The sequence below is a fragment of the Bubalus bubalis genome, chromosome 5 (genome assembly GCF_019923935.1).
Source record: "Bubalus bubalis isolate 160015118507 breed Murrah chromosome 5, NDDB_SH_1, whole genome shotgun sequence".
Lineage (NCBI taxonomy): Eukaryota > Metazoa > Chordata > Mammalia > Artiodactyla > Bovidae > Bubalus > Bubalus bubalis.
Window position 1 is genome coordinate 72,424,106 of NC_059161.1, and position 72,089 is coordinate 72,496,194.

The window sequence follows — 72,089 nt, forward strand, 5'->3', positions numbered from 1 at the left end:
CTGTAAATTGTATTCCTCCCCTCTGTAGTCCCAGACCCCCACCCCGTCTCCTTTAGCTCAGGATGGCACACAAGCCTCAGTCACCTGACTGTCTTGAGTCCTCTCAAGTTTATGTAAGGTTCCATATACACAAAATCACATTTGTTTTTCTCCTGTTAATGTCTTATGTCAATTCAATTATTAGACCATCCAAAAAAGCCTACAAGTGTAGAGGAAAAAACAATTTCCTCCTTAACAGTACTAACAAAAATTTTATTAGCTCTGGACACTGTAGTAGAATTTTATAAGTGGTTATCACTAACAGATGTTTGGTAAATGTTACAGAGTAATTGATATCCTATTTCTGGAACTTGCAATGATTTCATAATTATTTCAAAATATAAATTAAAAAAAATTATCAAATGTAAAAATCAATGTTTCTTTTTTGGGGGTTGCCCTTTTACATAGTACATAACCTAGCTAAAATGATGTAATCTGAAATGTAACAAATATATCAGCTTAGATGATTATAAAAGCCAAGCATTATACAGAAAATAATATATGTACTGTAAAATTTCTTAAGTATTCTTTTATCCATTGATGAACAAAATATTTACCCAAAAGTTAAGTCTGAAATAGAATCATTTATTCAGTCTTTCTTCAATGAACATTAGTTGAAAGTTTATCAATTACTTAAAGTTTATTTGATAACCATTGCCTGGACTGCTTTTGGGGTGATGAAATAGGTATATAAGGAAACTATAGCAGAGAAACTAGCAAAATGGAGAACTGGGAAGAATAGCCCTAAAATTTCACCATAAGTAGTTATCACAAAGGCCACATGGACACCTGAACTGATATACGTCAACAAAAATCATAAAAATCAGATTCTGCTTACTCATAGGGAATAGGTTGTAACTTTATGCTCTCACTGTAATTGACATTGCATTTTTATGTTTGACTTTTTCATATTAGCTTAATACAAAGGAACAACATAATTAATATTTTATAACAAACTAAGCCTTCTTATTCCTTTGTGACCCTGTGGACTGTAGTCCACTAAGCCCCTCTGTCCATGGGATTCTCTAGGCAAGAATATTAGAGTGGGTTGCCATATCCTCCTGCAGGGGATCTATCAGACCCAGGGATCAAACCTAGGTCTCCCCCACTGCAGGAAGATTCTTTACCATCCGAGCAACTAGGGAATCCCATTCATTTAATAAGAATACTCAAATGGTCCCAGCTACTATTAAAATCTTACTGGAAGCTTTATCACTATTTGAAAATGTTATTCTTTTCCTTTTGCTGTCTGATCAACTATTTACATTTCTAGATTATTTGTTTTTATAAATCTCTCTCCCATCACTTTTGAGATGAAGCTGTTCTCAGAAAAAAAATTAAACACATTATCTGTTTAAAAATACAATCACAATAATTAATATATTAGAGAAGTTTGTTTTTGTCTTTTATTCATAGTAGGTTAACAGCAGAGGGCTTCTTCTTTGTAATGGATTGGATTCTCAAGAATAGCATTTTCCTGAATAACATTAAACACGCAAAATAAGTACTACTGAAAATATATGCAATATTTAGGGGAAATAAAACATTTTTGCAAGTATAATCACAGAGAGTGCTTTTTTCCTTTTATGTTTTAGTTTTCCTCTACTTGTTTTGCCTTGAGTTGAAAAAAAATGCTTTTGATCATATTCCTTTTGTAGTGTTTTGGAAGCCTTTGGAGAGAGAGGAATGTTTCACTTGTGAAATCATTTATAGGGAAGCTAGTATGTGAATCATAATAGCACTTCACCTGTTTCCATCTTATTTTTTCTGGCCAGCATTCCTGAATTCAGCACTATGTAATTATAGTAACTGCCAAAATGAACATTAACTCAATAGAAATAAGAAAACATGCCCAGTCTTGCTTCTGAAAAGTAATTACATAGCAGTATCAAGAAACTAAGAATCATCATGTGAAAAATACTAAACAGAAATACCGGAAAATTCTATGGCAGAACATAAAGGCTATTTTGAATATCTTGCTAAAACAGGTCACCAGAAACTATTCCATATAGCATTTTTGAAATATCAAAGTATCTTTGGACTGCTTTTTTCCATTATGCGCTGGCTTTCTTAGAAGGCCAATTTTGGTCTGACTTAGAAAAACAGAAGAAACATTTTTTTTTTAAGTATTTCTGAGTTTGGAAGCTCTGCCTCACACCCATTATCTCTGTAACTAACCCTAGAATTATAGTTACTACCTCCTCAAAATTGGTTTTCTCCAGTTGTGCAGTTTTGCAGTTCCTAGTGCATAACTAGGTACTTCTACCACTTATATAAAAAGCAAACAAAAAACATTCTAGGGTTCCCAGAGACAGTTTCATTATTCATGTGAAAGGTCTAGCTCTTATTTTAGCACAATCTTATGATCTGCTACCTCAGAGGATCAGACAGTCCCCTGCTCTAAGACCCTGATGCTGGGAAAGATTGAGGGCAGGAGACAGGGACAACAGAGGCTTAGATGGTTGGATAGCATCACCAACTCAATGGACATGAGCTTGAGCAAACTCCGGGAGATGGTGAAGGACAGGGAAGTCTGGCATGCTGCAGTCCATGGGGTCACAAAGAGTTGGACATGACTAATTGACTAAACAACAACGGCTGTGTTTCCTCCTCTCCCTCAAGAGACACAGCCCTCAAGAGAACTCTCCACTCATGGAGCAACTCTAGTCTGATAGATCAGATTTATTATTACTTACTATTAAAGTAAGTTTATGTATTTATAAGGATAGCTTACTTCAAAAGTTAAAGAAAATATTATTAATGCAAATATTTCCATGATTTCATAAATCACTACAAACAACACATAGAAATCATACCTAGTTGGGAATTAGACTGTGGTTCTCATCAGTCATGTTCCCAACTCAGGGTCCTGACTGTCTAGAGTAGATGTGGATCAAGCACTGTAAGTGCAATTGGCTTTTATTAGCATCATATTTTAAATAAGGCACTAATTCCATATGGACACATACAGAATTACTTCAGAAGTATATAAAATTGATAGATGCTGACTCTCTTCCACAGATCTAAAATGCCTCCTCCTAAAAGGACTGGGAGGTGGCTCAGTGTGTGAAGAATCCTCCTGAAATGCAGGAGACAGAGGTTCGATTCCAGGGTCAGGAGGATCCCCTGGAGGAGGGCATGGCAACCCACTCCGGTATGCTTGCCTGATAATCCCATGAACAGAGGAGCCTGGAAGGCTATAGTCCATGGGCTTGGAAAAGAGCTGGATATAACTTAGCGACTAAACAACAGCTGATGATACTTTCAGAAAGGGATAAAAGAAAACAAAAACAAGCAAAAACCCTCTATAACTTTCTTTTTGTGTTAACTGTTGACCCATTCTAACTATATAACTTAGAGTGGACAGAATTCCAACATTTTCTATATTCCTTTTGAGAAATTCTTGATAACACTCACCAGTAATATCATCAAAGTGTTGTATGTTCTTTGAGAAAAAAATTTTGTCTGCCTTACCAATTACTTATAAGAATTGCTGTATGGAATTTTTTTTCTCTAAAAGAAGCATTTATGTTATTTACAATTTTTAATTTATTGACATAAAGTTATATATAATATGCTTTCACAATTTTATTTATTTACTCTATGATTTGACTTTACTGTTTTTCATTTCTAAGGTTATGTGTACCTTATCAAATTTCCCAGTATTTGTTTCTTTGTTTGTTTGTTTCCCAAAAGACTAACATTGGGTTTTACTGAACTATACTAAAGTTTTTTATTCTATTTAAAGTTATTGTTATTTGCCTGTGAGGCTTTTCTTTGCCTTGAGTTTATTTTATAAAATAATAGGTTTTCATAGAATAAATCTTGTTTTAGCATTAGCCAAATACTAAATTTACACATTTTCTTTATTTATTTATAAAGAAAGTATATTTATATATAATTTATATATTAATAAATTTATTAATTAATATAAATTATATTATTTTATATTAATATATTAATTATATATTATATTAATATATAATTATAATATTTATATATTTAATATAAATATATTTATATTTATATAATTAATTAATAATCAATATAAATATATTTAAGTATAATATATATTGATTGTTATATATTAATATTAATATAAATCAATATATATTAATTTATAATTATATTATAAATAAAATATAAATTAATAAGTAAATTTATATATGTATTTATATATTTTCCTGTTATGCTACTCATATCACTAGTATTTCTATTCTTAAAAATAATAATTTTAATTTTCTTCTTGTTCAATAATTATTCAGAATAGTGTATTTTATTTTAAATAATGGTAAAATATAATTTTGGCTAGCATTTTGCATTTTTAAAATGTATTAAGTAAAATTAGGCTTTTTGTTTTAAAATTACTTGACATTTCTTTTAAGACCTTGTACATGGAAACTATCCACTACTGCTTATAAAAGAGTTTTTAAAAGAGTGTAAATATTGGACTTGTGAGTGTATGGTTCCATATACATTCATTAGGTCAAGATTTTCAGTTGTATCAATCAAATTTCTTTATTCTATTCTTTTTTTACTGTTTACTCTGTCTTTTCTCTAAAAAGTTCAATGTCTTCAATTTTATAGTAATTTTTATTGTTATATTACATATATAGCTACATGTATGAAGGTTCATGAATATTATGAATTCTTAGATTTTATCTCAAAATAACTGTCTCAGTTTACTTGACCTACCATAATAAAATACCATGAACTGGGCAGATTAAAGGGCTTCACAGGTAGTACTAATGGTAAAGAACCTGCCTGCCAATACAGGAGACATAAGAGACTCAGGTTTGTTTCCTGGGTCAGGAAGATCCCATAGAGGAGGGCATGGCAACCTACTGCAGAATTCTTGCCTGGACAATCCCATGGACAAAGGAGACTGGCAGGCTATGGGGCTATGGTCCATGAGGTGGCAGAGAGTCAGACATGACTGAAGCAACTTAGTATGCATACAAGCACAGGCAGATTAAACAAAAAAAAAATTATCTTTCACCCTTCTAGAGACTGGCAAGTCCAAGATCCAAGTGCCATCAAAGTAGGGTTCATTCTGAGGCCTCCTCTCTTGGCTTGGAGGCAATTGCCATATCATATGTGGTAACATAACTCCTTTGTGTGTGAGGACAAAGACCATACTCTCTGGGGTTTCTTCTTATAAGGGAACTAACTCTAAGGCCTACAAGGGCCCCACCTTCATGAACTCATCAACCCTAATTACCTCCTAGTAGTCTCATCTCCAAATACCACCATACAGGGGATAGAGGTTTCTACATCTGAATTTGAGAACACAAGGATTTAGTTCATAACAATACTCTGAACTGTTCTTCTCTGTTATATTAAAGTTTTTTCTTAAATTTTCTCATCTCTGACAATATTAATATAGCTGCTTGCTTTCTGCTAGCCTTAGCCTGGAATCTTTTGCAATCCTTCATTTTCAATTTTTCTCTGTAACTATTAATATAATTTAGTGAATTATTTGCAAAAATGCATATGGTTGAATTCATTTCAATAAACCTCTTTGCCTTTCACAACAGAAATTTAACATATTCAGGTTTACTATATTTACTGATTCTTAGACTAATACCTACTATCTTATGTTCTATCAGTCATATTTGTTTCTCATGTTTTCTAAATTATCTGTATTTATTTTATTAGTTCTATATCTAAGATATAAGATATTAATATGCATTCAGTTTATTTTTTCTAGTGCTTATTTTTGATTCACTGAGTCCCCTACTGACTTCTTTTTTTATGGGAATATAAGTGCTTTACAATGTTGTGTTAGTTTCTTCTGTACAATGAAATGAATCAACCATATGCATACCTTTATCCATTTCCTCCTGAGCCTCCCTCCCACTCCAACCCCAATCCACACCTCTAGGTCACCACAGAGCACCAAGCTGAGCTCCTTGTGCTTTATAACATGTTCCCACTAGCTATCTATTTTACACACTAGTGTGTGTGTGTGTGAATTCCAATCTCCCATTTCATCCCACTTTCCCCTCCTAACCCTTCTGTGTCCAGATTTCCATTCTTTTCATATGTCTCTATTCCTATCTCAGAAATAGGTAATCAAGATGAAAAGACAACCCTAAGAATGGCAGAAAATATTTGATAACAAAGCAACAAAGGATAAACCTCCAAAATATACAGATAGCTCATGGAGCTCAAGATCAAAAAAGCAAACAACCCAATCAAAAAATGGTGCGGGGGAAGACCTAAATAGACATCTTTCCCTACTAACTTCTTATAAATATTTCTTGTACTTCCTTTCCCTTAACCTCTTAAGAGATGGGTGATTTCCAGATATTTTTCAAGCCTAGTCTTTCATTCCCCAGGGTTCTGTTCTCTGAGTTTCCATATCATTTCATTTCTCATTGGCTGTACAGTCAAGGCAAAAGTTTAGTTTTATCATTCTGGGATGGTCACAGTACATGAGGAGCAAAAATGGGAACCACAGATGTTACAACTGGTATCAACAAATGTTAAACAATTTTTTACTCAAGAGTTTAAGCCAATTTGGGAAAAAAACAAAAAACAAAAGACTGTTGTGATCGATCATGTGTCCTGGGTACAGATAGAGAAGAACTTGTCAAATACTTTCAATTTAGCATTTAAGTTTTGCTAAATGTTTTCCCTTTAACTGCAGTCTTCCACGACCTCTTATTTTTAAGCAACATATATAGCAAGTACAAATTTTTTAGCAGCTTTCTTTGCTGACTTTCATCCACCTTCTGGAAAAGTACTTAGGATAGTCAGAGATTCAAAAAAATGATTTACTAAATAAATTAAAAGTTTTAAAAATACTAAAAACTAGTGAAACTTAAGTAATTTTTACATATTAAGGAAGAAAGCAGATGTTAACTGTGATATCCCAGTATGAACTGCATGATTTCTTTGAGGGATATTTAATGTGATTAATGCAAACAGAAATATAATTAGTGGGACTCTATTTATTTCTCTGTATTTATCATATAGATTAAGAAAAACAAAATTATCTGAATGAAATTGATTATGTATGCTCCCTATGCTTTTTATATGTTACACAAGACTTTCCCCTGACACAGAGGAAAGTTAAAAATGCTGAAAAACTAGCATCCTTTTCGATAATGATAACATAGTTTTCTACCATGTCCTTAAGTGTCTTGATAAACTATAATTTCCATAATATTGTGAGAGTTAAATGCCTGTTTAAACATGCTATATTTGTCCCCTGATCTTATTTATAGGATTTTAAATAGAACACACAATCCTACATTGGTTCTGACTTAGTACTGAAGGCAAAAGGAGAAGAGGGAAGCAGAGGATGAAATGGTTGGATAGGATCACCAACTCAAAGAACCTGAGTTTGAGCAAGCTCCAGGAGACAGCGAAGGACAGAGGAGCCTGGCATGCTGTAGTCCATGAAGTCACAAAGAGTTGGACACAACTTAGCCACTGAACAACAACAGCAAGCCTTGATTTACAACAAAGCTAAATATGATGTTGAAGGATATTAATAGATTGTTTTAAAGGGCCCTATCGTATTTTGTTTCAAACTGTTCTCCCTGTTCTAAGATTTTTAGCTTAATGTTAAGGATCCTATTCTCTCTTGAACCAGTGTAATCAGGATTTTGCCCACATTACCACTGGAGAACTTTTTATGATGTCCTCCATTGGTTTTCATGTAAATTCAATGAAATCAGTTCTCATCTTACTGTCAACAGAATTTGATACAGGAAATCAGCCCTACTATTTTTCACTTGATCTAAAACACTCAGAATTCCTTGAATGAACCCCTACTTCACTGTTTGCTTCTTCTGGTGTCTTTACTTCTTCCTCTTTTGCCCATCTTCCTAATACGAGAAGGGTCTAAAGTTAAGTACGTATTTTCCTTCTCTTCTCAAATTACACACACTCCCAGTATAACGATGAGGAACTCCTTATCTCTAGCATCAACTTGCCCCTCAAACCAGTCCAATATATCCCATTCAACTACATACTTAATATCTGATGCTATGAATCTAAAAGATATCTCAAATGTCCTGTGTAAATGCTAAACTGATACTACTCAAACTTAGCCAAAGTGGCAGCCATTATCATTAATGGCAATATTGTTAATTCATAAATTCAGGTCAAGAAATCTAGAGTCCTTCTAGACAAGTCTTTTTCTCATAGCATCCATTCAATTGATTAGAAACTCCTGAGAGATCTGTCTTCTGAATATACCCACCATTTAATCACTTTATCCTACCAAGCCATCTGCTATCGGGACTTCCCAGGTAACTTAGTGGTAAAGAACCTGCCTGCCAATGCAGGAGATGCAAAAGATGTGGGTTCAATCCCTAGGTCAGGAAGATCCTCTGGAGTAGGAAATGGCAGCCTACCCCAGTATTCTTGCCTGGAAAACTCTATGGGCAGAGGAACCTGGGAGCCTACAGTCCTTGGGGTTGTAAAGAGTATCTTATCTCTATAAGAACAGGCCAAATCACCATGATATCTCATCTAAATTACCGTAATAGTCTCCTAAATCATGGATGTGTGTCTGCTCATGCTCTCTCTTATTCTTAAATTCTATAATTAGACTGATTCTTTCAAAGTTTACATTAAGCTATACAACTCCTCTCCCCAAAATCCTGTAATGTGTCTGTATTTAATAAAAGGGAAGGTAAAAAAAGAGTCAAACATGACTTAGTGACCAAACAACAACAAAAAGAGAAAACATCTGTATGATGCTCTATAAAGCCTTATACAATCTGATCACCTTGTTACTTCCCTAACTCCATCTACTCCTTCTCAGCCATTGTTAACTCACAACTTGTTAGACTAGCATCTTGACCAACTTGAAACATGCTAGGGCTTTAGCATTAGTTACAAAGCTGAATTCAGTCTCTGTACTCTGATACTCAGAGATGGAGTTTGACCTTGGGCTCCTTTTTGCATTCTGAGTGCAGGGTGCCTAGGATTTTGAGGGCTTACTCCTTATTGGCGACTTTAAAGCTTAAGAATGGAAATTAGGTTGAGGGACAGGAAAAGGTGTCAGATATGTATATCACCCAGGACTTTAATTTTTTTATTTTATTTTATTGGAGCACAGAATAGTTGACTTGTTGTCAATGACTTGTATGACAATGTTGTGTTAGTTTCAGATGGTACAGCAAAAGTGACTCAGTTACTCAAAATTCTCCAAGCCAAGCTTCAAAAATGTAGGAACTGTGAACTTCCAGATGTTCAAGCTGGATATAGAAAAGGCAGAAGAACCAGAGATCAAATTGCCAACCACCACTGGATCATCAAAAAAGCAAAAGAATTCCAAAGAAACATCTACTTCTTCTTTATTGACTACACCAAAGCCTTTGACTCTGAGGATCACACAAAACTGTGGAAAATTCTTAAAGAGATGGGAATACCAGACCACCTGACCTGCCTCTTGAGAAACTTATATGCAGGTCAGGAAGCAACAGTTAGAACTGGACATGGAACAACAGACTGCTTCCAAATTGGGAAAGGAGTACATCAAGGCTGTATAGTGTCACCCTGCTTATTTAACTTATATGCAGAGTACATCTTGTAAAAGGCCAGGCTGGATGAAACACAAACTGGAATCAAGATTGCTGGGAGAAATATCAATAACCTCAGATATGCAGATGACACCACCCTTATGAAAGACAGCAAAGGGGGGCTGAAGAGCCTCTTGATGAAAGTAAAAGAGGAGAGTGAAAAAGTTAGCTTAAAACTCAACATTCAGAAAACTAAGATCATAGCATCCAATCCCATCACTTCATGGCAAATAGATAGGGAAACAATGGAAACAATGACAGACTTTTTGTTGGTGGGCTCCAAAATCACTGCAGATGGTGACTGCAACTATGAAATTCAAAGACACTTGCTCCTTGGAAGAAAAGCTGTAAAAAACATAGACAGCATATTAAAAAGCAGAGACATTACTTTGCAACAGCAGTCCATCTAGTCAAAGATATGGTTTTTCCAGTAGTCATGTATGGATGTGAGTGTTGAACTATAAAGAAAGCTGAGTGCTGAAGAACTGATGCTTTTGAACTGTGGTGTTGGAGACTCATGAGAGTTCCTTGGACTGCAAGGAGATCCAAACAGTCCATCCTAAAGGAAATCAGTCCTGAATATTCACTGGGAGGACTAATGCTGAAGCTGAAACTCCAATACTTTGGCCACTTGATGCAAAGAACTAACTCATTTGAAGACTCTGATGCTGGGAAAGACTGAAGGCGGGAGGAGAAGGGGACGGCACAGGATGAGATAGTTAGGTGGTATCACCGACTCAATGGACATGAGTTTGAATAAGCTCTGGGAGCTGATGATGGACAAGGAAGCCTGGTGTGCTTCAGTCCATGGGGTCACAGAGTCAGACATGACTGAGTGACTAAAGGACAAAACTCTTTTTTAGACTCTTTCCCCATATAGGTCATTACAGAGCACTGACTAGAGTTCCCTGTGGTATACAGTAGGTTCTCATAAGTTATGCAGTTTATATATAGTAGTGTGTATATGTCAATCCCAATATCCCAATGGATTATTTCCCTCCTCTGCTTGCTGCTCCCTTGGCAACCATAAGTTGGTTTTCTGCATCTGTAACTCTATTTCTGTTTTGTATATAAGTTCATTTGTACCATATCTTTTAGATTCCACATATAAGTGATATCATATGGCATTTGACTTCCTTTGTCTGATTTACTTAACTCATCATGGCAATCTCTAGGTTCAGGGCTTTTTTTTTAAAGGGAGTTTCTTGAGTGGGACAGCCTGGTTCCTTACCTAGGTGTTCTGTCAGTAGCTGTGTCATGCAGCTGGCTATATGTTTATTCAAGGTAAATGCCATTAAAATGGATGCCTTAGCAATCAAAAGCCTAATTATAAGTTATACTGCTATTAAAAATGCTAAGCATTTATACCACATTGCCAATAATACAATTCAACTTTAGAAGAAAAATTAGCACTTTGGAAAGCTTGTATCAGCATCCCAGCTTCACTGAAAAAATTGATGAAACTAATAGTGACTTTGTATATTGTAAAATGAAATATGTCAATATCAGACACAATCACCACCTTTTATTTTTTTATTGAGAAGTTATTTTTTTTTTAATTTTATTTTATTTTCAAACTTTACAATATTGTATTGGTTTTGCCAAATATCGAAATGAATCCACCACAGGTATACATGTGTTCCCCATCCTGAACCCTCCTCCCTCCTCCCTCCCCATACCATCCCTCTGGGTCATCCCAGTGCACCAGCCCCAAGCATCCAGTATCATGCATCGAACCTGGACTGGCAACTCATTCCATATATGATATTATACGTATCTCAATGACAGCAGTACATGAAGGTGCAAAATCAGGCATACATGAGAGACCCGTTCAAAGTGGGTTTTTAATATAAGAGAAAACAAAGAATCCACTAGCATCATCACAGATTCCTCTTTGCAAGCAACTACTACAAAATTAATAGTTATTTAGTGTTGGTGTCATATCAGAGAAAATATCCATCACCATCTGAAAAGACATTGTCTTCCAACTAAACTGAATGAAGCGAGCTTATTAATTTCCTTCAAGGAAAACAATATACCTCAATAGATTGAATGAAGAATCTGATACATAAATCCAGTCATTATCTAATTAGTGAATAGACAAAGAGCAGATTTTCAAAAATGTAAAACAATGCCACTTTTCTCACTGCTTTTATATTTCAGATTTGGAAATTATAGGTATTTTTATAAAAATATGCTAACCTGTAAAAGGTTAATTATTGGCCCTTTCAAACAAATATATTTATTCTATCTTTTTGGAATAAAAATATACATCTATAAGTCTACATTAATATCTAATATGGTAAATATCAATAGCAACACATTAGCTTCTTGTGATCTACAACCATTTTTAAGAGTGCACAGAAATACCCTATGCACAGATATATGTAAATAAATTTTATTTTCAGAGATAGTATTGTCATTTCCTAATGTGCATTGACTTTTGTAGCTACTCTTTCTTCAGTTTCTGAATGAAAATAATATTCCCAAGGGACATTTTTATCTTGACCTCAAGAAAAGTATGCTTAATACCTCCATGTGTGGTAGAAGTATATGTGCCCTTTATTAGAAAATCCACATAAACAATATTTTCTAAATCATCATGCATGCCTGAGGATAATGGAAGTACAGTAAGACATAATTTTTCAAAGTTCAGAGTTATAAAACATTCTTTTTGCCACAGTTTCACAATGCGCAACCATAAAATATGCTTGGCCTACTGCCCTCCCCCACCTCCCTGCCCCATTGGATCTTGCTCATTATCTAGGGCAGACAAAATCTTCAGAGGGCAGCAAATGGTGTGGATTTTTAAAAAGCGTTTTCAGCCAAAATATGATGGTTATAAATGCACACAGTTCTGTAGTTTGCCTAAAATGTTTTTCATACAGAAGAGCAATGAAATTGACCTTTCTGAGTCTTTTAGCTAAGTTCTATACAAAAAGCCACATACAATTCAGGCCTTAAATTACTGTTAAAAGCTTCAAAATGTGTAGGCTAACTTAAAACAATTATAATTTCATTTATAAGCTGAGCTGTTCAGTCCAATAGGTACTATTCACATGTTCCAATCAATATGAATAAAACACAGAATTAAAAATCAAAAGCAGTCTATAGATCTGAGAAAGCCATCACTTCATAATCTGTTCTTTTGATACCTTCTATTACCTGCTATGAGCAATTTCGTGTAATATTATAGGAATAGAATCAAAAGATTATTGAACTCCCTAGTGAGAAACAGTAGGAATCTTATCTCTGCTATTGTTGACTGCACCACAGTCTTGAAATTTTGATCCTGAAGAAAAGGAATACTAGTATATTTTCCAATATTAGTCTTCCAGTGAAGCATCTTAGAGCAAATAAGCACAGATGCTTTTTATATATTATTTTTCAGGCTACAATGCTATATACTGCAATTAACAGGACCCCCAGAAAATAAAATAGCATGTGATTACTTACAGGATGCTTCTGAACACAGAAAAATAAAACAACAACAACAACAACAACAAAGGTACAAGAGTAAAAGAACTCTTAAGTAAGCTAAACAGAATATACCTTTTCAGTTGCTCAGTTGTGCCCGACTCTTTGTAACCCCACGGACTGCAGCACAACAGGCTTCCCTGTCTATCACCAACTCTTGGAGCTTGCTCAAACTCATGTCCATAAAGTTGGTGATGCCATCCAACCATTTCATTCTCTGTCATCCGCTTCTCCCACTGCCTTCACTCTTTCCCAGCATCAGGGTCTTTTCAAATGAGTCAGTTCTTCGCATCAGATGGCCAAAATATTGGAGTTTCAGCTTCAGCATTAGTCCTTCCAATGAATATTCAGGACTGATTTCCTTTAGCATTGACTGGTTGGATCTCCTTGCAGTCCAGGGGACTCTCAAGAGTCTTCTCCAACACCACAGTTCAAAAACAGAATATATAGACTCTAGTAACTGGAGGAAAAAATGTCTTTGTCAATATATCAGTTTGGGGAAAATTTAGGCAATAAACATTTGTAATTCTTGGAAGTAAGTTAGACAAGAAAAAAAAGCATTTTAAAGATTATGATCTATATATTTTTTACTGTGCTCAGTTGCTCAGTCATGGCCGATTCTTTTTCAACTCCATGGACTGTAGCCTGTCAAGCTCCTCTGGCCATGATATTCCCAGGCAAGCATACTGGAGTAGGTTGTCATTTCCTTCTCCAAACGATTTTCCTGACCCACATCTCCTGCTTGCATCTCCTGAATTGGCAGGTGGGTTCTTTATCACTTGAGCCACCTGGGAAAGCTCATGTTTTTAATAATCATGTACTACTAAAGTAGTAATTCTTTGAAGGGATTGTTATATATATATATTCACTCATGTATATACACGAGTGGTATACCCACACACCCCCATCCACCATACATTACTCTCTAAACACAGAAGTTTATAAAATTAAATATTAGAGTCAGTAACCTCTAATCATTTCAGTGGGAAAATAAATTTAAAAATTAAATGTGTAATTTTAATCTTCCATTTATTTATTTTATGATGTTCCTTTATTCTACAGCAGTAAATAGAAGAGGTTCATGTAATGTCAATGCTAATAAATATCACAGACCCAAAAATGCCTTGTGATATTTTGTTTTTAACTTTATTTCTGGTCATACTCTTCTCACTATGTTACTTAGGATAATTGTATTTTTTATAGTCCAACTCAGATTCTATCTCCTTGAAGCCTACAGAGCAGTAATCTCTTCCAACAATGGAAGTGATACATTTTTGTATATATGTCTTGTACATTCATTCGACAATGCCTCTTACATTGTGGTTATTATAGTATACACTGGGATACAGATTGAACAAAATGAAGATGCTGTACTCAAGGACTTTTCTTTGTACTTTAGGCAAATCATAAACAAGTAACCATTTGGGTCAGCCTAATGGCACCCCACTCCAGTACTCTTGCCTGGAAACTTGCATGGACGGAGGAGCCTGGTAGGCTGCAGTCCATGGGGTCACTAAGAGTTGGACACAACTGAGAAACTTCACTTTGACTTTTCACTTTTATGCATTGGAGAAGGAAATGGCAACCCACTCCAGTGTTCTTGCCTGGAGAATCCCAGGGATGGGGGAGCCTGGTGGGCTGCCATCTATGGGGTTGCACAGAGTCAGACATGACTGAAGCGACTTAGCAGCAGCATAAGGGGTAGAAGAGGAAAACAAGCATGGAGTAAGGTGTCTTCTCTCATCTCTTTATGGACTTGTCACATACTTGACTCACAGTGTTTATAACCTGCCTCCAGAGTTCCAGTGTTTTTGTGGATTCTTGTACCCATTCACACACATCTGCAATGTTTCCTTCCATAGTGAGGAAACAGAGGACTGCTGGGTTCTCTTTATTTCTCCTACAATGGCATAGGTCTGGGCTTCATACCTCACCTGGTAAAGAATCTGCCTGCAATGCAGGAGACCCCAGTTCTATTCCTGGGTTGGGAAAATCCCCTGGAGAATGGATAGGCTACCCACTCTAGTATTCATGGGCTTCCCTGGTGGCCCAGATGGAAAAGAATCTGCCCACAATGCTTGTGAGAGTTTTGGGTTTGATCCCTGGATTGGGAAGATCCCTGGAGGAGGGTGTGGCAACCCACCCCAGTATTGTTGCCTGGAGAATCCCATGGATAGAGGAGCCTGGCAGCCTACAGTCCATGTGGTCACAAAGAGCTGGACAGGACTGAGCGACTAAGCACAGCACAGCACAAGCTTAGATCTGTTCTTTCCTCCCCTTTTTTCTTGGGAGCCAGCTTCCACAAAGAGCCCGGCAGAAAGGTTCTAAACTGTTACTGTCTGAGTGACTCAGTCCATATCTAGGGTCTCTTATCAGATAGACCATTAGCCCACGTAAATAAGCCACAATCTTAAATGTTCTACTCCTCATTATAAATACTATATATTATTCCCATATGCTTAACTCACTTAAAAAAAAAAAATCATTTGAAATCCAGTTAGGAAAAGGGAGGTCATTCAAAGTACCATATTTAAAAACTATGTAGAAAGGATAGAAAAAAAAATCTATCTATCTATCTAGAAAAGAATAAACAGATGAATGAGGAAACAATCAAGGGATTTAAACAATAGTAGCTCATTTGACAAAAGGAGAATCAACCATTGCATTAAACATCTCTGAAATACTGAATAAAGTGTGGAGATAAAAAAACTACATACCTGTGGAGCAGCCAACACAGAGGTCCTTTGTGACAGCAGACAGGATGGTTTCAGTGGATGGAGAAGCAGTAAGCTGGGTGGTACAAGATGAAGTGTGAAAGAGTGTGGAGCCCGGGCCAACAGCACATGAGAACAACAGCCTGGCAACGGCATAGACGCTGGACGCATCTGTGAGATGAAAGTGTAACGGGCAAGCAGCTGTTACTGCGAGACCGTTAGCCTGGTGGTTCAAATTCCTCCTGCTCCGCCAATGATCAGCCTAAAGGTGGTCCTGTCTGAAGAGTGCGGTGAGAGGTGGGCCTGGGCATTCTTCCTTGGCCCTCCAGGCCCTCTGGCCTCGGGGCCAGCAGATGAGCTGGGGCCCAGGACAGGCTGAAGACTGTGTCCCACAGAGCTCAGGAGCCCCTGCCATGGACCGGCCACATCCAGACTTGGAAGCAGCCAGGAACCTCAACCCCATCCCCGCTGTGGTCCCTGGATCCCTCAGCAGCTGGAGGATATCACAAGATCATTAAGGTAAGAGCTTCAACCAGCTTCTGTGTCTCCGTTCAAGTTTCCAAACTTGGTCCAGCGTTGATCAGTTGTCCACCCCCAGGACATGGCCAGAGGTCAGGCAGGGTTCAGGTGCAAGGACTTTGTACATCATTACCTTCAGACTCATCTCTATAATTGGGACCTCTCTCAAAGAAGGGTGACTGTTGTAAGCTGGAGATTAACCTGATTGTGATTTGCTACAAGTGATGCTTTCCAGTCTAAATGAAAAGCCTGAGGACCAGCCAGTCCCCGGTGCCTGGCTCCATCAGCAGTGATGGCTGGGTGGGGCCTGGGGACTCTGAGAGTATTGTAATGAGATTACCCTTTAGAGAGAATCACTTTGATGACATATAAGGAAAGGGGTGCAAACCTATGAAGTGACATTTCTAAGAACAGGAGGGTCTGGGCTGAGAGAACATATGGGAAGAATTGCCTTTTGCTGGAAGAGATGCTTTCTTTATGTTATTAAATAAGACGGAAAGGATAGTTTCAGTCACATCAGAACTACGAAGCTCCTCTCTATCTAATGTCTTAGAAAATGTGTGTAAGACCCCTTGCTGAAAATAGGGAAACAAGCATAAAAGAGCTAGCCAGAAAAACAGAATAGAATTACTAGGTGTGGATCAGGACCTATTTGAGTTTTCTGTGATTTCATTGTGATATTCTTTTCAGCTCTGTAGTTTTTGCCAAGGATTCTCCTTAACTCAATGACCTGTCTTCCTGGACTCACATCCTCGGTGAATTATCCTCCACTTCTCCCTAGTTTTACATTTTGCCCTGCACTGTTGTTGTTCAGTTGCTAAGTTGTGTCCAACTCTTTGCAATGCCATGGACTGCAGCATGCCAGGTTCCCCTGTCCTTCACCATTTCCCCAAGTTTGCTCAAATTCACGTCCATGAATCAGTGATGCTATCTAACCATTTCATCCTCTGTCATCCCCTTCTTCTCCTGCCCTCAGTCTCTGCAAGCATCAGGGTCTTTTCCAGTAAGTCAGCTCTTTGCATCAAGTGGCCAAAGCATTGGAACTTCAGCTTCAGCATCAATCCTTCCAATGAATATTCAGGGTTGATTTCCTTTGGGATTGACTAGTTTGATTTCCTTGCTGTCCAAGGGACTCTCAAAAGTCTTTTCCAGCACCACAGTTGGAAAGCATCAATTCTTTGGTATTCAGCCTTCTCTTTAATTTCTGCTTTATCCAGCCCTTCCTTAGAGAAACACCGTTACTACCAATGACACCATTAAATTAGCTACTATATGTGAAAATATTTAACAGTGTTCCTGACAAACAATTGTTTAATTCTAGTTAAATATTAGGTTATTTTTCTTTTTTCTTTTTTTTTTTTGATTTTCTTCTTTTGCATTCTTTTTTTTTTAATTTTATTTTATTTTTAAACTTTACATAATTGTATTAGTTTTGCCAAATATCAAAATGAATCCACCACAGGTATACATGTGTTCCCCATTCTGAACCCTCCTCCCTCCTCCCTCCCCATTCCATCCCTCTGGGTCGTCCCAGTGCACCAGCCCCAAGCATCCAGTATCGTGCATCGAACCTGGACTGGCAACTCGTTTCATACATGATATTTTACATGTTTCAATGCCATTCTCCCAATTCCTCCCACCCTCTCCCTCTCTCACAGAGTCCATAAGACTATTCTATACATCTGTGTCTCTTTTGCTGTCTCGTACACAGGGTTATTGTTACCATCTTTCTAAATTCCATATATATATATGTGTTAGTATACTGTATTGGTGTTTTTCTTTCTGGCTTACTTCACTCTGTATAATAGGCTTCATTTTCATCCACCTCATTAGAACTGATTCAAATGTATTCTTTTTAATGGCTGAATAATACTCCATTGTGTATATGTACCACAGCTTTCTTATCCATTCATCTGCTGCTGGACATATTTTCTTTTTTCCTAGAGACATAGTTTCCTTTTAGAGCATACTATTCATATAAAGGAGAGCATCCTTCATACAAATGAAGGATGGATTCTTCAGTAAGTGCTATGATGCTTCTTAGACATACAGAGAGACAGTTGCTAATCAATCATATAGAAATTAATTTAGACTGGCATCTGCCATGTTCCCAATAAAAGCAAAGCACTTACCTAAACCTATGCAATGTTTTAGTAAATGCTTTCTTTGAAATTCTAGAGTACTAAATCAGAAGGCTTTGACTAAATAACAACTTGTTGAATCAAAAAAGGACTAGGTCAATAAGAAATAAGGGAAGAAAGTTATTGATTACCACTTAAGAGATAAAATTACTCTCTAGTTGGCATATATCTTATAGCTGGTCAGTGAGCACATTTACGTTCCTCCTCCCCATGGCCATGCATTCTGGAGCCTGGATGTGATGGAAATGATTCATGCCACTTCCCTGTTCTATTAGTAATAGCCAAATTACTCCTTCATGATCATTTCACCCACAAAAAGCTGGAGGAACACAAGCAGGACAAGCCTGGCATTCACATGTTGAAAATAATGAACTTACAAGGAAGGGTTCTAGGTCCTTAAAGATTCTCTTAGAAGAAATCTACCCAGTGGACAGGACTGTTTGGGCCTTCATGTGATTAATAAACAGATTCAGGTGGTAAGTCCACCATGGTCTGGAAGTTTATCTGTTGAGCTGTAACCATCACCTGCACCCATAGTTCCATATTCTGTCTTTCCTACTTCCCCAAGCTGAAATATACCTGCGTGTTCGAGAGTGAGCTTCCAACAGGCTTAGAATGACAGCAGCTGGGTCTCTGAACAATATCTCTTGTAACAGTGGCACCACAGTCTAATATGTACTGCCCTCCTGCACCTAGACTCCTGTTTGAAGGAAAATCAAATATCTATTATCTTTGAGCCACTGGGTTACAGGAGCCCTTTGTTCCAAAGTTTTACCCTACACCCTAAATCTGTAGTGCTTATGGCTTTGATTGCATCAAGATTGCCTATAAGGCATGTTAAAACCTAGATTTCTGTTAATAATAGGTGTTAACCCCCAAGTTGAAACAATAGATGCAAATATAGCATTATTTTGTCATAATTATTGAAATAAATTTATGTATATAAATGAGGCATGAAAGAATATAAAGCTAAACCTTAAAATACAGTTGTGACACTAAGCATGCTACACATCAATTACACTTGGAGGAAACAGGGCCTGTGCACTGTTGTTGAAACACTATCCATAGTAGCACACTTGGCCTTTCCCTCAACTGTTCTACCTTTTCCGTCTAGATAAATTTCATCAGAAAAGATAATGACATTAGAATCATGGCTTCTTAATATTTGGATATAATTATCTTCATTTGACTCATTGGTCACTTTTATTTGCTTTAAAGCAGTATAAATTTTAAAGAAGTCTGAGAGCCACATGTAAACACATTTTCATGTCAGTGAAACCAAAGCCAAGTTCATAACCTACTGATAATATTGTAGACTAATATATGGAGTAGAAAAAGTACTGAACAAAATGAATCAGGGCATTATTCTTGACCCTGGAATTAAGGCTCAAGTCAATACAAAATGTTAGGTTTTCTCTCCTTCATTTACAAAATAGCAGCAGTGTTCTTGTCCTCATCTCACTGAGCTTGTATTGTGTGTGTGTGTGCTCAGGCATGTCTGACTCTTTGTGGCCCCATGGACTGTAGCTCACCAAGCTCCTCTGTCCATGAGATTTTCCTGGCAAGAATACCAGAGTCAGTTGGCATATTCTTCTCCAAGCTTGCAGTAAGTGGAAGTGTAAAGTTCTAAGCAGATATATTTATCTGGGTAGCCAAGTTCAGTGGTGCTAGTGGTAAAGAACCTGCCTGCCAATGTAGGAGATGTAAGATTGCAGGTTCAATCTCTGGGTTGGGAAGATTCCCTGGAGAAAGGCATGGCAACTCACTCCAGAGTTCTTGCTTGGAGAATCCCATGGACAGAGGAGCCGGGTAGGTCACACGGAGTCGAACATGACTGAAGCCATGGGATTACACAGAGTTGAACACAACTGAAGCAACTTAACATGCCCGAAGGCTTGTATTTTATGTATGTTAAGTATGTTAAGCCAATTAATTTATTTTTGAGCGTTATCTATTTATCAAGAATAAGAAGCAAGCCAAAGGGGAAAGAAGTTACTTGATTTGTACTTGTATGTGTTCAGATTGCTCTCTTATTACACTTTCCTTTGCCCAGCATTTTCCAAGTGAGGAAAATGTTGTTTGCAAACATGGCAAATCAAAGTTTCCAATTGAAAACATTTACTCCAAAGGGAGTAGTTTTGCTTTACAGATAAATTAAAAACCAGCTGTGCCAGCCTTCATGGAAAACATTATACAGCAAGCGATTTGTCCACAAATGAATCATCTCAATGAATGCAATACATAATGCTGCAGGTGGCATTTATTTTGACAGGCTAGGTTTATTAAGGTAGTTGAATTTAAAAAAATAAAGCATTCTGTGTAAAATAATTGAAAATTGCTCTAAAAACTATCTTTTAAGTTTAAAAGGAAGGGTTCTTCCTATAATTGAATTTCTTGGATCCCCTATTGCTGTAACACAGAAATAACACATAGATAATACAGAATAGTGCATACTAATTTAGGTAAGAGTTTTATAGTTCAAAGCAGAAAACCCAGCAGGACTCCTATTGGCAACAAGCTATCATTATATAAGATAAACATAAATAGATGTTGCCGTGTACTCAAGAGTACCCACTGAACTCCAGTGATGAGCAAGGGAATGTCCAGCTGCTAAAATTTCAGTACTGAATAAAGGCATTATTTCATAGAGCTCAGAATCTGATAATGAAAAACTGATATGAAACAACAAAATATGTAACTGACATTCACTTATAATTTTAATAATTTCAAATAAAATAAAATTAAAAAAATAATTTCAATTGTGTATTTCCTTAAGTGACTAAAAATACTGCATTGCAATTTGACTCAATTTAAAAGTATGCATTTTTAATTATGGGTCATACCTGACTGGAATTCCATCACCTCCACTATCTTTGTTCATAGTAATGCTTCCTAAAGTCTACTTGACTTAGCACTCCAGGATGTCTGACTCTAGGTGTGTGATCACACCATCATGGTTATCTGGGACATCAAAATCTTTTTTGGATCATTTTTCTGTGTATTCTTGCCACCTCTCTTAATGTCTTCTGCTTCTGTTAGGTCCATACCATTTCTGTCCTTTATTGTGCCCATCTTTGCATGAAATGCTCCTTTGGTATCTCTAATTTTCATGAAGACATCTCTAATCTTTTCAGTTCTATTGTTTTCCTCTATTTCTTTGCATTGATCACTGAGGAAGGCTTTCTTACCTCTCCTTGCTATTCTTGGGAACTCTACATTCATATGGGTATATCTTTCCTTTTCTCCTTTGCCTTTTTTTTTTTTTAATTTTATTTTATTTTTAGACTTTACATAACTGTATTAGTTTTGCCAAATATCAAAATGAATCCACCACAGGTATACACGTGTTCCCCATCCTGAACCCTCCTCCCTCCTCCCTCCCCATTCCATCCCTCTGGGTCGTCCCAGTGCACCAGCCCCAAGCATCCAGTATCGTGCATCGAACCTGGACTGGCAACTCACTTCATACATGATATTTTACATGTTTCAATGCCATTCCCTCTGTTTCTTTCTCTTCTTCTTTTATATAACATCGTATATCTCCTTTGCCTTTTGATTCTCCTCTTCTCTCAGCTATTTGTAAGGGCTGCTCAGACAACCATTTTGCCTTTTTGCATTTGTTTTTCTTGGGGATGGTCTTAATCACTACCTCCTGTACAATGTCATGAACTTCTGTCCATAGTTCTTCAGGCATTCTGTCTATCAGATCTAATCCGTTGAATCTATTTGCCACTTCCACTGTATCATTGTAAGGGATTTGATTTAGGTCATACCCTAATGGTCTAGTGGTTTTCCCTACTTTCTTCAATTTAAGTCTGAATTTGACAATAAGCAGTGGCCTTATTAAGTGTCCCTTAATAAGTCAAATGGACCTTAGGAAGCATCACTACGAACAAAGCTAGTAGAGGTGGTGGAATTTCAGTTGAGCAATTTCAAATCCTAAAAGATGATGCTGTGAAAGTGCTGCACTCAATATGCCAGCAAATTTGAAAAACTCAGCAGTGGCTATAGGACTGGAAAAGGTCAGTTGTCATTCCAGTCCCAAAGAAAGGCAATGCTAAAGAATGTTCAAATTACCACACAATTCTACTCATCTCATACCCTAGCAAAGTAATGCTGAAAATTCTCCAAGCCAGGCTTCAACAAACATGACCTAAGAACTTTCAGGTGTTCAAGCTGGATTTAGAAAAGAAAGAGGAACCAGAGATCAAATTGCCAACATTCACTGGATCATCAAAAAAGCAAGAGAGTTTCAGAAAAATGACTACCTCTTCTTTACTGACTATGCCAAAGCCTTTGACTATGTGGATCACAATAAACTATGGAATACTGTTCAAGAGATGGGAATACCAGACCACCTGAACTGCCTCTTGAGAAATCTGTATGCAGGTCAGGAAGCAACAGTTAGAGCTGGACATGGAACAACAGACTGGTTCCAAATTGGGAAAGGAATACGTCAAGACTGTATATGATCACCCTGCTTATTTAACTTATATGCAGAATATATCATGCAAAATACTGGGAAGGATGAAGTGCAAGCAGGAATTGGGATTGCCAGGAGAAATATCAATAACCTCAGATATGCAGATGACACCACACTTATGGCAGAAAGCGAAGAAGAACTAAAGAGCCTCTTCATGAAAGTGAAAGAGGAAAGTGAAAAAGTTGGCTTAAAGCTCAATATTCAGAAAACTAAGATCATGGCATCTAGTCCCATCACTTCATGGCAAATAGAAGGGGAAACAATGGAAACAGAGAGAGACTTTATTTTCTTGGGCTCCAAGATTACTGTAGATATTGACTGCAGCCATGAAATTAAAAGAAGCTTGCTCCTTGGAAGAAAAGCTATGACAAACATAAACAGCGTATTAAAAAGCAGAGACATTACTTTGCCAACAGTCCATCTAGTTAAAACTGTGGTTTTTCCAGTATGTATGGATGTGAGAGTTGGACTATAAAAAAAGCTGAGAGCTGAAGAATTGGTGCTTTTGAACTATGATGTTGGAGAAGACAATTAAGAGTCCCTTGGACAGCAAGGCCATCCAATCAGTCAATCCTAAAGGAAACCAGTCCTGAATATTCATTGGGAGGTCTGATGCTGAAGCTGAAACTGCAATAATTTTGCCACCTTATGAGAAGAACTGACTCATTTGAAAAGACCCTGATGTTGGGAAATATTGAAGGCAGGCAGAGAAGGTTGAGACAGAGGATGAAAATGTTGAATGGTATTACCGACTCAAAGGACATGAGTTTGAGTAAACTCCAGGAGCTGGTGATGGACTGGGAAGCCTGGTGTTGTGCAGTCCATGGGTTCAAAAAGAGGTGAACACGACTGAGCAACTTAATTGAACTGAACTTACCTGAATATAGAAGTTAGAAATATAGCAACAAATTTTAAAAATTAAATTTCTGCTCTAATAGAGTTTCACTTTTTATGAGAGTCAGAAAATCCTAAAATTTTATGTCATGTAGACTATTACTAAGTGCTCTTTCATCAATCACAGCTTTGTTATGGTAAAGAGGCTTACATAACTCAATGAAGCTATGAGCCATGCCATGCAGGCTCATTGGTGATTAGTGCTATGAAATATAATACACATGTATACCTGTGGCGGATTCATTTTGATATTTGGCAAAACTAATACAATTATGTAAAGTTTAAAAATAAAATAAAATATATAAAAAAATGAAGTTAGGAGAATGAGAGTTGTTACAATATTCAAGAGTAGAATTAGGGTATTATTTACTTAGGTGAGTCAAATATTGAAGGAGTTTCAATAGTGGAAAATGGGAAGATATTTGGAATACATTTCCAGGCAGATGAGAGAAGTATGAAATTCCTTGAGTCAGAAGTGTTTCCAGTAAGGTGAAGAAAGATATCAGGGGAAGATGAATAGAAGATAGGGGGATAATGTATTGTGGATTAAATATATCCTCACAAATTAATCTGTTGAACTCCTAACCCCCAATATTATGATACTTAGATATGGGAAATTGGGTAAGTAATTAGGGTTAGATGAGGTCATTACTTTACAAGTGTGGGAGATGAGTGCAATTGTGTGGTAGATTTAGCATTCTTTTGCATTGCCTTTCTTTGGGATTGGAATGAAAACTGACTTTTTCCAGTCCTGTGGCCACTGCTGAGTTTTCCAAATTTGCTGGCATATTGAGTGCAGCACTTTCACAGCATCATCTTTCAGGATTTGAAATAATTCACCTGGAATTCCATTACCTCCACTAGCTTTGTTCGTAGTGATGCTTTCTAAGGCCCACTTGACTTCATATTCCAGGATGTCTGGCTCTAGGTCAGTGATCACACCATCGTGATTATCTGGGTCGTGAAGATCTTTTTTGTACAGTTCTTCTGTGTATTCTTGCCACCTCTTCTTAATATCTTCTGCTTCTGTTAGGTCCATACCATTTCTGTCCTTTATTGAGCACATCTTTGCATGAAATGTTCCCTTGGTATCTCTAGTTTTCTTGAAGAGATCTCTAGTCTTTCCCATTCTGTTATTTTCTTCTATTTCCTTGCATTGATCGCTGAGGAAGGCTTTCTTATCTCTCCTTGCTATTCTTTGGAACTCTGCATTCAGATGCTTATATCTTTCCTTTTCTCCTTTGAGTTTTTCTTCTCTTCTTGTCACGGCTATTTGTAAGGCCTCCTCAGACAGCCGTTTTGCTTTTTTGCATTTCTTATTCTTGGGGATGGTCTTGATCCCTGTCTCTTGTACAATGTCGTGAACCTCCGTCTATAGTTCATCAGGCACTCTATCAGATCTAGTCCCTTAAATCTATTTATCACTTCCACTGTATAATCATAAGGGATTTGATTTAGGTCATACCTGAATGGTCTAGTGGTTTTCCCTACTTTCTTCAATTTCAGTCTGAATTTGGTAATAAGGAGTTCATGATCTGAGCCACAGTCAGCTGCCAGTCTTGTTTTTGCTGACTGTTTAGAGCTTCTCTATCTTTGGCTGCAAAGAATATAATTAATCTGATTTCAGTGTTGACCATCTGGTGATGTCCATGTATAGAGTCTTCTCTTGTGTTGTTGGAAGAGTGTGTTTGCTATAACCAGTGTGTTCTCTTGGCAAAACTCTATTAGCCTTCACCCTACTTCATTCCATACTGCAAGGCCAAATTTGCCTGTTACTCCAGATGTTTCTTGACTTCCTACTTTTGCATTCCAGCCCCCTATAATGAAAGGACATCTTTTTTGGGTGTTAGTTCTAAAAGGTCTTGTAGGTCTTTATAGAACTGTTCCACTTCAGCTTCTTCAGTGTTACTGGTTGGGGCATAGACTTGGATTACTGGGATATTGAATAGTTTGCCTTGGAAACGAACAGAGATCATTCTGTCTTTTTTAAGACTGCATCTAAGTACTGCATTTCGGACTCTTTTGTTGACCATGATGGCTACTCTATTTCTTCTGAGGGATTCCTGCCTGCAGTAGTAAATATAATGGTCATCTGAGTCAAATTCACCCATTCCAGTCCATTTGAGTTTGCTGATTCCTAAAATGTCGACATTCACTCTTGCCATCTCTTGTTTGACCACTTCCAGTTTGCCTTGATTCATGGACTGACATTCCAGGTTCCTATGCAATATTGCTCTTTACAGCATCGGACCTTACTTCTATCACCAGTCACATCCACAGCTGGATATTCTGGATATGGACTTTTGCACTAGGTGCGGGTACAGGTAGTAGAATGGGTACATGGTCGTCCATATGCCCCATGGGGGTAGCCCTAATTGCAGTGCTTCCTGTCAGGGACTCCAGTCAAAAGTGAGCAAGAAAACATGTAGATAATAGACCGGTTCATTCAGGAGCAGGACATGTAGCAATAGGGGTTTTTAGAGGTCCTAGGGGACCCACCTATAGGCAGGGTTGGACAGTGGTCCCAGAGATGGTGGTCTCACTCCTATTCCAGAAGTTATGATTCTTCCTTAACCCCCTTTGGACTCTAAGCCTTGTATAGAAACCTTCTGTTCTGGGAACAGATGGACCTGGGCCTAATCTCTAGTACTATTTTGTTTTTTTTCTGTTTTGTTTCATTTTTTAAAGCTCCAAAGACCTGGATCAAAGTTGGTAAGTCATCTGATTCATCTTCAGATCATGGGATGGGTCAGAGGGAATAGCAGTCTTACTAGTCGTAGGATCATCATGAGGACCCAAGCAGTGTCGCCTGTAGTGACCAGGTACCTGGCTTCGAGAGCTTATCCATCACCTCTGTTGAGACCTCATGTTTGAAAAAACCAGACCCAGATATTGCTTTGGGAAGATCCTTGCTCAGATGGTCCAGGAGAGAGTCCCTAACTATAATTTTTACCTGTTTTTTTGTTGTTGTTATTTTTGTTATTTTTTTTTTAATTAGGTTTGCTATTTTGGCTGTAGCTGCCTTTTCTGTGTTCATATTTGTGTTAGGATTTTGGTTGCGTTGTTAACAGATAGAACTGACCTCATAAGGAGATTTAATTGGGTTTGATAACCAGTAGGAACTGCATGAACATATGGGAATCTGACTATGGCTAATAGTCTTATCTCCTGCTGTTCCCGCTACCTAATTTTAGAATCAAGAGACAACCAAGGTGGCTTTCATGGGCACTGTGGCCTCAGTGAAGATGGTCTAGAATGTTTTTCAGTGATGGAGAACTCATCTCAGATGAACAAACTAGTGGGAGCCCAAGTGGTACCCAAAGGAGGAAGAAGAGGGTCAGGAATGCTGGGATCCACACATTATCCTTCCTCCTCCATAGGTAAAGAGGTTGATGTCAAGGCACTCTAGAGGAGAGGGTCTGTTTCCAGGAATGGGTTCAAAGTTGACAAATTTCAATGAAAGAATCAGTAATTTAACAACAAATTACCAGCTAAGGACCAGGAACAGGATGAGGTTGTCTACTAGAAATCTACCCAGAGCAATTAGTCAAGAAAATAAGGAATTAAAGGAATCCAGATTGAAAAGGAAGACTGAAAACAATCTCTATTCATAGACAATATAATCCTGTATATAGACAACCCTAAGGAATGCACTTTATGTAGTCCTGTATTCTTTCCTGTAGCTCAGATGGTAAAGAATCTGCTTGCAATGCAGGAGACCTGGGTTGTATCCCTGAGTTGAGAAGATCCCCTGGAGAAGGGAATGACAATCCATTCCAGTATTCTTGCCTGCAGAATCCCATGGACAGAGGAGCCTGGTGGGATGCAGTTTATGGGGTCACAAAGAGTTGGACATGACTGAGTGACTAACACTACTACTACTATTAAGGAATGCACTAAACACTGGAAAATAATAAGCAAGTTGAGTAATTTTGCAGATACATGATCAATTGTATTTCTACACACTTGCAATGAAAAATCCAAAATAGAATTAAGAAAGCAATACCAGTTATAATTGCATCTAAAATATAAATAATTTAATCAATAAACTTCAAAACATAGTCATTGAAGACTATGAAATAGTGTTGAAAGAAACTAAAAATGATTCAAATAGTGGAAAATGTTCACTGAACTCATGAATTACTATAGGTAAGATTGTAATACTCACCAAATTTGTCTAAAGATTGAACACAATTTCTATCAGAATCCCAGCTGGCTGTACTACAGAAATTGACACAGTCTAAAATTCACGTGGCAGGAGACTTAAAAAGCCAAATCAGCCTTTAAAAATAAAAGTTGTTAGAGTCATACCTCCCAGTTTCAGATCTTATTACAAACCATAGTAACCAAAGCAGTGTGGTACTCACATAAACACATAGATCAGTTGAATAGAATTGAGAGTCCAGAAATAAAACTTTGTATCTACAGTCAATTGATTTTCAGAAAAGGTGTCAGCAGCATTCAACTGAGAAAGAATAGTCTTTTCAACAAATGATGCTGGGGCAACTGGATAGTCACTTCCAAAGTAATAAAATTGGACTCTTACCTCATGCTATGTACATAGTTTATCTAAAAGTAGATTCAACATTTGAAAATAAAAACTGAAATGACAAAACTTTTAGAAGAAAATATAGGGATAGTTTTCTGTGACCTCAGATTTCACAAAAGATTTTTAGATATGACACCAAAAGTATAAGCAACAAAATAAAACAAATTTAATTAGATTTCATGAAAAAATAAAAACATATCTACTTCATAGGAAACTATCAAAGGAAGTGAAAAGATATAATAAGGTATTTGAAAATTAAATATATGATGAGGTACTTTTGAGTAGGCTATACAGAACGTTTACAGTTCAATAATAAGAAAACAACCCAATTAAAAATTAGGTGAGAGATCTGAATAGATATTTCTATAAAGAAGTTATGTGATTGACCAATAAGCACATGAAAAGATTCTTTAGCCATCAGGGAAATGCAGACTGAAACCACAATGAATTTTCACTTTATACTCACTAGTATGGCTATAATCAAAAAATCAGGCAATAAATGTTAGCAAGAATGAGCAGTATCAAACTCCTTATAGTCTGCTGGTGGGACTATAAAATAGTGTAGCCATATTTGAAAACAATATGGTGACTTGTGAAGCATTACCATATGTTACCTTTAGTGAGTGATAGTCGCTTATTTATGTCTGACTCTTTGCCACCCAATGGCAAAGATCCCACAGCCTGCTAGGCTCCTCTGTCCATTGAATTCTCCAGGCAAGAATACTGGAGTTACCTTATTACCCAGAAATTATACACTTTTGTAGATACCTGAGAGAAACTAAAATACATTTCCACACAAAAATTAGCCTTATTCATAAAAGCCAAAAGATGGAAACAACCTGAATTCCATAAGCTGACAAATGGATAAACAAAATACAGTATATCCATGCAGTGGAGTATTATTTAGCCACAAAAAGTGATGGGGTAGTGATACAAGTTACAGTATGGATTAATCTTGAAACCATGACGTTTAGTAAAAGCAGCTAGTCACAGAAGACCACATAGTATATAAGTTATTCAGAATAGGTAAATCTATAGAGACATAAGGGGTTTCCCTGGTGGCTCAGTGGTAAAGAATCCACGTGCAATGCAGGAGACCTGGGTTTGATCCCTGGGTTGAGAAGATCCCCTGGAGGAGGGCATGGCTACCCATTCCTTTATTCTTGCCTGGAGAATTCCATGGGCAGAGAAGCCTGATGGGCTACAGTCCATAGCAACTGTTTTGAGAAGTTTTATAATAAAGAGGAGGAATTTAATGGGTCCAGAACTAGATGGAATACCACAGTCAGGGGAAGATTTTCTTTTCTTTTCTTTTCTTTTTTTTTAATAAGAAAACAACATGGAGAGAAAAGAGGAAGAAATTTATGGAGGATATTGTTTAGGTGCTAGAAAGAGCATGTGTGTCAATTTAACAAAGACAATGTTTTTATATAACAAATATGCTATTAGAAAACTTAGTTACTTCTACTTAAATGAATATCCATTTTGACCCTAAGTAACTTGAGCTAATCAAGCCAAGTTTATTCCTATTTATTTATGCAACTGGCTTTTTTTTTTTTTTATTCCATTCCATTCCGTAACCTGGGATTTAGATAATGTTATTTAGATTCTTTTTTACAAATTCTGATCAGTCTTTTAAGTCCTGGTTTTAAATATATGTTTAACTCTAATACATCTAGAGTTATATAAACTCTACTAGGTATATACATATATATTCTATATAATCACAATAATTCTGTTGTTACTGTGCTTGTTGTTTTGGTTATAATTATTTTAGTTAGGTATAGGATAGGTTTAGACTTTAATAATTCCAGGTTTTCCTCTGCTGTAATCTTACTTACTTCATTAATCTCACTCTCATTTTTCACAGCTATACTTAACTGTATGCACACTAACCTGTATCTTGATTGTTTGTAATAATATTAAAGGAACATGATATTTAGATAGAACCTTTCTCCTTTGCTGACTGCTTAAGATTTTTCACAGTTTTGATCACTCTTGTCACATTTTGTACTTAATATCACATGAAAAAAATTTTGTAGTATATGTCTTCTCAGTAATTTCAGTCAAAATCAATAATTATGTGATAAAAATGGACTAATCTAGATATGGTAAGCCCCATTTTAAATAAAATTATAGCTTTGAATTTAGCAGTGGAGAAAAATAAAGGAACTCATTATCAGTTCTATGAGTCATTCAATATCTTTACATATTACTTTTGGTTGAGAAAGAAAACTTTAAGAAGGTCATTTTTCATTCCCTGAGAAGTGTAATTATTTAACTCATTAGCAAGAGCCAAACTGCTAAATTTTGGTGATTCATACCAAACAACTAAATTTTGCAATTTTTTTCTAGTAACTTCTTTCATAATGTCAGCTTTGAAAACCAAGAAATGATAAAGGAAAAGTGTGTAACACTAATGGATGTTCTTTTTGATGCAAAAAGGGTAACCTAAAACACCTCTTATTAAAAAAAATGCCCCATCACAACAGGCTTGAAAACCTGGTGCAGTCTGAGTTTTACAAAAAAGCTAATATTAAAGCTCTTATTAATTTCTCATCTGCGATGACAGAGATTTCAGAAGTCCTTGAAATGTGTTTCACCTTTAAAAGTATTACTCCACATTTTTCTGAATGTACTTCATGTTTCCAAAATCAGATGAAAACCTCAATATTCTTTGTCCATGTCTAAGGGCTCATTACTGCAGATAGTGATTGCAGCCATAAAATTATAAGATGCTTACTCCTTGGAAGGAAATTTATGACCAACCTAGATAACATGTTAAAAAGCAGAGATATTACTTTGCCAACAAAGGTCCGTCTAGTCAAGGCTATGGTTTTTCCAGTGTTCATGTATGGTTGTGAGAGTTGGACTGTGAAGAAATCTGCGCACAGAAGGATTGATGCTTTTTTTTTTTTTTTTTTTTAATTTAATTTTATTTTTAAACTTTACATAACTGTATTAGATTTGCCAAATATCAAAATGAATCCGCCACAGGTTTACATGTGTTCCCCATCCTGAACCCTCCTCCCTCCTCCCTCCCCATTCCATCCCTCTGGGTCGTCCCAGTGCACCAGCCCCAAGCATCCAGTATCGTGCATCGAACCTGGACTGGCAACTCGTTTCATACATGATATTTTACATGTTTCAATGCCATTCTCCCAAATCTTCCCACCCTCTCCCTCTCCCACAGAGTCCATAAGACTGTTCTATACATCAGTGTCTCTTTTGCTTTGAACTGTGGTGTAGGAGAAGACTCTTGTGAGTCCCTTGGACTGCAAGGAGATCCAACCAGTCCATCCTAAAGATCAGTCCTGGGTGTTCATTGGAAGGACTGATGCTGAGGCTGAAACTCCAATACTTTGGCCACCTCATGTGAAGTGTTGACTTATTGGAAAAGACCCTGATGCTGGGAGGGATTGAAGGCAGAAGGAGAAGGGGATGACAGAAGATGAGATGGGTGGATGGCATCACCGACTCAATGGACATGAGTTTGAGTGAACTTCGGGAGTTGGTGATGGACAGGGAGGCCTGGCGTGCTGTGATTCATGGGGTCGCAGAGTCAGACACAAGTGAACAACTGAACTGAACTGAGCTGAACTGAAATGTATCAGATCAGATCAGTCGCTCAGTCGTGTCCGACTCTTTGCGACCCCATGAATCGCAGCACGCCAGGCCTCCCTGTCCATCACCAACTCCCGGAATTCACTGAGACTCATGTCCATCTAGTCAGTGATGCCATCCAGCCATCTCATCCTCTGTCGTCCCCTTCTCTTGCCCCCAATCCCTCCCAGCATCAGAGTCTTTTCCAATGAGTCAACTCATCGCATGAGGTGGCCAAAGTACTGGAGTTTCAGCTTTAGCATCATTCCTTCCAAAGAAATCCCAGGGCTGATCTCCTTCAGAATGGACTGGCTGGATCTCCTTGTAGTCTAAGGGAAATGTATATTAATACTAAATATTGATCACAGTATTAGGTTTAATAAAGAGAATCAGTTAATAATATATATTTATGTTTACACTTATAGGAATATGTAGGTTGTTAATATTTACTTTAATTCTCCCTTTTAACTTCTGAGAATGTACATTATACACACACACACATTCATTTGTAACACCTGTATGTATTGTATCATTTTTATTGACCCTGAGACACATAATTTCCCACATTATATCCTTTCTGATATTTTAATGCATCTTATCATTGGTGGAGGCTTATATTTGCTGGTGATTATGTTGTTTTTGTTCAGTCTTCCAGTGGTGTCTGACTCTTTCTGACCCCTTGGATTGAGGCACATCACGCCTCCCTATCCCTCACCAACTCCCAGAGTCTGCCCAAGTTCATGTTCTTTGCATCTGTAATGTCATCCAGTCATTTCATCCTCTTATGCCCTCTTCTCCTTCTGCCCTTGATCTTTCTCAGCATCAGGGACTTTTCCAATGAGTCATCTATTCACATCAGATGCCCAGAATACTGTAGCTTCAGCTTCAACATTAATCCTTCTAGTGAATATTCAGGGTTGATCTCCCTTAAGATTGACTGGTTTGATCTCCTTGCTGTCTAAGGGACTTTCAGGAGTCTTCTCCAGCACCACGGTTAAAAGGCATCACTTCTTTGGTGTTCTGACTTCTTTACAGTCCAACTCTCACAGTACGTGACCACTGGGAAGACCATAGCCTTGACTGTATGGATCTTTGTCAGCAGAGTACTGTCTCTGCTTTTCAGCACACTGTCTAGGTTTGTCATTGCTTTCCTGAGAAGAAGCAATTGTCTTCTGATTTCATGGCTGCAGTCACCATCCACAGTGATTTTGGAGCCCAAGAAGAGGAAATCTGTCACTACTTCCACCTTTTCCCTTTTTAATTTGCCATGCAGTGATGGGGCCAGATGTCATGATCCTAGTTTTTTTTTTTTTTTTTTTTTTTTTTAATATTTAGTCTTAAGCTGGCTCTTTCACTCTCCTCCTTCACGCTCATCAAAAGGTTCTAGTTCTTCTTTGCTTTCTGCCATTATTGTAGTATCATCTGCATATCTGAGGTTGTTGATGTTTCTCCCGCCTGTCTTGATTCCAGCTTGCAACTCATCCAGCCAGGCATTTCTCATGATGTGCTCAGCATATACATTAAACACACAGAATGACAGCAGGCAGCCTTATTGTACTCCTATCTCAATCTTGAATCAGTCAGTTTCTCCATACAGGGTTCTAACTGGTTGCTTCTTGACCCACATACAGGTTTCTCAAGAGACAGATAAGATGGTATGGAATTCCTATCTCTCTAAGAGCTTTCCACAGTTTGTCATGATCTACCTAGTCAAAGGCTATAGCATAGTCTATGAAACAGAGACAGATGTTTTTTCTGAAATTCCCTCACTTTTTCTGTAATCCAGCAAATGTTGACAATTTGATCTCTAGTTCCTCTTCCTTTTCTAAGCCCACCTTGAACATCTGGAAGTTCTTGGTTTGCATAATGCCATAGCCTAGCATGCGAGCTTTTAAGCAAGACCTTACTGGCATGGGAAATGAGTGTAAATGTCCCATGGTTAGCAAGTTCTCTGGTACTACCTTTCCTGGGAATTGGGGTGAGGATTGACCTTTTCCAGTCCCGTGGCCACTTCTAGGTCTTCCAGATTTGCTAACATAGTGAATGCAAAACCTTGATGGAATCCTCCTTTAGGGATTTAAATAGCTCTGTAATTTCATCATATCCACTAGCTATTAGTAGCAGTACTTCTTTTTTTTTTTTTTTTTAATTTTATTTTATTTTTAAACTTTACATAACTGTAAGGCCACTTGACTTTACACTCCAGAATGTCTGGCTCTGGATGACTAACCACACAATCATAGTAATCCATTTCATTAAGAACTTTTTTATACAGTTCTTTCGTATATTCTTTCCATCTCTTCTTGATCTTGTCACCATCCACTAGGTGGCTAGGTAGGCAATAAGAATAATGTACAGTAGTTGTCATTGCTGGTCTTTGGCTTGTATTTTCTTCTTGGCATACATACCACAGTGATATAAATATTTAATAACACTATGTTATAAGATGATATTGCATTATAGTTTCATTAGCAAGGTATTTATTCAATTTTTATTAACACATAAGACAATGGTGACAGATTCAAACAATGATACCTTAAGTTTGATAATATATACAATAAATACATATACACATTGACTTGAATTCATTTCCAGGCATGTCTCCTTTCAACCCAATTTCATTGAAAACCAATTTGTATTCATTCTCTCCATTTCCTCCCTGCCTATTCATTATTTAATGTATTATTTGACATTTGTTCCCACCACTGAATAACCCTTTCTGGAAAAATGTAACCAATGACTTCTAAATATTCAGTTATCACTCTTTGTATCCTTCCTGAATTTCAACTATTTGACCTTTTCTTTTTTCCTTGGATTTTTTTTCTCCCTTAGCCCTTTGGCATTTTCCTCAATTATATGCAATATTAGTTCCAGTATTTCTTAGTCTTATATGATGGCATTTCTTCCTGCTGCTGCTACTGCTAAGTCGCTTCAGTCGTTTCCGACTCTGTGTGACCTCATAGATGGCAGCCCACCAGGCTCCCCCATCCCTGGGATTCTCCAGGCAAGAACACTGGAGTGGGTTGCCATTTCCTTCTCCAATGCATGAAAGTGAAAAGTGAAAGTGAAGTTGCTCAGTTCAGTTCAATCGCTTTGTCGTGTCCGACACTTTGCGACCCCATGAATCGCAGCACGCCAGACCTCCTTGTCCATCACGAACTCCCGAGGTTCACTCAGATTCATGTCCATCAAGTCAGAGATGCCATCCAGCCATTTCATCCTCTGTCATCCTCTTCTCCTCCTGCCCCCAATCCCTCCCAGCATCAGAGTCTTTTCCAATGAGTCAACTCTTCCCATGAGGTGGCCAAAGTACTTCAGTTTCAGCTTTAGCATCATTCTTTCCAAAGAAATCCCAGGGCTGATCTCCTTCAGAATGGACTGGTTGGATCTCCTTGCAGTCCAAGGGACTCTCAAGAGTCTTCTCCAGCACCACAGTTCAAAAGCATCACTTCTTTGGTGCTCATCCTTCTTCATAGTCCAACTCTCACATCCATACATAACCACTGAAAAAACCATAGCCCTGACTGGATGGACCTTTGTTGGCAAAGTAATGTCTTTGCTTTTGAATATGCTATCTAGGTTGGTCATAACTTTCCTTCCAAGGAGTAAGCGTCTTTTAATTTCATGGCTGTGTTCACCATCTGCAGTGATTTTGGAACCCCAAAAAAGAAAGTTGGACACTGTTTCCACTGTTTCCCCATCTATTTCCCATGAAGTGGTGGGACCAGATGCCATGATCTTCGTTTTCTGAATGTTGAGATTTAAGCCAACTTTTTCACTCTCCACTTTCACTTTCATCAAGAGGCTTTTGAGTTCCTCTTGACTTTCTGCCATAAGGGTGGTGTCATCTGCATATCTAAGATTATTGATATTTCTCCCAGCAATCTTGATTCCAGCTTGTGTTTCTTCCAGTCCAGTGTTTCTCATGATGTACTTTGCATATAAGTTAAATAAGCAGGGTGAAAATATACAGCCTTGACGTACTCCTTTACCTATTTGGAACCAGTCTGTTGTTCCATGTCCAGTTCTAACTGTTGCTTCCTGACCTGCATACAAATTTCTCAAGAGGCAGATCAGGTGGTCTGGTATTCTCATCTCTTTCAGAATTTTCCACAGTTTATTGTGATCCACACAGTCAAAGGCTTTGCCATAGTCAATAAAGCAGAAATAGATGTTTTTCTGGAACTCTCTTCCTTTTTCCATGATCCAGCAGATGTTGGCAATTTGATCTCTGGTTCCTCTGTGTTTTCTAAAACCAGCTTGGACATCAGGAAGTTCATGATTCACGTATTGCTGAAGCCTGGCTTGGAGAATTTTGAGCATTACTTTAATAGAGTGTGAAATGAGTGCAATTGTGCAGTAGTTTGAGCATTCTTTGGCATTGCCTTTCCTTGGGATTGGAATGAAAACTGACCTTTTCCAGTCCTGTGGCCACTGCTGAGTTTTCCAAATTTGCTGGCATATTGAGTGCAACACTTTCACAGCATCATCTTTCAGGATTTGAAATAGCTCCACTGGAATTCCATCTCCTCCACTAGCTTTGTTCGTAGTGATGCTTTCTAAGGTCCACTTGACTTCACATTCCAGGATGTCTGGCTCTAGGTGAGTGATCACACCATCGTGATTATCTGGGTCGTGAAGATCTTTTTTGTACAGTTCTTCTGTGTATTCTTGCCACCTTTTCTTAATATCTTCTGATTCTGTTAGGTCCATACAATTTCTGTCCTTTATTGAGCCCATCTTTGCATGAAATATTCCCTTGGTATCTCTGATTTTCTTGAAGAGATCTCTAGTCTTTCCCATTCTGTTGTTTTCCTCTATTTCTTTGCATTGATCGCTGAAGAAGGCTTTCTTATCTCTTCTTACTATTCTTTGGAACTCTGCAATCAGATGCTTCTATCTTTCCTTTTCTCCTTTGCTTTTCACTTCTCTTCTTTTCACAGCTATTTGTAAGGCCTCCCCAGACAGCCGTTTTGCTTTTTTGCATTTCTTTTCCATGGGGATGGTCTTGATTCCTGTCTCCTGTACAATGTCACGAACCTCATTCCATAGCTCATCAGGCACTCTGTCTATCAGATCTAGGCCCTTAAATCTATTTCTCACTTCCACTGTATAATCATAAGGGATTTGATTTAGGTCATACCTGAATGGTCTAGTGGTTTTCCCTACTTTCTTCAATTTAAGCCTGAATTTGGTAATAAGGAGTTCATGATCTGAGGCACAGTCAGCTCCTGGTCTTGCTTTTGCTGACTGTATAGAGCTTCTCCATCTTTGGCTGCAAAGAATATAACCAGTCTGATTTCAGTGTTGACCATCTGGTAATGTCCATGTGTAGATTCTTCTCTTGTGTTGTTGGCAGAGGGTGTTTGCTATGACCAGTGCATTCTCCTGGCAAAACTCTATTAGTCTTTGCCCTGCTTCATTCTGTATTCCGAGGCCAAATTTGCCTTACTCCAGGTGTATGTTGACTTCCTACTTTTGCATTCCAGTCCCTTATAATGAAAAGGACATCTTTTTTGGGTGTTAGTTTAAAAGGTCTTGTAGGTCTTCATAGAACCATTCAACTTCAGCCTCTCCAGCATTACTGGTTGGGGCATAGACTTGGATTACTGTGATTTTGAATGGTTTGCCTTAGAAATGAACAGAAATCATTCTGTCGTTTTTGAGATTGCATCCAAGTACTGCATTTCGGACTCTTTTGTTGACCATGATGGCTACTCTATTTCTTCTGAGGGATTCCTGCTCGCAGTAGTAGATATAATGATCATCTGAGTTAAATTCACCCATTCCAGTCCATTTTAGTTCGCTGATTCCTATAATATCAACATTCACTGTTGCCATCTCTTGTTTGACCGCTTTCAATTTGCCTTGATTCATGAACCTGACATTCCAGGTTCCTATGCAATATTGCTCTTTACAGCATTGGACCTTGCTTCTATCACCAGTCACACCCACACCTGGGAATTGTTTTTGCTTTGGCTCCATCCCTTCATTCTTTCTGGAATTATTTCTCCACTGATCTCCAGTAGCATATTGGGCACCTACTGACCTGGGGAGTTCCTCTTTCAGTATCCTATTATTTTGCCTTTTCATACTGACATCACTCAGTCATGTCCAGCTCTTAGAGAACCCATGGACTACAGTCTGCCAGGATCCTCCGTCCATGGGATTTTCCAGGCAAAAGTACTGGAGTAAAGTGCCATTGCCTTCTCTGGAATTTCTTCCTAAAGATGCCTAAATTTTGCTATTCCCCACAGTTTTATCTTCAGTTTTCTTCTCACTCAATAAATGCTACTAACTTCATTTTAATTTTATCTAATATGATTTCAAATATTACCTGTTTTCTAATAATTCCCAAATCAATACAATTTTCCGAGACATCGCTGGAGAGTCAAAATGTATCCAACATTTTGTTATGTTCCCTTGATAATCTCATCAAACTCTAAATATCTAATAATGAAATATAACTATTCAATACTTGTCACTTAATTTTTTTTCCTAAGGAATATACTTTGACTTTCATATTCAAATAGTAGTTCATCCTGGCTTCTATAGTTTTATCTACACCATAATCTGCATTGTTTCTTGGATTAAGAATCAGGAACACAATCAAGACTTTATTTCCTTATGTCCTCACATTAAACTGACAGATAATCCCTCACACCAGTCAGAACGGCCATTATCAAAAAATCCACAAGCAATAAATACTGTAGAGGGTGTGGCAAGAAGGGGATCCTCCTACACTATTAATATAAATTGGTACAGCTCCTATGTAGAATAGTAAGTAGGTTCTTTTAAAAACTAAAAACAGAGTTACCGTGTGATCCAGCAATCCTACTTCTGGGCATACATCCAGAGAAAAATGTGGCCTGAAAGGATACGGTCACCACAGTGTTCACTGCAGCACTGTTTACAGTAGCCAAGACAAGGAAGCAACTAAATGTCCATCAACAGAGGAATGGATAAAGAAGATGTGGCACATGTATACAATGGAGTATTACTCAGTCATTAAAAAAGAATGAAATTGTGAAATATGTGGCATGGATAGACCTAGAGATCATCATACTGAGTGAAGTAAGTTAGGCAGAGATTTAGAAATATCAATATAACATTATATTCCTTTTATGTTGAAGCTCAATATAACTGATACAAATGAATTTATTTATAAAGCAGATGCAGTCTCACAGAGAACAAACATGATTTCCAGGAGGGAAGGATGGGGGAAAGGTATAGTTAGGGACATGTACACACTGCTGTGTTTAAAATGAGTAAGCAGCAAGGACCTACTGTATAGCACAAGGAACTCAGTTCAATGTTATGTGGCAGCCTGCATTAGACAAGAGTTTGAAGGAAAATGGATACATGTACATGCCTGGCTGAATTAATTTGCTGTCCAGTTAGTTCAGTTCAGTTCAGTTCAATTGCGACCCCATGAATTGCAGCACTCCAGGCCTCCCTGTCCATCACCAACTCCCAGAGTTCACTCAAACTCACGTCCATCGAGTCGGGGATGCCATCCAGCCATCACATCCTCTGTCGTCCCCTTCTCCTCCTGCCCCCAATCCCTTCCGGCATCAGAGTCTTTTCCAATGAATCAACTCTTCGCATAAGGTGGCCAAAGTACTGGAGTTTCAGCTTTAGCAGCATTCCTTCCAAAGAAATCCCAGGACTGATCTCCTTTAGAATGGACTGGTTGGATCTCCTTGCAGTCCGAGGGACTCTCATGAGTCTTCTGCAACACCACAGTTCAAAAGAAGTAAGCCAGAAAGAAAAACACCAATACAGTATACTAACACATATATATGGAATTTAGAAAGATGGTAACAATAACCCTGTATACGAGACAGCAAAAGAGACACTGATGTATAGAACAGTCTTTTGGACTCTGTGGGAGAGGCAGATGGTGGGATGATTTGGGAGAATGGTATTGAAACATGTATAATATCGTATATGAAATGAGTTGCCAGTCCAGGTTTGATGCACGATACTGGATGCTTGGGGCTGGTGCACTGGGACGACCCAGAGGGATGGTATGGGGAGGGAGGAGGGAGGAGGTTCAGGATGGGGAACACATGTATGCCTGTGCGAATTAATTTTGATATATGGCAAAACCAATATAATATTGTAAAGTTAAAAAATAAAATAAACTTAAAAAAAAAAAAAAGCATCAATCCTTCAGTGCTCAGCTTTCTTCACAGTCCAACTCTCACATCCATACATGACCACAGGAAAAACCATAGCCTTGACTACGAGGACTTTTGCTGGCAAAGTAATGTCTCTGCTTTTGAATATGCTATCTAGGTTGGTCATAACTTTCCTTCCAAGGAGTAAGCATCTTTTAATTTCATGGCTGCAATCACCATCTGCAGTGATTTTGGAGCCCCACAAAATGAAACTATCACAATATTGTTAATTAGCTATACTTCACTATAAAATAAAGAAATTTTAAAAATTAATAGATATTCAACAAGAACCAATTGTATAACACAGGGAACTCTACCCAATGCTCTGTAATAACCTACATGGGAAAACACTCTAAAAGAATAGATATATGTATAACTGAATTACATTACTGTACACCTAAAATTGACATAATTCATCAGTTATACTCCAATGTAAATTTAAAATTTAAAAACCTGTATTTAGGATCAGCACATTCTGCTTTCTAAATACATCTCTGAATTTCTCTCCTTTCTTTATTCTTGCTGCTACTCTATTAATTTAGGTCTCTTGCAACATAGTTTATTTTTATTTTTTATTTTTTTATTTTTTTAATTTTATTTTATTTTTAAACTTTACATAATTGTATTAGTTTTGCCAAATATCAAAATAATGTCCCTACCATAGTTTTCCTTATGAAATTATTTAATCCCTTCTTCATATTGCTTCAAGAATGATAGTTTGGAGGAAAAACAACTGGATTTTTTTTTTTTCTCTTAATGAACTCCACTTAATAGCTTCATTTTTGCTTCCAAAAAATGTCTAAACAATCTATTGTGTTTCTTAGTAACTTTGATGATTATAATACACTATTGTTGCCTATATTCACTATACTGTGTATTACATATGTAGGACTTATTTACTACTCATTGCAAGTTTATATCCTTAAATAAAATTTGTCCTATCTTCCCAATCCCCATCCCTTGATAACCATCATTTTACTCTCTATTAGTGTGGCTTTTTTAGATTCCACATATAAGTGACATGATACATCATTTGTCATTCTAACCTGACTAGACCTTAATTATTCCAGCCACTAAAAGCAAATGAAAATTTGATGACATGATAAAGAAGCTAATTATTTATGTGATGTCAATCATATTATAAAAAATATTTATCAAATCAATGTGTTATACATCTTGAATTTACACAATGTTATATATTAGATAGACTTGCTTTAACAATAAACACCCAGTTCAGTTTAGTTCAGTTACTCAGTTGTGTCCGACTTGTTAGTGACCACTTGGACTGCAGCAGGCCAGGCCTCCCTGTCCATCACCAGCTCCCAGAACATGCTCAAACTCATGTACAATGAGTCGGTGATGCCATCCAACCATATCCTCTGTCATCCCCTTCTCTTCCCATCCCCTTCTTCTCCTTCAATCTTTCCCAGCATCAGAGACTTTTCCAATGAGTCACTTCTTCACATAGGGTGGCCAAAGTATTGGACCTTCAGCTTCAGCATCAGTCCTTCCAATAAATATTTGGGACTGATTTCCTTTAGGATTGACTGGTTTGATCTCCTTGCAGTCCAAGGGACACACAAGAGTCTTCTCCAACACTACAGTTCAAAAGCATCAATTCTTTGGCACTCAGATTTCTTTATTCTCTGACACTCACACCCTAAGATGACTACTGGGAAAGCCATGGTTTGACTAGACAGACCTTTCTCGGCAAAATAATGCCTCTGCTTTTCAATATGCTGTCTAGGTTTGTCATATCTGTTCTTTCAAGGAGCAAGTGTCTTTTAAGTTCATGGAAGCAGTCACCATCTGCAATGATTTTGGAGCCCCCCAAAATAGTTTATCACTGTTTCTGTTGTTTTACCAACTATTTGTCATGAAGTGAAGGGAACAGATTCCATGATCTTCATTTTTTGAATGTTGAGTTTCAAGTCACCTTTTTCACTCTTCTCTTTCACTTTCATCAAAAGGCACTTCAGTTCCTCTTCACTTTCTGCCATAAGCGTGGTATCATCTGCATATCTGAGGTTATTGATATTTCTCCAGGCAATTTTGATTCCAGCTTGTACTTCATGCAGCCCAGCGTTTCTCATGATGTACTCTACATATAAGCAGGGTAACAATATGCAGCCTTGACATACTCCTTGCCCAATTTAGAACCAGTCCACTGTTCCATGTCCAGTTCTAACTGTTGCTTCTTGACCTGCATATAGATTTCACAGGAGGCAAGTAAGGTGGTCTGGTAGTCCCATCTGTTGAAGAATTTTCCAAGGTTTGTTGTGATTCATGTAGTCAAAGGCTTTGACATAGTCAATAAAGCAGAAGTAGTTGTTTCTCTGGAACTTTCTTGCTTTTTCTTTGATCCAAAGGATGTTGGCAATTTAATCTCTGATTCCTCTACCTTTTCTAAATCCTGCTTGAACACCTCCAATTTCTTGGTTCACATACTGTTAATGCCTAGCTTGGAGAATTTTGAGCATTACTTTGCTAGCCTGTGAAATGAGTACAATTGTGCAGTAAGTTTGAACATTCTTTGGCATTGCCTTCCTTTGGGATTGAAATGAAAATGGACCTTACCTAGTCCTGTGGCCACTGTTGAGGTTTCCAAATTTGCTGGCATATCAAATGCAGAACTTTCACTGCATAAATTTTTAGGACTTAAAATAGCTCAGCTTGAATTCCATCACCTCCACTAGCTTTGTAGGAATGCTTCCTAAGACCCAGTTGTCTTAGCACTCAGGGATGTCTGGCTCTAGGTGAGTGATCACATCATCGTGGTTATCTGTGCCATTAAGATGTTTTTTTTGTATAGTTCTGTGTATTCTTGCCACCTTTTCTTAATATCTTCTGCTTCTGTTAGGCCCATACCATTTCTGTCCTTCATTTTTCCCATCTTTGCATGAAATGTTCCCTTGGTATCTTTAATTTTCTTGAAGAAATCCCTAGTCTTTCTCATTCTGTTGTTTTCCTCTATTTCTTTGCATTGATCACTGAGGAAGGCTTTCTTATCTCTCCTTGCTATTCTTTGGAACTGTGCATTTAGGTGGATATATCTTTACTCATGTCCCTCACCTTTACCTTCCTTTCTTTTCTCAGGGTTCCTGAGGCAACCATTTGTAAGGCCTGCTGAGACAGCCATTTTACCTTTTTGCATTTGTTTTTCTTGGGGATAGTTTTGATCACTGTCTCTTGTACAATGTCACGAACCTCCATCCATTCTTCAGGCACTATATCTATCAGATCTAGTCCCCTGAATCTATTGGTCACTTCCACTGTATGATTGTAGGGATTTGATTTAGGTCATACCTAAATTGTCTAGTGGTTTTCCCTAATTTATTCAATTTTTCTTAATTTTGCAATAAAGAGTTTATAATCTGAGCCACAGTCAGCTCCCAGCCTTGTTTTTGCTGCCTGAATAGAGCTTCTCCAACACTGGATGCAAAGAATATAATCAGTCTGATTTCGGTATTAACCATCTGGTGATGTTCGTGCATAGAGTCGTCTCTTGTGTTGTTGGAAGCGGGTGTTTACTATGACCAATGAGTTCTTTTGGCAAAACTCTGTTAGCCTTTGCCCTGCTTCATTTTGTACTCCAAGGCCAAACTTGCCTGTTATTCCAGATATCTCTTGGCTTCGTACTTTTGCCTTCCAGTTTCCTTTGTTGAAAGGGACATTTTTTTTTTTTTTTTTTTTTTTTTTTTTTTTGGTGTTAGTTCTAGAAGGTTTGGAGGTCATCATAGAACCATTCAACTTCAGCTTCTTTGGCATTAGTATTTGGGGCATAGACATGGATTACTGTGATATTGAGTGGTTTGCCTTGGAAATGAACAGAGATAATTCTGTCATTTTTGAGATTGCACCCAAGTACTATATTTAAGACTCTTATTGACTGTGAGGGCTACTCCATTTCTTCTGAGGGATTATTGCCTACAGTAGTAGATATAATGGTCATCTAAATTAAATTCACCCATTCCGGCCCATTTTTGTTAACTTATTCCTAAAATGTTGATATTCACTTTTGCCATCTTCTGTTTGACCACTTCCAACTTACCTTAATTCATGGACCTAACACTCCAGGTTCCTATGCAATATTGTTCTTTATAGTATCAGATTTTACTTACATCACCAGTCACATCCATAACTGGTTGTTGTTTTTGCTTTGGCTCCATCTCTTCATTCTTTCTGGAGTCATTTCTCCACTCTTCTTCAGTAGCATATTGGGCACCTACCGACCTGGAAAGTTCATCTTTCAATGTCATATCTTTTTTCCTTTTCATATTGTTCATTGAATTCTCAATGCAAGAATACTGAAGTGGCTTGCCATTCCCTCCTCAATGGACCCCATTTTGTAAGAACTCTCCACCATGACCTGTCCATCTTGGGTGGCCCTACAGGCATGGCTCATATATTCATAAATAAACCCCCTAACGTGCTATAACCTGGCCTTGATTACATAACCAGGATTATCTCCAGCTACATCTTACATTCACATTGAATTATTCAACAATTCTAATCTTTTCAAAACTGCCAGCTGTGATCTCCTACTTTTTTCTAATTGTCATTAACTTTTATTTCCTTCCTTGAAAACTTACATTCATCTTCAGATGTAGGTCATAAATGACAAAAGATGCTTCCTGATACACTGTTACTCCTGTTCTAAAGAAATTCCACTTTTTTTTTTTTTTTTTTTTTTTTTTGCATATCTGTGTTTCCAACTAGGCTGTGAGCATCTTGAGGGGAAAAAAAAAGTTTCTTCATTCATTTCTAGTGTGCATTTCTCTGCACAAGGTCCAGCACTTAACTGGAGCTCCATCCATATTTACTAAATAACAAGTGAGAAGGTAGTGAATAAATATACAAATAAACTAAAAACTGAATAGATAAACAGCTTTTCAAAATTAGACTTAAGAATAACTCTATTCCTTTTAAGCCTGATTTCATTATGTAATGGGTGATATACATCCTAGGTGTTAGCTTCACCAATTTCTTCAGTCTGTAGCTATTATACCTTTATCTGTCTCTTTCCTATTCTGTACTAAGTTGCACTGTTATTAGAGAAATGTGATTGAGGATATCAATGAGAGGAGGCCATTAGAAAGGAAGTTAAGTGTGTTCCTTGGCTATCCAGTGGTTCACATTCTAATGCAAGGGATGCAGGTTTGGTCCCTGGTTGGGGAGCTAAGATCCCTTATTCCTGGAGGCCAAAAAACCAAACCATAAAACAGAAGCCGTATTGTAACAAATTTAATAAACCCTTTAAAAAAGAAAGAAAGTTAAATGCTCTGAACCAGAATCTTTTAAGGTAAGGTTTTTGGTTGTCTAGGAAGATTTAATGAATGAGATTTGGAGGGTGTATGGACTTCCTGAAATTGTACACAGAAGGTGAACTGCATGCGAGAAGAAAAGAATCCAAAGGCCAAACAAAATAAGGAATTGTGTCACAAAGGAAGCTTATAAGTATGGCTCTAGAAATTCAGCTACTAAATCAAATCAATAAGCTAAAACATAAAACTTCACCAAAACCTGCTCTGAGTATTTGATACTACAGAGAAAAACACTCTAAAACTTACGTGAGTAACATAATTGGCTTTCAGATTGCTATCCCATGTACAGCTCTTGATCTGAGTCCTTAATTGCAGTTGCCATTCAACACTGGCAGGTTAGAGTCAGTGAAAGGCTCACCTGATCTGTTCATCCAGTGTAGATTACTCTCGTTGCTAGGAGACTGGAACATCAGCTGTCAATCATTGCATCCAGGAGGCTTGGGTTTGTCACAGCATGATGACTGGGCTCAGAATATGGTTAAGGCACAATATTTACAAATGTCCTGGAACAGAATATAGAAGTTGCTAAGCCGGTTAAGGATACACCTGAAATAAGTAAAGTATCCATTTCCACTTTATTTTGTTGGTCAAGGCAATCACAGTTGTTCCTAATAGTTTTTTGTTTGTTTGTTTGTTTGTTTTTGTTTTTAAACAAGAAGACAGACTCTTTTTCTTATGGAGGAGAGGCATCATCACATTGCAGAGCAAAGTGTGAGTTGGGAGATGTTGCTTTGGCAATCCATGGAAAAGAAATTCTGCTATGATGTTTACCAGTAAGAAGGAGTTTAGGAAAAGTAATTGAGGACTCTAGGAAAGCTTATTAATGTTTTACAGAGGCTATTTACATTGAGACAGATGCCAAGAGAGAGGAAGGCAGAATAACAAGGAGGAATTTAATGTGAAGTGAGAAGATCAAAATATTCAAAGCCTTTTTAAAGCACTACTAACGATCTTGCATCTTATCAAAAATTAACGGTAATCTATTTTAAGAGTTTTAATCAGGTACATGAAATTGTTATGTATATTTCCAATAATTGCATGAAGTATCTGTAAATCCCTGATAGCTCAGCTGGTAAAGAATACACCTGCAATGCATGAGACCCTGGTTCGATTCCTGGTTTGGGAAGATCCCCTGGAGGAGGGCGTGGCAACCCACTCTAATATTCTTGCCTGGAGAATCCCCATGGACAGAGGACCCTGGTGGGCTACAGTACATGGGGTCGGAAAGAGTCTGACACGTCTGAGTGACTAAGCACACACATCTATGAATCAGTTACCTTGTGTTATCATTTCAGCAACTGTGTCAAAGAGTAGTATTAAAATTATGACCCTTTTACAAATAAGGAAATTGAGGCTTAGTTGCACTATAAACAGAACAAAACAAAAAATTACTTCAAGTTAAACATTTAGTAGATTTCAGAGCTAGAGCTTGAGTGAGTCCGGCAAGATGAGTGAACCCGGGATCACTTACCAGCCAGGGTAGAATTGTTGCACACACAGTCAAGCTTTCTTTCCCTAACCACACCCCAAATTGAAACAGAGATAAAGTCTTATTAGTAAGAAAAGAAAATGCTGGGGTGGTAAATCATCTGTCACTCTTAGATGGGAACTATCTTAAGCAAGAGTTGAAGCCTTAACGGGTTCTCTTGTTCCCAGTTCATTTATTATTTCCTGGAACAAACTTTTACACATTGAAGAAGCTATTCAAAACCCTCTTTAAGATACACCGGCATCTCACCATGGTAGATGAGTAAAAGCAAATTGGCCTGAGGTAGGAGTGAGTGCTTTCTTGAATAGAAGAGTGCTTTCTTGAATAGAATAATGCTTTGCTACAGGCACAAGTGCTGCTGTACGTCAAGTGTTGAACAAGTGAAAGATGACAGGATATCCTTGGTGGCCACACAACTTGGAGAAAAACAAAGTGAAAGCAACTCTCCTGTCTTTGTGAAAGTGCCAGCAGGAATCCACCAGCAGTGAGAGCTGCTAAATTTAGATATAGAGCTAACAGAAGACCAGTCTGAACTTACTTGGAAATGTGGTTAATTTATGAAGACAGAGGCCTTGACTTTAGTGCACAGCAACAGAGATCACACAAGCCACCACAGAACAAGTGCCCTAGAAACGTCAGGGCAGGGAGAGGCAGAATCTAAAACATGCACTGCCCTTGATTGGCGATTTCTCAACAGAGACACACTCTGGATTGTTTGCTTTGATGTTTGTGATGGTGAATCTTAGCCTCTGCTCCTTTGCCTAATCAAATCTCAGAAGCAGAAGATAGGTGAAGTCTAAAAAAACAATAGCTTTATCGCTTTGCCAGGAAAAGGAGGGCAGAGAGGGCTAATGTCCTCAAAACTGTGTGTCTCAACCCAGAGGGATTTGGTGAGCAGTTTCATAGCAATGAATCAAAGGTGGAGTTGCTGATAGGAATCAGAGGGTGCAAGGTCTGGCCTCATCTGGTCTTCCTATGAGCTTCTGTGGTTCTCCAGATTAACAAACTGTGACCTTCTTTCTGGAATGAAGACTGCTTCATCAAGTAGTTAACATCTTCCATCTGTTGGGAGTTTTAGTTCTGCAGAAGAGCAGAAAGATGTTGTTATATGTATCTCTTGAGGAGGAACTAGGTCCCTGCCCCAAGACTGCATTCGTGTTTCCTGGGTGCTCCTTCCTTGTCTCTACATTCTCTCTCATCCCTGACTAGCAACTCTTTGAACCTGCACTTTGGAACTCATGGAAGGTCGCTGAGGCTGGAGACTCTTCCCTACAAACAAGAAACTGGGAGCAAAGAGGCTTCGGTGCCCAGGAGCCCCACAGCATCCTGCTTGGTTTCACTAGGGGGGAAGATTTCCTCTAAACGATCAATTCCCCAGCACTCACGTCGATAGACAGTGGGGCCACCGTTAGGTCTGGAAAGAGGAAATGTCACAGAATACATCTCAAAGCAAAAGCCCAGGTAACCTGAGAGATATTTTGTCAGAGATCATGTTTGAGGAGCTGTCTTCTGTCTTAAAAATAGGATTTATCACTTTTAGATGAGTTTGGATTCTGAACTAGTGAAAGGATGCCACAGGCTGTAGCTTTCACAATCTGTCTGAAAACAAAACACAACTAATAGCAAGTTAGTGTGCAATATCTTTGTTGCTTCTTTCTTTTTCATTTATTTTCTGCTCTCTGAATAGAACTCCAACTTCATCATTGAGATTTCTAAGAAATTCAGCTCATCCACAGGAAAGTATAACTTCTTGGCACAAAAATTATTATGAACTAGTTTATCTCATTTGATCAAACAGATCACTTGATATAAATGACAATTTAAAGGTTGATCACCATAAAAAAAATAGCTGGTGTCTCTTTTAATGAGCAGAAATGCACTGGTATTTTTACCATCAGCATTATAACTCTGTGCGACCCCACATACGGCAGCCCACCAGGCTTCCCCCTCCCTGGTATTCTCCAGGCAAGAACACTGGGTTGGGTTGCCATTTCCTTCTCCAATTTAAATTAATAATGTTCTTAAATTCATGCAGTTATTGGAGACAGTAAAACCCCAAAGAGGGACTTACTCAGGGAACTGCATTTGACCAATCAGGGACCCCAGATATTAATGTTGGCCCAGGAACCTTCCCCAAGCTTCACAGGGAGTGAGCAGGAAGGTAGCAGTGACAGTGTTTGCTTTGTCAGCATCAAAATATGTCCTGGCTTGTGTCCTCTGAGTATACGTTTTAGAAGTTGAAGATAAGAAAACCCAGTCTTTAGGGAATGAAATGATTTCTCAAGCTCCCTCAGCAGCCAGTAGTGGTGGTTTCTTGTTTTTGTATTTCACTAATCACCAGTCAAGCTTGCTGTTGGGTAGGATTTGTTATCTATGTGAGTCCTTGACAGTTCACCTGCTTGTACTCATGCAGAGGTTTTACCTGTAGATGTAAGAGCAGAACTCTGGAAGTAGTTAAAGTAAATGAAGGCCCATTTTTAAATGAGCCCCAGCTCCTTTTCCAAAATAAAGATGAAGAGATAGCCTACATAAGGACTACTGAATCAGAATGTGAGTAATGTGACAAGCCATAGATATTCTGGAAACTTCCCTTAGATGACACTGAAGGTTAAATGTGTGGTTAGAATTACAGCTTTTAAGAAGTCAAGAAGTTGAGGATTTAACTTCAGTAATCAAATATAAGCACATGAATGGGCTCTGTTCTTTATTTATTATTATTATTATTATTATACAACATCATGTTAGTGAGTTTTAGTGAGTTTATGGGGATATGACTTTATTAGTGATAATGTGAAATTATAAAGTTATTATAGAAGATATTGTGGCATTATACATCAAAATGCTTAAAATATTTATACAATACTTTGATTCACTAATTTTACTCTGACAAGTATGTTACTAGGTTTCAGCCACACTGCTGCTGCTTCTGCTAAGTCGCTTCAGTCGTGTCTGACTCTGTGCGACCCCATAGATGACAACCCACCAGGCTCCCCTGTCCCTGGGATTCTCCAGGCAAGAACACTGGAGTGGGTTGCCATTTCCTTCTCCAATACATGAAAGTGAAAAGTGAAGTCGCTCAGTCGTGTCCGACCCTCAGCGACCCCATGGACTGCAGCCTTCCAGGCTCCTCCATCCATGGGATTTTCCAGGCAAGAGTACTGGAGTGGGGTGCCATTGCCTTCTCCGTTCAGCCACACCAGCAATACCAAATTGCTTTTCAATAGTAACAGTATGGTAAAGCTTTGATGTTTTAGTCAACGGAAGTATCTTTCCTATATAGAATATCCATAGTTCCCTTGCATAAAAGCAAATGCTGTATTGTATTTATCTTTGTAATCCTTTTGTAGTTCCTTGAAACATGATATTTCCTGAGTGAATGAAAATAAAAACTACATCTAACTTCTTAGATTAGGAAAGTTATATGTCAAATTGGTTTACATATTTTCTTTCACAAAGGTTTATCATGTATATTTTATTTTTTTAATTAAAAAATAGGTCCACTTTTAAAAATGAATACCTGCAGTGATGTTTGAAATAAACTAGTAGTTTATATTTTCTCTCATGCATATACTACTTCTGCAAATTTGGGCCTAAGACGAAGTTCTCATTGAAGCCTGGATATGTCATGTGCTAGGATGTGTTACTCCCTAAGCAATCAGTAAATTGAGCCAACTTCTCAGTTTTAATATTTGTTTTTTAATTAGCATGGCGAATATATTGTCAGCAACCTCCTGCCTCTCAGAAATGGCTTACTGAGTTCATTTGGTTTTTATCTTAGAAGTTAAAAATTTCCAAAATTACTTAGGGATTAATTAGTTTGTCTTTTTAATTAAAACTTTGCTGTTGATTTTTGGGATAATGCAGGAGAGTTCTTAACTGCTTGAGGCCATATTCAGAATGCAGATGGAATTAGATTTGCCCAGAGGAGTGCAATTTGGGTACCTATGTGTCTTTTTGATGGTTGGTTAGTTTGTGAGCAATGAGACAAAAAAGAGGATGAAAACAAAATAGCCCTGCCAAGTCTTCTGCTTTCATTATTTTTATATTGAGACTAGATGTTTATTTGAATAATGCTTCTAGACATTTTCAAATGAACATAAAAGCATGTAACTCAGCAAGAAATAGCAAATCCCTACATTGTGCTGATGTAGGAAATAATCCCAACACACACACACAGGTTTAGCAAGTCCAAGCTGGCTCTGCTTGCCACATGAAAGGCCAGTGAATCTGAGGGAGTAGGTGTTCAGGAGGAGAATAGGATTATATTTAAAAAGGAGGCTGACAGACAAAATGGTAGACTAATGTCTCCAAATAACCATCTTGCCACAGTCTGGATGTCAGGTTCTTGCATGGATCAAAGATAAGGGAGATGAAACAGAGGGAAAAGGCCATTTAATCTTTCAAGTATCTCCTATAATGGAAAGCCTCTGGCAGGGGGCTGTGTTAATCTCTTCCTTCCTGTCATCTACAGGTGGATGAGATTCTGAACAAAGGCACTTTAGCTTAACAGTGAGACAGAAGGGCAGGATTCTCTGAGGCAGGCCATTCAGTTCAGTTATGTTCAGTTCAGTTGCTCAGTTGTGTCCGAATCTTTGTGTCCCCATGGACTGGAGCATGTCAGGCTTCCCTGTCTATCACCAACTCCTTTAAATTGCTCTAACTCATGCCCATTGAGCCGGTGATGCCATCAAATCATCTCATCCTCTGTCATCCCATTCTCATCCTGCTTTCAATCTTTCCAGCATCAGGGTCTTTTCCAATGAGTCCGTTTTGGCAGCAGGTGGCCAAAATATTGGAGCTTCAGCTTCAGCATCAGTCCTTCCAATGAATATTCAGGATTGATTTCTCTTAGGATTGATGGGTTGGATCTCTTTGCAGTCCAAGGGACTCTCAAGACTCTTCTCCAACACCACAGTTCAAATAATCAATTCTTCGGTGCTCAGCTTTCTTTATGGTCCAACTCTCACATCCATACATGACTACTGGGAAAACCTTTGTTGGCAAAGTAATACCTCTGCTTTTTAACATTCTGTCTAGATTGGTCATAGCTTTTCTTCCAAGGAGCAAATGTCTTTTAATTCATAGCTGCAGTCACCATCTACAGTGATTCTGGAACCCAAGAAAATAAAGTTTGTCACTGTTTCCATTGTTTCCCCATCAATTTGCCATGAAGTGATGAGACCAGATGCCATGATCTCTGTTTTTTGAATGTTGAATTTGAAAACATCATCAGAAAGTTGGGTTAAAGATTTACTGAGCACGGCCCAACCCATCAAAGCAAGACCCATATTCCCCCACAGCCAATATTTCCCATCAGCAAGCTCCCACAAACCTCTTATCTTTATCCATCAGAGGGCAGACAGAATGAAAATCACAATCACAGAAAACTAACCAAACTGATCTCATGGATCACAGCCTTGTCTTAACTCAATGAAACTATGACCCATGCTGTGTAGGGCCACAGAATTTTGGCAAAACGTTGTCCACTGGAGAAGGGAATGGCAAACCACTTCAGTATGCTTGCCTTGAGAACCCCATGAACATTATAAAAAGGCAAAAAGTTTTGACACTGAAAGATGAACTCCCCAGGTTGGTAGGTGCCCAATATGCTACTGGAGAATTGTAGAGAAATATCTTCAGAAAAATGAAGAGGCTGAGCCAAAGCAAAAACAATGCCCAATTGTGAATGTGACTGGTGATGGAAATAAAGTCCAATGCTGTAAAGAACAATATTGCATAGGAACCTGGAATGTTAGGTCCATGAATGAAGGTAAATTGGAAGTGGTCAAACAGAAGATAGAAAGAGTGAATATCGACATTTTAGGAATCAGTGAATTAAAATGGAACGGAATGGGTGAATTTAATTCAAATGACCATTACATCTCCTACTATGGGCAAAAATCCCTTAGAAGGAATGGAGTAGCCCTCATGGTTATTAAAAGAGTTCAAAATGCAGTACTTGGGTGCAATCTCAAAAACAACAGAGTGATCTCTGTTCATTTCCAAGGCAAACCATTCAGTATCACAGTAATCCAAGTCTGTGCCCCAACTACTAATGCTGAAGAGGCTGAAATTGAACCTATGAAGACCTCCAAGACCTTCTAGAACTAACACGAAAAATAGTGTCCTTTTCATCATAGGGGTCTGGAATGCAAAAGTAGGAAGTTGAGATACGTGGAGTAACAGTCAAATTTGGCCTTGGAGTTCAAAATGAAACATTGCAAGAGAATGCACTGGTCATAGCAAACACCCTCTTCCAACAACACAAGATACAACTCTACACATGGACATCACCAGATGGTCAATACTGAAATGAGATTGATTATATTCTTTGCAGTCCAAGAGAAGCTCTATACAGTCAGCAAAAACAACATCAGGACCTGACTGTGGCTCAGATCATGAACTCCTGATTGCAAAATTCAGACTTAAATTGAAGAAAGTAGGGAAAACCTGTAGACCATTCAGGTATAACCTAAATCAAGTCCCTTATGATTATACAGTGATGGCACAACATTATGTTTGATTATAATAACAAAAGTGGGCAAAGAAACAGATCTAGCACTGAAGAGTCAAAATAGACTCTTCCAGATTAAGTTACAACAACACAGATGCAACTATCTCAGAGTTGAGGGCTGGCTGACAAGTTACCTGATATTGAATGTTATTTTTGTGGCTGTTTTAAACAGAAATGGACCAACGGACAACATTTCAGGGAGGCGGCTTTCATCTCTGCGGAAGAGAATTCTCCCAACATGCAAAGCTGTAGAGAAAGGTCATGTGCATTTCTGGGACTTGGCCACTAGTGACTGGAAATTTGTGTAATTAATTTCTTTATTTATTTGCAGTAAACCACTCTGAGTAGTTTCAGCTGGGTGTTTTGACAAATGTGGTATTGCTATGTTTGTTACTTTTTAGTCATTCTAACACGCAGTGTAACCCTGAGTTAACATTTGCTTTTCTCTAATGACTAATGACATGGAAATTGACTACCTTTTCAGGTCCTTATTTATTGTTCATAAATCTTTTTTGGTGGAGTTTCTATTCAAATGCTTTGCCCACGTTTTTATTGGGTCGTTTGTTTTCTTATCCTTGGGTTTTGAGAATTAAGTATCCTGGATACTTTTTCAAGTCTTTTCTCAAATATGTCTATTACAAATATTTCTCCCAGTCTGATGTTTGCTTTATTATGCTTTTAATGGAATACTTCACAGAGCCAAATTTTTCTTTCCAGTAAAGCCAAAAAAAGTTTTTTTTCTTACATAGATGGTGGTTTAATTAATATATCCAAGACCATTTTACCTATCACAGAGTAACAAAGATTTTCTTCAAAGTTTTCTACCAGAAGTTTTATAAATTTATAGTTAGGGTTGTGATCCAATTTTATTTTTTAAATAGATTCAAAGTTTATTTTTTTAGCATGTAGGCTTTACATTTTATAGCACTATTTATTTTTCTAAAGGCACTTTTTATTCTACTTATTTGTCTTTATACCTTTGTCAAAAATCACCTGATTATATTTCTATGGGGCTGTTTCTGGATGTTGTACTCTGTTTCACTAAAATATGTGTGTATTCCTTGATGATCCCCACTATCTTACTGCAGCTTCATAGCTCTTAAATCATGTAGTGTTAATCCTCTTTTTTTTTTTTTAATAAATTCTCCTGGTTGTCTTGTTTCAAAGGACAACCAGAAAAAAAGTCTCATTTCTTATCTCTTTTGAAATCTTAGTTGTTTTTTTTTTTCACTCCATATGTCTTCTAAGTCTACATATAAGATTAAATCATATTAGCTACTCTCATATATATCTCAAATACAGACATATACACATGCATGTACAGAACCCTAAAATGTAAATCTTTCTAAATATGAGAGGCATTTATTTTGTTTCTGTACAAAATTGAAACTGCTATTATTGCTGGTAGCCAGAACTCTCCTGATTGGTGCTACAGTACTTCAATGTTCAACAATGAGCTCTGCCATACTGAATTCTTGGCTCCTGGGTCACTGTGTCTTTCAGCAGCAGGCTGGAGAACAGCATGGAAGGGCACATATGCAAGGTGTTACTGGACAGGCCTGGGTGAGGCTGGGGTTCTGCCCTTTGCTTTCCAATGGAGGGCACTTAGTCACATGACTATGCCTTACTGAACAGTAAGCTGGTTAGACTGTATGTCTAGGAAAAGAGAAGGTGGGCAAAATAGGTCTCTGTCAGAGCCACTGATGATTTCATAGTTGATTGTGAATATCAAATTTCTAGTAACCATATTTATAAATACATAATGTGATTTGGGGGGGAGGTTTCTTTGTTTTTAAAGACAGTATCCTGAAACCACACACGATAGTGTTAAAGTAAAGCTTCCATTTTTAACATGAAATTCTGAATAATGTTTGAAGCAATATGAACTTATATTTATGAGTTATCTATTTACACATAATATATACATATGTGTATATGTATATACAAATATATACATATATATATATATAATTGAATATATATTTATTCAAAAAACTACGATTATGGCATCTGGTCCCATCACTTCATGACAAATAGATGGGGAAACAGTGGAAACAGTGACAGACTTTATTTTCTTGGGCTCCAAATTCACTGCAGATGGTGACTACAGACATGAAGTTAAAAGACGCTTGCTCCTTGGAAGAAAAGCTATGACCAACCTAGACAGCATATTAAAAAGCAGAGATGCTATTTTGTCGACAAGTGTCCATATAGTCAAAGCTATGGTTTTCCCAGTAGTCATGTATGGATGTGAGAGTTGGACCATGAAGAAAGCTGAGTGCCGAAGAATTGATGATTTGGACTGTGGTGTTGGAGAAGACTCTTGAGAATCCCTTGGACTGTAAGGAAATCAAACCAGTCAATCCTAAAGGAAATCAATCCTGAATATTCATTGGAAGGACTGATGCTGACACTGAAACTCCAATACTTTGGCCACCTGATGCAGAAACTGACTCATTAGAAAGGACCCTGATGTTGGGAAAGATTGAAGGAGGGAGAAGGGGACCACAGAGGATGAGATGGTTGGATGGCATCACTGACTCAATGGACATGAGTTTGAGTAAACTCCGGGAATTGGTGATGGACAGGGAGGCCTGACGTGCTGCAGTCCATGGGGTCGCAAAGAGTAGGACACAGCTGAGCAACTGAACTGAACTGATACTTTTACATAATTATGTGTTGCCTTTCTTATATGCAAATGCTTAAATTTTTCTTCATAATTGCATAGTTTTAAAACCAACATAGAATGATTGCCTGTTTCATGCATTTAAACATTTTTTTTCCTCATATGTGAGGATATAAAACATATACATACACATCTGGTATATGCTTCAATATGTCATATATGAAAGAACTAGATATAATACCAAAGATAAAAATGAGTGGAAGTATGACTTAGTGATGACATTTATTAAATTATTAACAGAAAAAATGATCTCAAAACAAAGAGTTGAATAGTCAGATATCCTAAATAACTGAGATATTACTAATATTGCCATAATATAAATTAAATCATAAATATATGCTTAGTAGAACCAAGTGATTATTTTCTGAACTATAACTCAGATGAAGTATTTGGCCTCTAAGATGAGCCTAACATATTTGGATGCAGTGCTGTTAGGAAAAAAAATAAAATAGCATCATTTTCAAATTATACACCATGCAGGATTGGATTTTAATGTGCTTCAGCATGATCCCAAATACAACAATCCTATGGTAAAAATGTTAACAGGCATCTTATTTGTGCTACATAATAAAATAATTTTTAAATTGAGATTTGAATTTTATTATGTTGGTGTTTTATTTACACTTTTGAGTTGTAACATTAATAACACTAGGTTAAATGAAGTCTAGCATAATTTCATTTTTCACGAACTTTGCTTTTATACATATTTACATAATTTCCAGCAAACAGTAATCACAGTAATTCGACTCCCTGTAACCTCCTCTAACCATGTCATTCATAATTGCAGAAAATAGAAATTAACCTTTTAGAAAGCTCAATAGCATAGTACTCTTTGCTGTCAGGGAAAAGGCAGCAGGTGTGGCAGTGGGCTGCAGTCATTTGTCAACTTAGGTAAACTTTGATGGTGGTAGCTACATGAAAATTATGCTAATGCAAAAGTAAGGCTTCTCAATGCTGTTATTAACACTCTGCACCAGCAGAATGATAATGAGACTCAAAGCACTTCTGAATTTCCAAGTTATTTTTTTCCAATAGTGGAGCGTTCCTTAGAATCTTTTTTAGATGTGCATACGGAAATAAACACATTGAAGTTGCTTAATAAATTATAAAGTGGTTGAATGCAATCTAAAGATCAGTCATAATTAAGTAATATTAATTTAATCTTTCACATGATTAGTTTATTAATTTTTTATAAATGTAACATTTTTCAGTATTTATATTACTTAGAGGTTTAATAGCACATTAGGATCACTTTTCTTTACATACCCATTTACATTTCTCAGTAAACGACATGTCAAAAATATTGTCTTCTATCCTGTTATTCAAATTTACAGCCTGTGTTTGAGCCCTGAACATGCCCTAGCAATGTGAATTTCAAAAAGTAAGTTAATTTCTCTTGATGTTTTATTTCTTTATGTGTTAAAAAAAAGAAAATGGTAACCGCTTTTGATTTATTTAGATTGTTATTGTGATGTCAGAGATACAGCAGTGAGCAGTCCCTGCCTAGGAAATGAACCTGGATGAAAACCAGGATTCCCAACTTCTAGAGCCACCAGGGGCTAGAGGCTAGAAGCAGAATGGCCTTGACTCTTATCCCAGTGAAAGCAGGAATGTTTCAAGAAAACAAAAGCTGTAAAAACAGGCACTAAGTTTATTATCAGAGACAAAGCACAGAAAGTGAGAGAGCACACAGAGAAACAATTTATTTAATGTACCCCAGTGTTCATTGCAGCACTATTTACAATAGCTAGGACATGGAAGCAACCTAGATGTCCATGGATAGATGAATGGATAAAGAAGTTGTGGACATTTATCATATATTAACACATATATGTGGAATCTAGAAAAGTGGTATTGATGAACCTACTTGCTAGGAAGGAATGGAGTTGCAGACACAGAGAACAGACTTGCGGACACAGTGGGGAAGGAGAGAGTAGGGCAAATTGAGAAATTAGCATTAGCATATATACACTATCATGTGTAAATGGACAGCTGGTGAGGAGTTGCTGTACGCACAGGGAGCCCAGTCTGGTGCTCTGTGATGACTCTGACGGGTGGAATGGAGGGACAGGAGGGAAGCTCAAGAGGAAGGGAATATAAGTGTAATTGTGGCTGATTTACTTTGTTGTATGGCAGAAACCAACACATTGTAAAAATTAAAAAACAAAAACTTTAAAAATCAACATATATTAAAAACAAAAGACTGAAGCAAGTCAGAAATACACACCTGGAGAGAAAGGATGTGGACATTCTCTCTAATGAAAAGGAACATTTATTTTTTCACACCTACCTGACTGGTCCTAGGATCCTCCCCAAGATGCCTGTGCAACTTTTTGCTAAGATGAATCCCACCACAGAGGCCTGTGGGAATATGTCCACACGTACTATAGGATGGTGCCTCCTCCCTTTTTGACCTTCAAGGAGCCTTCCTACACATGTGTAGAAGAGAAGTCTTCCTTGACCTCAGGAGTAGTCACCTTATCTCTTTACTTCAGCAGAGCTCAGCTTCTTCCACTAGCTTTGTCCTTGGAGTGTCTGGGTAAGAACAAAGCTTCAATCTTACTCCACTTGACAAACACCAGCTGTCCAACCCAGGGGCCTATCTATCTCCTTCCTCAATTGTAAGAGTGGATGATATTATGTAAATAAAATCACTTTGTAGCTTTTAAAGCACAATATGTCATTAAAATACATGCATTACTTACTATTGCTTGACAACATTTAAAATCTTTAGTATTAGGAGAAAATGGGCAACCTATCATTTGAAGAATCCAAATAGTGAAGTCTTAATTGGTTTTGCATTTTTCTGGCTAGATCTGAAATCCAGTAGATCAAAAGGAAATTAAGTATCAGAATAATCGGGCTAAATGCAGAAGCCTCCTATCTACCAATTTTCCTTGGCAAGAGATCAGACTAAGGATAACGGAATTAAATATCTGAGGCAGGCATATGAGCTCCACCATGAGAAAGTGAAGAACAGACATGTATCTTCCTTCATCATAGAGCTAAAAATGGAAAGAGTGGGGACTCCCACACTGACTGCTTCAATGCCCAAGGCTGTGTTCACAATTTCTAAGCAGTTGGAGCATAACTTATCAACATCCATGAATCCATTAAATTATATTCCACAAAATTCCTGTGGTAAAATGAAGATGGCCACGATGTCTTTGCAACTCTGTTGAAAGGGGTATTCTAATTTTTTTCCTGTTGAATCTGTACAGGTTTCTTAATTCATTTGTCTTATAAAATTACACAGTACTCCAGATTTGGTTTATAGACCATACTTTTTGAACCCTAATTAAAAAGCAAATTGAGTTTTGCCCAGAAGTAAAAACTGAGAGGTTCTGTATGCTATAGCAATTTTTACTTCAGCCTTAGAGAACCCCAAGAAGTACTTCACATTTTCCAAATGACCTTTAAGAGACTCCTAGTTTTTTGCTACTTTAGGAACATACACTAAAACCCCTACCCTGGGTTATATTCAGTGCTTGTCCACAGACCTCAGACAGACAGCCATAAGATTTCCTAAGCTGCAAACATTGTGTTTTATTCCTGTACATTTTTACTGTGCAAACAACCCAGTTATTTGAATTTCTACTAAAACACAATAATGTTAGAAAGAAATGAACCAATTAAGCTTAGATTACACAAATAGAAAAGTGAAATAGGAAGTGAGAAAATGACAAGAATAAAGGATGATTCAGACCTCATCAACTGGGTGAATTGTGGTGTCGCTTAGAGATAGAGAATACCAATGTGATGATTTGTAAACACAGCCAGTCTTCTATTTCCCCCCTCAAGGGTTGGGATCTGTCACATAGTTCTTAAGTCTTGGTTGACCATGTGACTTGTTTGTTAGCCAATGAAACATTAGCCAGTGTCACATCACATAGACCTGAAAATTACTTGCTCATTTTACTTTGCTCTCTTAAGAACTTAGAACACTGCTACCATCCAGAGAACAATTCCAGAATAACCTGTACACATGGAGGGAGGACCAAGTTGATAACCCTTGCAGCCAAAGCCTGTATGATACACCCATGGCCCTGATCTTCCAGCTGACAGATACATGAACCAATAAGCACAGACCAGAACTATCTAGTAGGATCAAAACTAATTGAAAAACTGCAGAGCTGTGAGCTAAATGAATAGTTGTTGTTTTAACCATAGAAAGAAACAATTGGGGTGATTTGTAGAGAAGTGGATGGACCTAGAGACTGTCATAGAGTGAAGTAAATCAAAAGGAGACGAATGTGCTTTCAAACACACTCAGGTTGTTGGCAGAATTTGTTTCCTCATAGATGCAAGACAGAGAGCTCAGCTTCTTGCCCACTTTGGGCTGGAGGTTGCCCTCCACCACTAGGGGTTGCTCACCTTCCTTGCCATGTGGGCTTTGCCAATGTGGCTACTTCCTTACTCAGCCAGCAAGGGGCATCTCTAGAGCGAATCTGCCAGCAGTGAGACCAAGTCCTCCATAGGTAGCATCATCCAGGAAGTGACATCACATCACCCTGGCCACATTTTTTTGGTTAGAAGCAAGACACACACCCTACACTCAGGCCAGGATATTATATTATTAAAAAGTCCCTAACACCCTGGAGTCTGTCCACCACAAGATCATTTGTTGCACAGGAGAAGTTATCCAATACAATCAGATAAGAGGCATGTAGTTTTCTAAAGACATTATAATTTTGTCCTTAAAAGAGTAGGTTCTATAGCTAAGCTGCCTGATTTTGTATCTTAGGTCTAACACGTAGCTGTATGGTATGAGGCAATCATCTCTCTTCATTCCTAATGGCATAAACAATTTCTATTTTAATAATGTTTGTAGTTTTCTGTTTAATTTATTCATTTTTTCTTGAAGGATAATTATTTTACAGTAGATATTTTTACCTATGGGAATTCTTATTAATAACAACCAAACAAGTCAGAGCTATACTGATACATTTTACTCATATCATAAAAAGAAAACTGATGCAAGATGTTGTATCTATCTCAGCTTTGTACCCAACTACAACTTCCCAGTAAGGGGGGAAAATTCTGTCAGCAAAGGCTCTGTGGAAGATAGCACACTGCAGTTCTGCCTCAGGCAGCTTTTAGTGACATAAATATTGAAGCTGTTGAAACATTAATTTGAATTTGGATCCATGCAGCAGTGCTTTTACTGTGTTGTCTAATTGGCTAGGACTTCCTACCTGTTTTCCACAAAACTGAAAGTAGGAAACTACTGAAATTTACATAGGCTTTTACCTAAACTTTCTCTTTTGTAACATTGAAAAAGTCAGGATGGGACAGCTAAGAGAATAAACATTCAGATGTTAGCAAAGTAATTCCTTCAAACTTTACTCTTCTGTTTAAAAAGGAAAGTACAGTCTACATGGGGTTTCCCAGGTAGTTCAGTGATAAAGAACTGGCCTGCCAGTGTAGGAGACACAGAAGACACCGGTTCGAGCCCTGGGTGGGGAAGATCCCCTGGAGGAGGAAGTGGGTCTATATGCGTTCTTGTATTGTACATATTGTTTACCCATATGATTTTCAATATGTATCACCAACATGATTGGCAAGTTATATTGCAATTTAGACTGAGCACTAAGTGGCATACATTAAATAACAAAAATAAGACATTTTATTCCTGCATTTTTATTTTTAAACTTTTGTGTAACTCAAGAGTGCATTAAAATAAACCTGACATTTCACAGCTTTAGAGGTTTAATTCACTCATTACCTATGAACAAAAATTGGGAGCACATAACTTGATTCCTTAAAATTAATTTTTACTGGTGCATAGTTGGTTTACAATGATGTGTTGGTTTCTACTGTGTGGCAAATTAAATCAACTCTACATATACATATATCCCCTCTTTTTTGGATTTCCTTCCCATGTAGGTGACCACAGAACACTGAGTACAGTTCCCTGTGCTATACAGTAGGTTCTCGCTAGTGAGCTATTTTATACATAATAGTGTATATATGGCAGCCCCAATCTCCCAGTCCATCCCAACTTTTCCCCCTTGGCATCCATGTGTTCCTTGTCTATGTCTGTGCCTCTATTTCTGCTTTGCAAGTAAGATCATTTGCACCATTTTTTTTCTGGGCTTCCCAGATGGCTCAGTTGTAAAGAATTTGCCTGCCAATGCAGGAGACAAAGGCTCAATCCCTGGGTGGAGAATATTCTCTGGAGGAGGACATGGCAACCCACTCCAGTATCCTTGTCAGGAAAATTCCATGGACAGGGGTGCCTGACAGGGGTTACAATCCATAGGGTCACACAATCTATAGGGTCACAAGGAGTCAGGCATGACTGAGCACACACACACACATACTGTTTTTTCTAGATTCTAATTTATATGTATATATATAAACAAATATTTGTTTTTGATCTTTCTTACTTCACTCTGTATGACAGTCTCTAGGTCTATCTACAGCTAATTTGTTAATGGCAAGTGTGTGGCATCATAACTTTAGAAATCAGTGATCTCCTGCTCATTTTTTGTACGTGGAAATCTTACATAATTCTTGATCTTGTGTGAAACAAAATAGTTTTTCTGTATTATCTCATGCACTCTGCACTCATTACCCTGTACTCTGAATCGTTCATTGCCATTACTAAGAATACATGTTAATTTTAAAAAAAGGTCTCTTATGAAGAATATCTGATATTTGTTACTGTTACTGTTAAGTCGCTTCAGTCGTGTCCGACTCTGTGCGACCCCATAGACAGCAGCCCACCAGGCTCCCCTGTCCCTGGGATTCTCCAGGCAAGAACACTGGAGTGGGTTGCCATTTCCTTCTTCAATGCATGAAAGTGAAAAGTGAAAGTAAAGTTGCTCAGTTGTGTCCCACTCTTAACGACCCCATGGACTGCAGCCTACCAGGCTCCTCCATCCACGGGATTTGCCAAGCCAAAGAGTACTGGAGTGGGGTGACCATTTAGCTTTTATTTACTCTGAGGAAAAAATTAAGCCACCTTCTTTAAGTCATTTAGGCCTTGGCAAACTTGTGAGTCATAAAAAACAACTTGTAGAGTCATTAGGATGCTAAGGTGAAAGAAAGAGAGAGAAGCCCTGAGTATTAAGCATAATGATGCACACCTGCTTTCAGTCAGCCTTTCTGCCAGCGCATCAACCATTTTTGAATACAGATTCTCCTTCTTGCACAGCTGGAATACAGTGCTGCTTTCCAGATAGTGGAAATTCATTAAGGGCACACAGGTAGACCACAACATGATTGTGGAAGACTGAACTATGAAATTTACTAAGGGGTGGGATTGTTTAAAAAAGGTTTGAATTGTTCAGAAGGCCTTTTCTTAAATAACCTAAAGTAAAAGCAGAAAGGATCATTTTATTGCCTGCCCAGGATTGATTTACACTGTCTATAAATACAAGAGTGATTATCATGCAATGTGGGAGTTATTGTTTCTGCCCTAAAATAAGCCTCCCTGTGCCTGCAAGGGTGGACATTCTGCTACCAGGGGAACAGACTTGACTTTCCACTTAACTTATAATGACTTCCTGCAGGCAAAAACCTGGAGCCAAAATCCTACTGGCATCTCTTTGTTGGTATGAGTCTAATTTAGAAGCTCAGTCCTAGGTAATTATTCACTTTTTTGTTGGCAGTAGGATTGTGTAGATCACAATGTTTTGCAACATGTAAGCTATAATAAATAAAGGAATAACAAAACTATTTTCCTAAATACTCAGTTATATGGAACACCTGCAAGACAAACCAGAGCGCTTATACTGTTTATTGCAGAACACTGCCTAGAGTTCACACTTACCATTAGCAAATGGAAAGCAAAGAAACTGCTAGCTTTTCATTCTTACATCAAGTTGGATATCTTAATGATCAAGGAAAAATTTACATTGTCATTTATGCTGTTATTTAAGTCATCCTGTGGGGTATTTGATTTTATCCTTAGTAATAATATTTTTTAAGGGAGTATGACTTCACTGAAAAACAATAGCTTTTGGCTTAGAAAAATATAGATTTGAGCCTAAACCTGATCTTGGAGATAGAAGGAAAAACTCTTAAACATTCTCAATCTCTTTTTGCCTATTTTACATGGAGAAATCTGTATGCAGGTCAGGAAGCAACAGTTAGAACTGGACATGGAACAACAGACTGGTTCCAAATAGGAAAAGGAGCACGTCAAGGCTATATATTGTCACCCTGCTTATTTAACTTATATGCAGAGTACATCATGAGAAATGCTGGGCTGGAAGAAGCACAAGCTGGAATTAAGATTGCTGGGAGAAATATCAATAACCTCAGATATGCAGATGACACCACCCTTATGGCAGAAAGTGAAGAGAAACTAAGCAGCCTCTTGATGAAGGTGAAAGAGGAGAGTGAAAAAGTTGGCTTAAAACTCAACATTCAGAAAACGAAGATCATGGCATCTGGTCCCATCACTTCATGGGAAATAAATGGGGAAACAGTGGAAACAGTGTCAGACTTTCTTTTTTGAGGCTCCAAAATCACTGCAGATGGTGAGTGCAGCCATGTAATTAAAAGATGCTTACTCCTTGGAAGGAAAGTTATGACCAACCTTGATAGCATATTGAAAAGCAGAGGCATTACTTTGCCAACAAAGGTTCATCTAGTCAAGGCTATGGTTTTTCCTGTGGTCATGTATGGATGTGAGAGTTGGACTGTGAAGAAAGCTGAGGTCTGAAGAATTGATGCGTTTGAACTGTGGTGTTGAAGAAGACTCTTGAGAGTCCCTTGGACTGCAAGGAGATCCAACCAGTCCATTCTAATGGAGATCAGTCCTGGGTGTTTATTGGAAGGACTGATGCTGAAGCTGAAACTCCAATACTTTGGCCACCTCACGCAAAGAGTTGACTCATTGGAAAAGACTCTGATGCTGGGAGGGATTGGGGGCAGTAGGAAAAGGGTACAACAGAGGATGAGATGGCTGGATGTCATCACCGACTCGATGGACATGAGTTTGTGTGAACTCCTAGAGTTGGTGATGGACAGGGAGTACTGGCGTGCTGTGATTCAAGGGATCGCAAAGAGTCGGACACGACTGAATGACTGAACTGAACTGAACTGAATGTTAATAAAACCTACATTCACTGAGATAGATCAAATTTGTTCAGGATGTATTTAAAATTTGGTGTGCATTTTTTTTTTTTCAAAATCTATTACATCCATGTTCATATATGAAATTGGCTAGTCTTTTTCCTTTCTCATACTATCCTTGGATTTTGGTGTGAAGGTCTTCCAATCTCATGAAATGAGTAGGGGTTTCTTCAACTATTCTCTAGAAGAGCTTCTGTAAGACTGAAAATTTTCTTGCTTATTAAGGTGATAGAATAGAAACTAAGACATCATGACCTTGAGTTTTATTTGTGGAAATAAATATTGATATTCCATCTCTTTAAAGCATAGAATACTCATTTAATTTTTTTAATGGACAGTTTAGCAAAGTATTCTTCACAATTGTTTCAAATATGTTGCTCTTAGATTGTTTATAATATCATTTCATTATCTGTTTAATGTCTTCTCTAGCTGTAGTCATCCACTCTCTGTCATGACTGAAATATATATATATTTATGCTTTCTCTGTTTTTCCTCTCTCAATAAAGAAGTCATTGTTTTTTTAAATTTTTCAGAGCTTTGTTGAACTTTACTGCATATATACTTTCTATTTAATTATATTTCTCTAAGATGTTTTCTTCTGTCTACCTCTTAGGCCCAGGTGGTTTTTCATTTTGCAACTTTTTCAACTGATACTTTATTTCTAAGTTGTGTGTGTGTTAGTCACTCAGTGATGTCCAACTCTTTGTGACCCCCTAAACTAGCCTACCATGCTTATCTGTCCATGCAGTTCTCCAGTCAAGAATACTGGGGTGGGTTGCCATTCCCTTCTCCAGGGGAGCTTCTTGACCCAGGGATCAAACTCTGATCTCCTAGATTGCAGGCAGATTTCTAAATTATACATTTAAAATTACAAATCGTTCAAATTGCTGCTTTACTTTTTCAGATGATTTAATAAGCATCGTTTTGTTATCAATTAGAATTTTTCCTAATATTTTTGTGTATGCCTTAATATTTAAAAATATGACATAAGGGGTATTTTATTTGTGGTTTGCCAATGGTTTGTAATATAATTTCATTGTATTTTTAAATATCTTAATTTCACTTCTGAAAGATTTTGTAATTTGTGTTCAGGTCTAATATATTTGTAAATGCAATGCTTACAATGCTTATAAATGTATAATATATTCTTAAAAAATTGTGTATAATCTAGTTACTTATTGACCTAGTTTTATCCATTAAATCAAGATCATTTGTTGTATTTTTTCCAAATCTTGTTTGGTCCACTTTATGCTTTTTAAAATTAATATCTATTTTGTATAATATAATTATTTTATGTTTATAATGATAAACATTGTACAAAAATATATTTTATTGTGCCTATTTAAAGATACCTTATTGTTATCCAAAAATTTTTGAAAAGATAGATATTTATTAAAATAAGGCAAATTCATGTATCTTCTCATAAGCACACATATCTCACTGAGTTATAGTTTTCATAGCAGCTTCAGATTAAAGAAGAATGAATGAATATATTTGAATTTTTAAAAGTAGATTCTAGCAACTTCTGCCACTGCTGCCAAGTCGCTTCAGTCGTGTCCGACTCTGTGCGACCCCATGGACTGCAGCCTACCAGGCTTCTCCGTCCATGGGATTCTCCAGGCAAGAACACTGGAGTGGGTTGCCATTTCCTTCTCCAATGCATGAAAGTGGAAAGTAAAAGTGAAGTCACTCAGTCGTATCTGACTCTTAGCGACCCCATGGACTGCAGCCTACCAGGCTTCTCCATCCATGGGATTTTCCAGGCAAGAGTACTGAGTGGGGTGCCATTGCCTTCTCCTAGTAGCTTCTACTTCTTTCCTAACAAAATGTTTATTTACCACATAGCAGTGAGAGAACATGGGCTTCCCTGGTGGCTCAGTGGTAAAGAACTCACCTGCCAAAGCAGAAGATGAGGGTCTGATCTCTGGGTTGGGAACATCCCCTGGAGGAGGAAATGGCAACCCACTCCAGTATTCTTGCCTGGGAAATCCCATGAAGAGAGGAACCTGGAAGTCTACAGTCCATGAAGTCGCAAAAGTTGGACGCAACTTAGAGACCAAACAACAATAAGTGTGAGAAGGCCTTTGAAATATAAGATATTCTACAAATTTCAGATTATAAATAATGTTTTACCGTAAGTTAATGTCTCATGCAATGTTTGGGACATCTTTTATGTCACATTTATTCATTATTTATCTGAAGTTCAAATTTAACTGAACATCGTGTGTTGTTTGCTAAATATAGATGTTTCTTTGTTAATTAAAATTCTCCAATGGCTTTCTAATCTCATACAGATTAAAAGCCAAAGTAAAAATCAATTTTAGTCATGGCAATGCAAGCTCTGGCCCGGACTGACTTTCTGATTTCATTTCCTATAATAACATCCAACATTGCTACAGAAAAATCCACAGTGACCTTCTTGTTCTGCCTTTCCAGCATAGAACACACTTCTGCCCTGGGGCATTGCTGTTTGTATCCTCTCTTTCTTCAGGTGCCTATTCAAATGGGTCACCGTTTGAGAGTCCCTCCCCCACCGGCTTACCTCAAGCAGCAACAATTTCCACTTTCTCTGCTCCTTACACTCATCTTATTTTGGGATACTTATCATCATTTGATGTTGCTAATTTTGCTTTCTGCTTCACCCATAAATAAATAAATTTAAGCTCTACAAAGTCAAAGGCTTAGTTTTGTTCACTGCTGTATACATGATACCTAGAACTGTGCCAACAGGTAGTCAGGGCTCAAAATATTTTTCCAGATGGAATAAATCTAGCAAACAGTTGCTTATCCTGAAGGTAACACAGATGTTTTCATTCATAATATTATTCTCCAGTGCACCATCATCCCAAGCATTTTGTTTACAAGTCAAAAGGAATTTTATGAAGAGTATTAAGGTGATTTAGATGATCATTTCAACACAAATTCTATTTAACCTTCAATTAGAAAGATTAATATTTAAATGAGAGAGAGAACATATATTTTCATGTCCTCTTATGCTTTACTTAAAAATTATTGAAGCAAACAAGTAAACAAACATTAAAATTAATGATGTTATCATTTTATTATAAATAGTTCTGAAAGCAATTAAGTTTATTTTTTATGTTTTGGTTTTAAATTTACCCATGCAATTATCTTGACTCTTCTCAGAATTTTTATAAAGATGTACATAAATTTTATTTTGTTTAAATCTGATTGCACACATTGCATGACTTTCTTTTTTTTTTTAATCAGTGTATTAAAGAAAAATACTAAAAAGTCAAGGATGCATATAAACTTATCCCTGCAAATAATGAAAACTAGCCACACAGGTTCAGTGATCCCCAGTGATTATGTTTCTAGAAGCTACTCTGAGATCAAATTTGCAGCTCATTCAGATCACTGTAACTTCTAAAGAATAATATAGTGCCAGAGTGTTTGCACCCAGGGTTCACAAAATCAACTATAACATCAGCGCCAACCCCCCTGCCCCACCCACCATGTAAACAGTCAGACCATTAGATGCTACCAAAGGCCTCCACTTCCCTTCACATGTTCTCACCGTAAGGACTTGGAGATTTATTTTTCCAGAGGACATGAATTAGAAGCTTTCCATCCCATTATAGAGGCTCCAAGAATATTGAAGGAAGAGCTCTGGGGACTTCTCCAGGTCCAGTTGTTAGGACTCTGTGCTTGCACTGCAGGGGGAAGCTTTCTTCTCCATAGGGAAGTCAAGCAAACTTGATCTCTGGTCAGGAAACTAAGATCCAACAAGCCATACAGCACAGCCAAAAAAATTAAATAAATAAAAACCTAAAAGAAGAAAATAAATCTCTGTTTACAGGTCTTCTTAATTATGTTTTCCTAATGACATAAGAGAGCAAGTGGAGAGAGGAACTATGTCTCCATAAACACCAGACCAGAGCCAGTCCACCCTTTCCTTTAGATAGAGTAATTGCTGAATGGCTTTTGCTCCTAGCTCTGCACTGTTTTGTTTTTTTTTTCCCCTGGAAAAGACCTTTGAATTTTTATGATTTCAAGATTAACCCAGTGGCTTAAATTCTTATAATATTTCTGTAACAAATGCAAGTTACTAAAAAAAAGTTTGCAAAGTGAAAGAGAGTCATTGTTTTGTTTAGGATGTGAATTCCCATATTAAAGAAAAACTTAGGGATTAAAAGTGTGGATTTGGAAGTTCTGAAGCCCCAGATTCAATTCTGCTGTGTTGGTTTTTCCTTGTGATCTTGGGCAAGCTAGAAGTTTCTAGAAGCTTCAGTTCCTTCTCTATGGAAAGAAGATCAAATGAGCATAGTTACAAATTTTCAGAAGCTTGACACCAAACAGGCAGTTATCTTAAAACTACTTTTGAGGAACTATATACAATAAAATCTACAAAAGTCATTTGTTTATAAAGAAGAAGAAAAGACTATAGACAGGAATGATTGTGTGATCAATTCCATCTGCTCTCAAAGGAAGAATGGATAAAGTGGTTGTGAAGATGACCAAGATGGTAAAATAAGCTATAAAAGTTATTGTATAGAGATATTATTTTATCATAATTAAATTTTAATCAAACTTAAGACTTTGCAGTCACATAACCAATGTTTGGAGATGTCAGCTTTTAATTTTATATATTATCTGCTCTTTTCAAAAAATGATTCTAACCTTTATTCAAAAAATATAATTTTTTGCTGACCACCTATGTTTCAATGACAGCAAAAGACTATGTGGGTGCTATGACTCTCATAAATTAAACCCAAGTCTGGCTTACTAAAAGAATAACACTCTCTCAAACATAGTCCAAAACCATTCACACTTACATATTGTTGCCACCTATCTAGAAACACTTTCCAGACCCCAAAGATAAAAGGCAAAGACAGAACAACAGTGAAGGAAGAAAGGAGGTTTTCCTTCATCCAGTAGGGAAGGGAAAACTCAGCAGATGGAGTGGAAACCAATTGAGCTTGGAAAACCAGGCAAGCAGGTGAATCTCAGATCACACTCTGCCTAAGTATATCATCTTTTATTTCCATTTCACAGTAACTACAGCTTCTTCCGGGTTGACACTGGCAAGAATTCCAGCCACAGGTTCTGCATCACTGCTCTGGAATTCTAGACATATCTAGCCGGAGTTATCTCTAACAAGGGTTTTGACCCCAGAGAGGGAGACTGAAGACAGGAATCATCTAGAACACCCAGCCATGACTACACACAAATCCTACTAAATGTGACAAGCCTTCCACCTTGCCATTTGGGATCTGTGTGCCAGGAAGAGAACCTTTTGGTCCACTCTGCCATTTGTAGTCTGAGTCATCCTGGCTATCAACTTTGAACTTAACAATTTTTTTTTTTTTCTTTTTCTCCAGAAGGCAGGCTTCTGCATAAAATGATAACTCTCAAGACAAACTGCATAATGGACCTAGAAAAAGTCTCATCAAAAATGATCTATGACATTTTAGTCCTATGTTTATGTGTATCCCCTAAGACACCATTTGCTATTGACTTTGTAAATCAAGGGACAGTGAGTATATAAAAAAATCAGAAAGAAGTATGTTAAACACTTTCACATGTTATTTGACCCCACTAATCTCTGCATTTGTAAATAATAAAACCAAGATATACAAGGCATTCTTAAATAATTTTTACTAAAAAGTAAAAATATTAACATGTAAAAGTTTGGCTTGATGATTTTGTGACTTTAATAAAAAATAATTTCAGTACTTTATTTCATGTATATGTTGTATTGATTAAAAGCAAAACCTAGAATTCAACCTCCAGAACTAGAATCTTAATTCATTCCATTTCCCAGAATTTTAGATTTTTATTAGTTTCAATTACTAAAAGAAAGATACTGTGCTAAGTACTTTGTCTAGAAACATGACACTCCTTACAGATAAATAAGCATGTGAATATGCATAATTCAAAATAAAAAAAATTTAGAAATTAATTTTATATATATATATATATATAGCTTCCCTGGTGGTCCAGTGGTCAAGAATCTGCCTTTCATTGTAGGAGATGTGTGTCCAGTTCCTCATCAAGGAACTAAGATCCCACATGCCTGCCGCAGGGCAACTAAATTGGATGCAGCAACTAGAGAGCCTACACGATGCAACTGCTGAGCCTGTGCAGCAAAAAAAATTTAAAAAGCTGCGATAATAATTATAATATACTCTATCATTGTATGGAAAGGAACATTAGATACAATAGGTCTCCTTTTAAGCCAGACCCTGATATAGGAGATGCCATTTTGACAAGCTCAGTTCAGTTCAGTCACTCAGTTGTGTCCGACTCTTTGCGACCCCATGAATTGCAGTACGCCAGGCCTCCCTGTCCATCACCAACTCCCAGAGTTCACCCAGACTCAACGTCCATCGAGTCAGTGATGCCATCCAGCCATCTCATCCTCTGTCATCCCCTTTTCCTCCTGCCCTCAATCCCTCCCAGCATCAGAGTCTTTTCCAATGAGTCAACTCTTTGCATGAGGTGGCCAAAGGACTGGAGTTTCAGCTTTAGCATCATTCCTTCCAAAGAAATCCCAGGGCTGATCTCCTTCAGAATGGACTGGTTGCATCTTCTTTCAGTCCAAGGGACTCTCAAGAGTCTTCTCCAAACACCAAAGTTCAAAGGCATCAATTCTTCAGTGCTCAGCCTTCTTCACAGTCCAACTCTCACATCCATACATGACCACTGGAAAAACCATAGCCTTGACTAGACGAACCTTTGTTGGCAAAGTAATGTCTCTGCTTTTGAATATGCTGTCTAGATTGGTCATAACTTTCCTTCCAAGGAGTAAGCGTCTTTTAATTTTATGGCTGCAGTCACCATCTGCAGTGATTTTGGAGCCCCAAAAAATAAAGTCTGACACT